The sequence below is a fragment of the Eleutherodactylus coqui genome, unplaced genomic scaffold (assembly GCF_035609145.1).
Source record: "Eleutherodactylus coqui strain aEleCoq1 unplaced genomic scaffold, aEleCoq1.hap1 HAP1_SCAFFOLD_47, whole genome shotgun sequence".
Lineage (NCBI taxonomy): Eukaryota > Metazoa > Chordata > Amphibia > Anura > Eleutherodactylidae > Eleutherodactylus > Eleutherodactylus coqui.
The window spans coordinates 951,043-1,023,131 of NW_027101781.1; the positions used below are offsets into that span (position 1 = coordinate 951,043).

At 45.6% G+C, this 72,089-nt stretch overlaps 1 protein-coding gene and 1 long non-coding RNA gene across 2 annotated transcripts; one reads left to right on the top strand and one right to left on the bottom strand.

Annotated features, from left to right (window-relative positions):
• Nucleotides 1–19,630: 19,630 nt before the first annotated feature.
• LOC136591274 (lysophosphatidylcholine acyltransferase 2-like) lies at nt 19,631–54,832 on the bottom strand. Its single transcript, XM_066588489.1, has 3 exons — nt 54,736–54,832; nt 27,921–28,062; nt 19,631–20,785 (listed from the first exon to the last, which is right to left on the bottom strand). Exons 1-3 carry the CDS (start codon nt 54,745–54,747, stop codon nt 20,583–20,585), a joined length of 357 nt encoding a protein of 118 aa, XP_066444586.1. The 5' UTR covers nt 54,748–54,832; the 3' UTR covers nt 19,631–20,582.
• On the top strand, nt 32,223–39,712 carry LOC136591275 (uncharacterized). Its single transcript, XR_010787953.1, has 2 exons — nt 32,223–32,740; nt 32,798–39,712. It is a non-coding gene; the product is annotated as an uncharacterized lncRNA (long non-coding RNA).
• Nucleotides 54,833–72,089: the final 17,257 nt, after the last annotated feature.

The following is a 72,089-nucleotide window of genomic DNA, read 5'->3' on the forward strand; positions in this document are numbered from 1 at the left end:
GTGCGTGGCACATAGGTTCCCCATTGCTATGCCCACGTGTGCAGCTCCAGATGGAGGTGGCACAGGATTGGATTTCTCATTGCTTCTGTACAGCATTGTGGGCTATCGCCCCGCCCCTTTTAAAGAGGGTCGCTGCCTAGCCGTGCCAACCCTCTGCAGTGTGTGCCTGCGGTTCCTCCTCATGGCAGACGCACTTATAAATAGACATGAGTGTGGCGTGGCATGAGGGCAGCTGAAGGCTGCGCAGGGACAATTTGGTGTGCGCTGTGGACACTGGGTCGTGCAGGGGGGGTTGGGCAGCATGTAACCCAGGAGAAGTGGCAGCGGAGTGTCATGCAGGCAGTGATTGTGCTTTGTTGGAGGTAGTGTGGTGCTTAGCTAAGGTATGCATTGCTAATGAGGGCTTTTCAGAAGTAAAAATTGTTGGGAGGGGGGGGGGCCCACTCTTGCCGGTATTGTGGCTTAATAGTGGGACCTGTGAACTTGAGATGCAGCCCAACATGTAGCCCCCCGCCTGCCCTATCCGTTGCTGTGTCGTTCCCATCACTTTCTTGAATTGCCCCGATTTTCACAAATGGAAACCTTAGCGAGCATCGGCGATATACAAAAATGCTCGGGTCGCCCATTGACTTCAATGGGGTTCGTTACTCGAAACGAACCCTCGAGCATCGCGAAAAGTTCGTCTCGAGTAACGAGCACCTGAGCATTTTGGTGCTCGCTCATGTCTAATTGTAACATTTCCGTGTTATAGCTTTTTGGGTTGTAGGGTTTTTGGTTAAAAAGGAGATCAATTTATTTGGAAACGTACACTCCAAAATTTGAGATTTGTTTAAGAAGGATTGTATCTGATACCATAGGTAGAAATCATTTTGGGAGAGATGGAATGTCTCTATAAGAGCTTGGAAAGGGATAAGCTTGTTATCAACTGTTAAGTCAGAAATCCATTTAATCCCAAGTCTGGACCAATTTTGTATAGGCAAATTAGGGATAAAATACGAGAGTATCTCTAAAGGAAGTGTTAAGGATTTTCTTTCCGGATTATCTTTATATTTGTAAGCCAAAAGATTCCAGGCTTGAAGAGATGTCAGGATGGGAGGTGACAGGTTATGCATGTCCAAGGACATAGGGAGGTTTGGGTATAAAATGCTGAGAATTGAGGCCTTGAGGAGGGAGTCTAAAGGTCTGTCATCATTTAGTTGTTTTTCCATAAAGCTCCATGGTGGTTTCTGTGAGTTTTCTAACCATAGTGTTGATTGGTTTACATTTATTGCTTGATAATAAGACCACAGGTTGGGTATTCCCAAGCCCCCTTGTCTACGATGAAGATAAAGAATGTTTGCCGCAACTCTGGGTCTCTTTCCTCCCCACACAAAATGTAGCATTTGTTTTTGGAATTCATCTATGACTTTGTGCGGAGTTGGGCAAGACAGGGTGGAGGGGGATGTTTTTGAGGCAGTACATGTCCTGTCCTCGTGTCCGTGGTTATATGCACCTTTCCAGTAACCGCGTTGGTGCAAAATTGTCGCGACAGTGGACCTAGTAGCGCGGCCTTGCCGCCCTCATGTCTTTGGAAAGCCTCCGTTTCCACAAGCCTGTAAAATTGCAGTAGCAGCAGTATAGGCAGAGCACAGAATTAGTAACATTTCAGTGGCTAGAGTATGGACAGACCCCAGTAACATTTCCGTATCAGCAGTATGGGCAGAGCCCAGTATTAGTCACATTTCAGTAGTAGAAGTATAGACAGGCCCCAGTAACATTTCCATAGCAGCTGTATAGGCAGAGCAGCACTTTAACATTTCCGTTGCAGCGGTATAGGGAGAGCACAGTATTTGTAACATTTCAGTAGTAGCAGTATAAACAGGCCCCAGTAACGTTTCCTTAGCAGCAGTATGGGCAGAGCCCTGTATTAGTAACATTTCAGTAGTAGCAGTACAGACAGCCCCCAGTAACATTTCCGTAGCAGCAGTATGGCCAGAGCCAGTATTAGTAACATTTCAGTAGTAGCAGTATAAACAGGCCCCAGTAACATTTCCGTTGCAGCAGTATAAGGAAGTTTACAGTCTTTGTAAAATTTCAGTAGTAGCAGTATAGACAGGCCCCAGTAACATTTCCGTATCAGCATTATGAGCAGAGCCCAGTATTAGTAACATTTCAGTAGTAGCAGTATAGACAGGCCCCAGTAAAATTTACGTTGCAGCCGTATAAGGAAGTTTACAGTCTTTGTAACATTTCAGTAGTAGCAGTATAGACAGGCCCCAGTAACATTTCCGTATCAGCAGTATGGGCAGAGCCCAGTATTAGTAACATTTCAGTAGTAGAAGTATAGACAGGCCCCAGTAACATTTCCATAGCAGCTGTATAGGCAGAGCAGCACATTAACATTTCCGTTGCAGCGGTATAGGGAGAGCACAGTATTTGTAACATTTCAGTAGTAGCAGTATAGACAGGCCCCAGTAACGTTTCCTTAGCAGCAGTATGGGCAGAGCCCTGTATTAGTAACATTTCAGTAGTAGCAGTACAGACAGCCCCCAGTAACATTTCCGTAGCAGCAGTATGGCCAGAGCCAATATTAGTAACATTTCAGGAGTAGCAGTATAGACAGGCCCCAGTAACATTTCCGTTGCAGCAGTATAAGGAAGTTTACAGTCTTTGTAACATTTCAGTAGTAGCAGTATAAACAGGCCCCAGTAACATTTCCGTATCAGCAGTATGAGCAGACCCAGTATTAGTAACATTTCAGTAGTAGCAGTATAGACAGGCCCCAGTAACATTTCCGTAGCAGCAGTATGGCTAAAGCCAGTATTAGTAACATTTCAGTAGTAGCAGTACAGACAGGCCCCAGTAACATTTCCGTTGCAGCAGTATAAGGAAGTTTACAGTCTTTGTAACATTTCAGTAGTAGCAGTATAGATAGGCCCCAGTAACATTTCCGTATCAGCAGTATGGGCAGAGCCCAGTATTAGTAACATTTCAGTAGTAGCAGTATAGACAGGCCCCAGTAACATTTCCATAGCAGCTGTATAGGCAGAGCAGCACATTAACATTTCCGTTGCAGCGATATAGGGAGAGCACAGTATTTGTAACATTTCAGTAGTAGCAGTATAAACAGGCCCCAGTAACGTTTCCTTAGCAGCAGTATGGGCAGAGCCCTGTATTAGTAACATTTCAGTAGTAGCAGTACAGACAGCCCCCAGTAACATTTCCGTAGCAGCAGTATGGCCAAAGCCAGCATTAGTAACATTTCAGTAGTAGCAGTATAGACAGGCCCCAGTAACATTTCCGTTGCAGCAGTACAAGGAAGTTTACAGTCTTTGTAACATTTCAGTAGTAGCAGTATAGACAGGCCCCAGTAACATTTCCGTATCAGCAGTATGGGCAGAGCGCAGTATTAGTAACATTTCAGTAGTAGAAGTATAGACAGGCCCCAGTAACATTTCCATAGCAGCTGTAAAGGCAGAGCAGCACATTAACATTTCCGTTGCAGCGGTATAGGGAGAGCACAGTATTTGTAACATTTCAGTAGTAGCAGTATAGACAGGCCCCAGTAACGTTTCCTTAGCAGCAGTATGGGCAGAGCCCTGTATTAGTAACATTTCAGTAGTAGCAGTACAGACAGCCCCCAGTAACATTTCCGTAGCAGCAGTATGGCCAGAGCCAGTATTAGTAACATTTCAGGAGTAGCAGTATAGACAGGCCCCAGTAACATTTCCGTTGCAGCAGTATAAGGAAGTTTACAGTCTTTGTAACATTTCAGTAGTAGCAGTATAGACAGGCCCCAGTAACATTTCCGTATCAGCAGTATGGGCAGAGCCCAGTATTAGTAACATTTCAGTAGTAGCAGTATAGACGGGCCCCAGTAACATTTCCATAGCAGCTGTATAGGCAGAGCAGCACATTAACATTTCCGTTGCAGCGGTACAGGTAGAGCACAGTATTTGTAACATTTCAGTAGTAGCAGTATAGACAGGCCCCAGTAACGTTTCCTTAGCAGCAGTATGGGCAGAGCCCTGTATTAGTAAAATTTCAGTAGTAGCAGTATAGACACCCCCCAGTAACATTTCCGTAGCAGCAGTATGGCCAGAGCCAAGTATTAGTAACATTTCAGTAGTAGCAGTATAGACAGGCCCCAGTAACATTTCCGTTGCAGCAGTATAAGGAAGTTTACAGTCTTTTATAACATTTCAGTAGTAGCAGTATAGACAGGCCCCAGTAACATTTCCGTAGCAGCAGTATGGCCAGAGCCCAGTATTAGTAACATTTCAGTAGTAGCAGTATAGACAGGCCCCAGTAACATTTCCGTAGCAGCAGTATGGCTAAAGCCAGTATTAGTAACATTTCAGTAGTAGCAGTACAGACAGGCCCCAGTAACATTTCCGTTGCAGCAGTATAAGGAAGTTTACAGTCTTTGTAACATTTCAGTAGTAGCAGTATAGATAGGCCCCAGTAACATTTCCGTATCAGCAGTATGGGCAGAGCCCAGTATTAGTAACATTTCAGTAGTAGCAGTATAGACAGGCCCCAGTAACATTTCCATAGCAGCTGTATAGGCAGAGCAGCACATTAACATTTCCGTTGCAGCGATATAGGGAGAGCACAGTATTTGTAACATTTCAGTAGTAGCAGTATAAACAGGCCCCAGTAACGTTTCCTTAGCAGCAGTATGGGCAGAGCCCTGTATTAGTAACATTTCAGTAGTAGCAGTACAGACAGCCCCCAGTAACATTTCCGTAGCAGCAGTATGGCCAAAGCCAGCATTAGTAACATTTCAGTAGTAGCAGTATAGACAGGCCCCAGTAACATTTCCGTTGCAGCAGTACAAGGAAGTTTACAGTCTTTGTAACATTTCAGTAGTAGCAGTATAGACAGGCCCCAGTAACATTTCCGTTGCAGCAGTACAAGGAAGTTTACAGTCTTTGTAACATTTCAGTAGTAGCAGTATAGACAGGCCCCAGTAACATTTCCGTATCAGCAGTATGGGCAGAGCCCAGTATTAGTAACATTTCAGTAGTAGAAGTATAGACAGGCCCCAGTAACATTTCCATAGCAGCTGTAAAGGCAGAGCAGCACATTAACATTTCCGTTGCAGCGGTATAGGGAGAGCACAGTATTTGTAACATTTCAGTAGTAGCAGTATAGACAGGCCCCAGTAACGTTTCCTTAGCAGCAGTATGGGCAGAGCCCTGTATTAGTAACATTTCAGTAGTAGCAGTACAGACAGCCCCCAGTAACATTTCCGTAGCAGCAGTATGGCCAGAGCCAGTATTAGTAACATTTCAGGAGTAGCAGTATAGACAGGCCCCAGTAACATTTCCGTTGCAGCAGTATAAGGAAGTTTGCAGTCTTTGTAACATTTCAGTAGTAGCAGTATAGACAGGCCCCAGTAACATTTCCGTATCAGCAGTATGGGCAGAGCCCAGTATTAGTAACATTTCAGTAGTAGCAGTATAGACGGGCCCCAGTAACATTTCCATAGCAGCTGTATAGGCAGAGCAGCACATTAACATTTCCGTTGCAGCGGTACAGGTAGAGCACAGTATTTGTAACATTTCAGTAGTAGCAGTATAGACAGGCCCCAGTAACGTTTCCTTAGCAGCAGTATGGGCAGAGCCCTGTATTAGTAAAATTTCAGTAGTAGCAGTATAGACACCCCCCAGTAACATTTCCGTAGCAGCAGTATGGCCAGAGCCAAGTATTAGTAACATTTCAGTAGTAGCAGTATAGACAGGCCCCAGTAACATTTCCGTTGCAGCAGTATAAGGAAGTTTACAGTCTTTTATAACATTTCAGTAGTAGCAGTATAGACAGGCCCCAGTAACATTTCCGTAGCAGCAGTATGGCCAGAGCCCAGTATTAGTAACATTTCAGTAGTAGCAGTATAGACAGGCCCCAGTAACATTTCCGTTGCAGCAGTATAAGGAGGTTTACAGTCTTTGTATCATTTCAGTAGTAGCAGTATAGACAGGCCCTCAGTAACATTTCCATATCAGCAGTATGGGCAGAGCCCAGTATTAGTAACATTTCAGTAGTAGCAGTATAGACAGCCCCAGTAACATTTCCGTTGCAGCAGTATAGGGAGATTACAGTCTTTGTAACATTTCAGTAGTAGCAGTACAGACGGACCCCAGTAACATTTCCGTAGCAACTGTATAGGCAAAGCAGCACATTAACATTTCTGCTGCAGCAGTATAGGGAGAGCACAGTATTTGTAACATTTTAGTAGTAGCAGTATAGACAGGCCCCAGTAACATTTCCGTTGCAGCAGTATAAGGAAGTTTACAGTCTGTAACATTTCAGTAGTAGCAGTATAAACAGGCCCCAGTAACATTTCCGTTGCAGCAGTATGAGCAGACCCAGTATTAGTAACATTTCAGTAGTAGCAGTATAGACAGGCCCCAGTAACATTTCCGTAGCAGCAGTATGGCTAAAGCCAGTATTAGTAACATTTCAGTAGTAGCAGTACAGACAGGCCCCAGTAACATTTCCGTTGCAGCAGTATAAGGAAGTTTACAGTCTTTGCAACATTTCAGTAGTAGCAGTATAGACAGGCCCCAGTAACATCTCCGTATCAGCAGTATGGGCAGAGCCCAGTATTAGTAACATTTCAGTAGTAGAAGTATAGACAGGCCCCAGTAACATTTCCATAGCAGCTATATAGGCAGAGCAGCACATTAACATTTCCGTTGCAGCGGTATAGGGAGAGCACAGTATTTGTAACATTTCAGTAGTAACAGTATAGACAGGGCCCAGTAACGTTTCCTTAGCAGCAGTATGGGAAGAGCCCTGTATTAGTAACATTTCAGTAGTAGCAGTACAGACAGCCCCCAGTAACATTTCCGTAGCACAGTATAGGCAGAGCAGCACATTAACATTTCTGTTGCAGCGATATAGGGAGAGCACAGTATTTGTAACATTTCAGTAGTAGCAGTATAAACAGGCCCCAGTAACATTTTCGTATCAGCAGTATGAGCAGACCCAGTATTAGTAACATTTCAGTAGTAGCAGTATAGACAGGCCCCAGTAACATTTCCGTAGCAGCAGTATGGCTAAAGCCAGTATTAGTAACATTTCAGTAGTAGCAGTACAGACAGGCCCCAGTAACATTTCCGTTGCAGCAGTATAAGGAAGTTTACAGTCTTTGTAACATTTCAGTAGTAGCAGTATAGATAGGCCCCAGTAACATTTCCGTATCAGCAGTATGGGCAGAGCCCAGTATTAGTAACATTTCAGTAGTAGCAGTATAGACAGGCCCCAGTAACATTTCCATAGCAGCTGTATAGGCAGAGCAGCACATTAACATTTCCGTTGCAGCGATATAGGGAGAGCACAGTATTTGTAACATTTCAGTAGTAGCAGTATAAACAGGCCCCAGTAACGTTTCCTTAGCAGCAGTATGGGCAGAGCCCTGTATTAGTAACATTTCAGTAGTAGCAGTACAGACAGCCCCCAGTAACATTTCCGTAGCAGCAGTATGGCCAAAGCCAGCATTAGTAACATTTCAGTAGTAGCAGTATAGACAGGCCCCAGTAACATTTCCGTTGCAGCAGTACAAGGAAGTTTACAGTCTTTGTAACATTTCAGTAGTAGCAGTATAGACAGGCCCCAGTAACATTTCCGTATCAGCAGTATGGGCAGAGCCCAGTATTAGTAACATTTCAGTAGTAGAAGTATAGACAGGCCCCAGTAACATTTCCATAGCAGCTGTAAAGGCAGAGCAGCACATTAACATTTCCGTTGCAGCGGTATAGGGAGAGCACAGTATTTGTAACATTTCAGTAGTAGCAGTATAGACAGGCCCCAGTAACGTTTCCTTAGCAGCAGTATGGGCAGAGCCCTGTATTAGTAACATTTCAGTAGTAGCAGTACAGACAGCCCCCAGTAACATTTCCGTAGCAGCAGTATGGCCAGAGCCAGTATTAGTAACATTTCAGGAGTAGCAGTATAGACAGGCCCCAGTAACATTTCCGTTGCAGCAGTATAAGGAAGTTTACAGTCTTTGTAACATTTCAGTAGTAGCAGTATAGACAGGCCCCAGTAACATTTCCGTATCAGCAGTATGGGCAGAGCCCAGTATTAGTAACATTTCAGTAGTAGCAGTATAGACGGGCCCCAGTAACATTTCCATAGCAGCTGTATAGGCAGAGCAGCACATTAACATTTCCGTTGCAGCGGTACAGGTAGAGCACAGTATTTGTAACATTTCAGTAGTAGCAGTATAAACAGGCCCCAGTAACGTTTCCTTAGCAGCAGTATGGGCAGAGCCCTGTATTAGTAAAATTTCAGTAGTAGCAGTATAGACACCCCCCAGTAACATTTCCGTAGCAGCAGTATGGCCAGAGCCAAGTATTAGTAACATTTCAGTAGTAGCAGTATAGACAGGCCCCAGTAACATTTCCGTTGCAGCAGTATAAGGAAGTTTACAGTCTTTTATAACATTTCAGTAGTAGCAGTATAGACAGGCCCCAGTAACATTTCCGTAGCAGCAGTATGGCCAGAGCCCAGTATTAGTAACATTTCAGTAGTAGCAGTATAGACAGGCCCCAGTAACATTTCCGTTGCAGCAGTATAAGGAGGTTTACAGTCTTTGTAACATTTCAGTAGTAGCAGTATAGACAGGCCCTCAGTAACATTTCCATATCAGCAGTATGGGCAGAGCCCAGTATTAGTAACATTTCAGTAGTAGCAGTATAGACAGCCCCAGTAACATTTCCGTTGCAGCAGTATAGGGAGATTACAGTCTTTGTAACATTTCAGTAGTAGCAGTACAGACGGACCCCAGTAACATTTCCGTAGCAACTGTATAGGCAAAGCAGCACATTAACATTTCTGTTGCAGCAGTATAGGGAGAGCACAGTATTTGTAACATTTTAGTAGTAGCAGTATAGACAGACCCCAGTAACATTTCCGTTGCGGCAGTATAGCCAGAGGCCAGTATTAGTAACATTACAGTAGTAACAGTATACACAAACCAAGGTAACATTTCAGGAGCAGAATTATGGGCAGACCGAAGTAACATTTCTGTTGCAGAAGTATAGTCAGACCCCTCTAGCATTACTGTGGCAGAAGTATAGGTAGGCAGAACAGAGTTACATTTATGTAGCAAAAGTGTAGGCCAACCCCAAACACATTGGTGTACCATGAGTGCAGGCGAAGTCCATAAAAATTACTTGGATTACATTGTAGGCGAGGGCCCAAAATATTGGTGTACCAATAGTACAAATGTACCCCAGAAAAATTGCCCATGTCCAACCCAGAGGGCAGGTGAAACCCATTAATCGCTTCGCTTACTGTGGCTTAATTTGTAACTAGGCCTGGAGGCAGCCCAGTTAAAATAAAAATTGGTTCAGGTGGAAGTTTCATTGCTTTAATGAGAATTGAAACGTATAAATATTGTTTACAAAAGTTATATGAGCCTTTTGGGCCACTGGAAAATTGCCAGTTCGGGGTGATTACGTGAGGTTTCAGGAGGAGGAGCAGGAGGAGGACAAATATCGTACACAGATTGATAAAGGTAAAGGTCCCTGTTTTTTTTTACGGTGATAGAGAACAATGCTTCCATCTGCAGTTGCAGCTTTGACACCCAGTAGTTGTACGGAGCAGAGGCGTCACGAAGGACGGTCGTACGATCAGCTACGTACTCCCTCACCATCCTTTTACAGTGCTCCCTCCGACTCAGCCTTGACTGGGGAGTGGTGACACAGTCTTGCTGGGGAGCCCTAAAGCTGGCAAAGGCCTTGGAGAGTGTTCCCCTGCCTGCGCTGAACATGCTGCCTAATCTCCGCTCCTCCCCTGCTACCTGGCCCTCGAAACTGTGCCTTCTGCCACTAGCGCTGTCGGATGGGAAGTTTACCATCAGTTTGTCCACCAGGGCCCTGTGGTATTGCATCATTCTCGAACCCTTTTCCTCTTCGGGAATGAGTGTGGAAAGGTTCTCCTTATACCGTGGGTCGAGCAGTGTGTACACACAGTAATCCGTAGTCGTCAGAATGCATCTAACGCGAGGGTCACGAGAAAGGCATCCTAACATGAAGTCAGCCATGTGTGCCAGGGTACCTGTACGCAACACATGGCTGTCCTCACTAGGAAGATCACTTTCAGGATCCTCCTCCTCCACAGGCCATACACGCTGAACGGATGACAGGCAAGCAGCATGGGTACCCTCTGCAGTGGGCCCAGCTGTCTCTTCTCCCTCCTGCTCCTCCCCCTCCTCCTCCTCCTCAACCTGCTGAGATATAGACATGAGGGTGCTCTGACTATCCAGCGACATACTGTCTTCCCCTGCCTCCGTTTCCGAGAGCAAAGCGTCTGCCTTTATGCTTTGCAGGGAACTTCTCAAGAGGCATAGCAGAGGAATGGTGACGCTACTGATTGCAGCATCGCCGCTCACCATCTGGGTAGATTCCTCAAAGTTTCCAAGGACCTGGCAGATGTCTGAAAACCAGGCCCACTCCTCTGTAAAGAATTGAGGAGGCTGACTCCCACTGCGCCGCCCATGTTGGAGTTGGTATTCCACTATAGCTCTACGCTGCTCATACAGCCTGGCCAACATGTAGAGCGTAGAGTTCCACCATGTGGGCACGTCGCAAAGCAGTCGGTGCACTGGCAGATTTAACCGATGTTGCAGGGTCCGCAGGGTGGCAGCGTCCATGTTGGACTTGTGGAAATGTGGGCTGACCCGGTGCACCTTGCCGAGGAGGTCTGACAAGTGTGGGTAGCTTTTCAGAAACCGCTGAACCACCAAATTAAATACGTGGGCCAGGCATGGCACGTGCGTGAGGCTGCCGAGCTGCAGAGCCGCCACTAGATTACGGCCGTTGTCACACACGACCATGCCCGGTTGGAGGCTCAGCGGCGAAAGCTCTGTCAGACCGTGCAACAGTTCGTGGGCCATGTGCCTCTTCTCTCCTAAGCTGAGTAGTTTCAGCACGGCCTGCTGACGCTTGCCCACCGCTGTGCTGCCATGCCGCATGACACAGACTGTTGGCGACGTGCTGCGGCTGACACATCTGGATTGCGAGGCAGAGGTTGCGTAGGAGGAGGAGGAAGGGGAGGAGGAAGGTTTAGTGGATGAGGCATACACCGCCGCAGATACCAGCACCGAGCTGGGGTCCGCAATTCTGGGGGTGGGTAGGACGTGAGTGGTCCCAGGCTCTGACTTGGTCCCAGCCTCCACTATATTCACCCAATGTGCCGTCAGCGAGATATAGTGGCCCTGCCCGCCAGTGCTTGTCCACGTGTCCGTTGTTAAGTGGACCTTGCCAGTAACCGCGTTGGTGAGGGCGCGTACAATGTTGCGGGAGATGTGGTTGTGCAGGGCTGGGATGGCACACCGGGAAAAATAGTGGCGACTGGGAATCGAGTAGCGCGGGGCCGCCGCCACCATCATGTTTTTGAAAGCCTCCGTTTCCACAAGCCTCTACGGGAGCATCTCCAGGCTGATCAATTTGGCTATGTGGACATTTAAAGCTTGAGCGTGCGGGTGCGTGGCGGCGTATTTGCGCTTTCGCTCCAATGATTCTCTTAGTCACAGCTGCACGCTGCGCTGAGAGACATTGCTGGATGGGGCCGAGGACAGCGGAGGTGAGGGTGTTGGTCCAGGCCAGGAGACACTCGTGCTTGTGTCCTGAGAGGTGGTTGGATCTCAGTGGCAGGTTGGGGCACAGGGGGAGAGGCAGTGGTGCAGGCCAGAGGCAGTGAACGGCCTTCGTCCCACCTTGTGGGGTGCTTGGCCATCATATGCCTGCGCATGCTGATGGTGGTGAATCCCTGGCTGATCTTGGCGCGAAAAAGCTTGCACACCAGTGTTCGTCTGTCGTCCGCGTTCTCAGTGAAAAACTGCCACACCTTTGAGCACCTTGGTCTCTGCACGGTGGCTTGGCGCGAGGGGGTCCTTTGGGAAACAGCTGGGGGATTATTCGCTCTGGCCCTGCCTCTACCCCTGGCCACCCCACTGCTTCTTCCAACCTGTCCTGCGGCTGCAATTGCCTCCCCCTCTGAAGACCTCTCCTCAGTTGGCTTATCACACCAGGTGGGGTCAGTCACCTCATCGTCCAGCGGCTCTTCCTCTGAATCCTCTGTGTGCTCCTCCCTTGGACTTACTGCCCTTACTACTGCCTCACTGATAGACAACTGTGTCTCATCCCCATCGTCCTCCTCACCCACTGAAAGCTCTTGAGACAGTTGCTGGAAGTCCCCAGCCTCATCCCCCGGACCCCAAGAACTTTCCAAAGGTTGGGCATCGGTCACGACAAACTCCTCAGGTGGGAGAGGAATCATTGTTCCCCAATCTGGGCAGGGGCCCGAGAACAGTTCCTGGGAGTCTGCCTGCTTCTCAGAATGTGTCATTTTCATGGAGTGAGGAGGCTGGGAGGAAGGAGGAGCAGCAGCGAGAAGATTCAGAGTTGCAGCAGGGGACGGCGTAGAAGACTGGGTGGTCGATTGATTGCTGGATGCACTTTCTGCCATCCACGACAGGACCCACTCACACTGCTCGTTTTTTAATAAAGGTCTACGACGTGGACCCAAAAATTGTGATATGAAGCTGGGGACCCCAGAAACTTTCCTTTCACCTGGACCAGGAACTGGGCCTATGCCCACACTCTCACGTGGAACTCCGCATCCTCGACCGCGTCCACGTCCTCTACCCCTACCCCTCAGCATGGTGCATTAAGAATCGAGCAGACACTGAGCGGTGTAAACATTTTTGTGAATTATTGCCGCGCAGTTGGTGGCTGCCAGCGGTTATATAATGCAAAATTTTAGCCAGAGATAAATTATCAGGAAGGATGCAAGCAGGACTAGCTGTGCAATATGCAATTGTGATGCACCTGAAGTCCCACAGGCCACGCAGTCAAATGCACTGGGTCACCGGTAGCCGTAAAAAGGATTTCTTTATTTATTATATATTTTTTCTATGCCATGCAGGCTATGCAGTGTGTATTGGACTTTCACTCTATGTGTGTCTGACACCGTACACTGTGAAGGCAGCTGAGGGCTAACACAGAGCACTGTAAAAAATTTGTGGTTTCTTGGCGTGCACTTGGAGGCAGACAGCGCTTACGTTACGCTAACTGCACCCAGAAAAATATTTAAATGAAGGCTGCACGCAGGCCTTGCTGTGCAATACTGAGGTACTACAACCCCAAGCAACCACGGAGTTAAATGCACACGGTCACAGGTAGCCCTAAGAAGGACCATTGGGGTTTTGTAGACAGGATTCTACACTACCACTGTCCCTGCCTGACCAATACTGCCCCTATACTACGTAGTGCAGACTGCAGCCTGAGAACGCTATAGCCTGCACGGCCGATACACAAAAAAAAAAGGGCAAAACTGCTCACAGCAGCCACAACAGTAACGCACTAGGTGAGCTGTGGCCCTAAGAAGGACCGTTGTGGTTCTTGTAGACACTAACACTCTCCCTATAGCAGTGGCTCTGCTAAACTCCCTCCCCCTTCCATCCCTTGCCAGCTGTTGGCAAAGGGAGGGGGCGGGATGGGAGATTAGCACATTAGATCCTGCCCCCTCCCTTTGCCAACAGCCATCAAGGGGCAAAAAGGGGAAGGAATTTTAGCGGAGCTAAACTCTCTTCCCCACCTGGCGGTATTCTGGGTGCAGCATATACTCACCACACCTAGGCAGTCTGAACGGGCGCATAAACAGGAGATGCAGCCGTGACGTGGTCACAGCTGCCTCCCTTCCATGCGATTTTTGGCTACGCTGCAGTCGTGAGCGAACATCGCAGTGCCCGTGTGGAGGAACCCTAAGAGAGGCAGAAGAGTGAGACTTCAGGGGAAAAAAGAGAGTGAAAATCGGACTATGAGCAGTGGAAAACAATCTTTTAATTTTTTAACCATTCTTTAGTTGATGTACCTGTGTGCTTTGGGTCATTGTCTTGTTGCATGTTCCCACTTCTCTTCAGATTGAGGTCATGGACTATGGATCTTAAAGTTACTTTACATGGGATGACTGTCAGGTGCATGAGTGCCAAACAATCATCCCAAGACTTATCGCTCCTGCTTTCTTACAGGACTGATAGTCATTCAGTGAATAGAGGCAGAACATTGATCACCCTGACTGTCAAAAAGTTTTTTCTAATATCTAATCTGTGTTTTATCCCATTGCTTCTAGTCTTTCCTTGTGCAAATAGGAATAGGTCTGATCCCTCTGCACTGTGACAGCCCTTCAGATATTTGTAGACATCCTTTGCTATGCATGTCATTGTCTCCACTGTTCTCTAGTATGCTAGACTAGCTGGGTTCAGTATTTTAAAAATTAGCAATAGAGATAAGCGAGCACCAAAATGCTCGGGTGCTCATTACTCAAGCTGAGCTTTTTGTAATGCCCGAGAGCTCGTTTCGAGTAACGAATCCCATTGAAGTCAATGGAAGACTCGAGCATTTTTCAAGGTGACTCATGCTCTGCATTGTTTTCAATGGAGCCGCGGGCACCTTAAATGTTTTTCATGAAAGGGCTTTACATATAAGCCCTTCCTTGAAAAACAATAATTTTAGTGTAATAAAAAAAATAAATAAACTTACCTCTCCGCCGCTGCCGTGTCCCCCGCGGAGATGAAGAACACATCTGCCACATGCAGCAGATGTTTCCTTCATCCCCGCTAGTAAAAAGAATTCCCTGCTGCTACATATGCCACAACTGTGACTGATGCAGCAGAGGAATTCTTCAATTCCCTACTGCAGCTGTCACACATGACAGCTGCGGTAGAGGATCCTGCTGCTCCCTGTCATTGGATTTCAGAAAAGGGCTTTAAACATAAGCCCTTCCCTGAAAAACAATAATTTTAGTGTAAAAAAAAAAATTACCTGTTCGCCGCTTATGAAGCCCTTTCCTGAAAAGTCATTGACGGGGATGCCCTGGCTCAGCGGCGACTTCTGCCGCTGTCCCCAGCTGTATAGTTCTCAGCTAGTAGCATGCGGAGATTTAAAATCCCTGCCTGCTGGTATCTCTGGTAGCCAATCATAATCAGAGCTACCAGCAGGCGGGGATTTTAAATCACCGGCTGCTGATAGCTCAGAACTACAGAGTCGGGGACAGCGCCAGAAGTCGCGGCTGAGCCCCAGCAGCTGAAGGGAGGTGAGTATTGATTTTTTTTTTATACACTTTTTTAAATGGCTTTTCAGGGAAGGGCTTATGAAGCCCTTCCCTGAAAAGCCATTGACGAGATGTCGGCAGCAGGATTGTCTATCGCAGTGACAGCTGCAGTTGAGAATTGAATAATTCCTCTGCTGCATCTGCCACAGATGTGGCAGATGTAGCAGCAGGGAATTCTTTTAACTAGTGGGGATGAAGGAAACATCTGCTGCATGCGGCAGATGTGTTTTTCATGCCCACGGGGGTCACAGCAGTGGTGCAGAGGTAAGTTTGTTTTTTTTTGCACTAAAATGTTTCTTTTTCAGGGAAGAGCTTATATGTAAAACCCTTCCCTGAAAAAGAATGCAGAGGGCCGGCAGAGCATTGTTTTCAATGGAGCCACCGGCAGCAGCCGCGGCTCCATTGGCAACAAGCACGCAGCTGTGTTTATGCATGTTTTTGCTCGTACCTAGGTGTGCCCGTATGTACGCACCTAAGTGCGCACAAAAACACGCTCGTGTGAACCCACTTCTATTTGGAACAATGCATTCCCTATGGTGTTTGCACATGTCCGTACTTTGCACATGTCCGTACTTTGAATGCACGCATTGTCTTCAATGGAGCCGCGGCTGCTGCCGGCAGCTCCATTGAAAACAATGATCTACCGATTCCCTGCATTCTTTTTCAGGGAAGAGCTTTACATATAAGCTCTTCCCTGAAAAAGAAAAATTTTAGTGTAAAAATAAAAAAAATGCAGCCATTCTCTTCAATGGAGCCGGTGCTGCTCCCGGTGGTTCCATTGGAGACAACGGTCTGCTGGCACCACTGAACTGTTTTTCAGGGATGAGCTTTCCATATAAGCTCTTCCCTGAAAAAGAAAAATTTTAGTGTAAAAAAAAAATATTAGTTACCTGTCTGCCGCTGCTGTGTCCCTTGCACGGATGAAGAATACATCTGCCACATGCGACAGATGTTTTCTTCATCCCCACTAGTTAAAAGAATTCCCTGCTGCTACATCTGCCACATCTGTGGCAGATGCAGCAGAGGAATTCTTCAATTCTCTACCGCAGCTGTCACACATGTCCGCTGCGGTAGAGGATTCTGCTGCCAGCAATTGATTTCAGGGAAGGGCTTTAAATATAAGCCCTTTCCTGAAAATCAAGTGAAAGTGGTTTAAAAAACAAAAAAATAGATACTCACCTTGCTTCTCCTCCTGTCCCCTGCACTGTGGTGCTGATCTATCAGCAGTCGGGGATTTTAAATCCCCGGCTGCTGAAAGAGCTGAATATGCTTGGCTGATGTGCTCAGCCAATCACAGGCAGCTCTCCCTGAATGCACCCTGGGTCCTACAGAATGGCGGCCTAGAGAACCAAGTCGCCCTAACATCTAAGACAATGTAAGGAGTAGACATGCCGCGTCACACTGGGCTCTCCCGCACCAGTCCACTGATTTGAAACCTGCCTTGAAAGTAAAGAAGAGGCAGGTTACGAAGGTCAGTCAGGGCTGGCATATGGTGAGTGATGGTGCAGGCTTCAGTGAGATTCACTGTAGTACAGGGCTGGGAATTCTATAGTGCCCTGAAATCTATGTAGCTAAAACCCTCCTGAGCTGTTTTGGAGCATCCATTGCTGTCTTCTGCAAACATTCTAGAAAAAAAATAACACACTTTGTACACTTTTTCTTCTGGGAAAGTATCAAATTTAGAAATGCTCGTGCCAAATCAATTAATTTCTAGCATAAGTATTTCTTACTTTGCAACCTTTTTTCACAGCTACCTACAACTTTAGCAATGTACAGTATACCCCTTTTGGGAGTCAGTGACAGACATGTTTAGGCATAAAATAAAAGTCTTTTCTCACACGCAGTTCCTGCACTCGAGAAACACGGCTGTGAGAACTAAGCCATTGAAATCAATGACTTCGTTTCGTTCCGTTTTGCATGTGTGATTTTCACACCACAACGCTGGACAAAATCACTGTCACCTGTTTAAGCCCTAACGCACCATGTTTTAAACTTTTCTTTTTCCTCATTACTGTACTTCAAGGCGGCTCTCAATTTTTGAATACCATTGGTGCGCAAGAGGTCAATGAAGCGATTAACCCTTGACAACCTCACTGAACAGCAAAGTCTGCAACAGTTTCCATGGGGCAAGATGAAAAATAGCTTTTGACTCATGGGGGTCTTTGCTTTAGTTTGGATCAGCACTATAGTATATTATGGTCGGTTTATGTCTCTTTTCAGTCTTACAAACTATATACTATATAACAGTAATATTACTTACTAGGTGTTTAGTTGATATCATAACTAGAGGATGCACATAGGGACAATAAAAAAATTTTTTTGAGCCAATTAAAAAACTGCCCCCTTGGTTTGTTTATTAAAGGGCTTATTCACATGGCCGTTGGCATTTTTATGTGCGCCTGCCTAACACAGCCAAATTTGAAATGCGGATTCCGCGATTGTCGCTTGCGTGGATTCCCGCAGCAAAACACAGGCATTGAAAGCCATGTGGTTCCGATTTTCTTTTCCCTCACACTCATGCATACGTATTGTGTATTCTGCAAGCAGAAGAAAAATCGCAGCATGCTCTCTGCACAGACAGCCTCTATTAAAGTCAATGGAGGTGTTCGACCCGCAGCCCATGCAATTAATCCACTAAGCGATTGCCCAAGAAATACAAACAACCCCCCCCCCCCCCCCCGCTGTACTACGCATGACCGCCTCCAAGCCTAGGAGGCCATATGCAGTACAGGTTAGTTCCGTACGCAGGGTCAATGGCCGGGCTCACAGCATGCAGAATCTGAATGGTTGTGTGAGCTGGGCCTTAGGTTTTCAGTTATAATTTGGTTTCTCTTCTCAGTCTTTGGAGCAGAGAAATGGAATTAAAACGGAAATGAACTGATCTGTTTTTTCAACTATTGATATTAATGGGGTTTTTAAAAACTGAAAGCAAAAAATAGCTGCTATTTGCGTCTGTTCCTTTTTTAAATGCAACAAATAGAGCAGCGTTATCTGCTCTGTTTAAAAAACAGAGCCCTAATGTAATGGAAGCAAACAAAAGCTTTCAGTTTTCTTTCCATTTTTAAAAGCCCTATTAAAATGGTGGAAAAAAATGAATCAGTTTCTGTTTTAATTCCGCTTCTATGCTCCAAAAAAAATGGAGTAGAGGAATGAAATTATAACTAAAGCCCTAAAGCAGATGTGAAATATATGAGGCTGGGGCGGCAGTTGTCAGTCAATTAGATCGCTGGTGTAGATAGATATTGCATGTAAATATTCTCCATTTGAAAGAACTGTGATTGTTTTTTATATTGATGGCTGCTATGGGAGGCTTTGGACCATGGTATGAAGAAATGTATAGGTTCCAGATCCAGCGCTCTATTCGGATACTGTGAGCTGAAAACTTGGTATGGAATTTGTGAACTTTCGTTTGGACCATGGCACCATGAATAATAACTAGAGATGAGCGAGCATACTCGGCCACGCCCCTTTTTCGCCCGAGCACCGCGATTTTCGAGTACTTACGTACTCGGGCGAAAAGATTCGGGGGGCGCCGTGGGTGACTGGGGGGTTGCAGCGGGGAGTGAGGGGGAGAGGGAGGGCACCCCCCTGTTCCCCGCTACTAACCCCCGCGCCGCCATGCCTCCCCCCGCTCCCCGGCGCCCCCCGAATCTTTTCACCCGAGTACAGAAGTACTCGAAAATCGCGGTGCTCGATCGAGTAATTACTCGAAACGAGTATACTCGCTCATCTCTAATAATAACGTTAAAGGAGAATCATACTTTTACACAGTAAATTTACAAAATATGCAGAAATATTCACTTTACTTACATCTTTTAATCACTTTTTATTTTAAAAAAACATGATGTATTTCACTAGGGTCAACCTCACAGTACAATGAGAAATATTTGGTAGGGTTCAGACATAAGGTTATGTTGTGCTAAAAGGCTATGTCCACCTTGGCAAACAATGTTTTTCTACAGCTCCTATGTAGACCTATGCTTCCCCTTTGTAACAAACAACAAATACAACCTACGTTGTCTGATGTTTCTGTTGATGCCATACATCCTTATATATGTCCGCTAAATCTTGGTAAAGTACATTCAGTAGATAATCATGACAAAAGGGACAGAAAAAATGTATGACAACTGGATCAGACTACACAGAGCATATCTGTAGTCTGTTACCATAGAGACACATAGAACTATATAGGAGCTGCAGAAACAAAATGGTAGGAAATGTTTAAATGAGTTTTCCAGGGAGAATACTACTGCTGACCTGTCCTTTTAATAGGTCATCAATAGTTGATCTGCTGGGGTCTGCCGCTTGGGACCCCGACCGTTCAGCTGAGCGGGCGCATGCTGTCAGCGTCGCAAATACACAGAGGTCAGAGTGGAAGTCTCCGCGCCAACCTCAGTCTAGTGGCCGGCGCTCGTAACTGCAGGCATGGCTCTCATTGAAATCAATGTGAGCTGTGACTGCAGTTACAAGTGCCAGCCACTACACAGAGGTCGGCTCAGAGACTTCTGCTCCGATCTCTGTATTTGCAGCATGTGCCCACTTAGCAGATCGGTCGGGGCCCCAAGCTACGGACCCCAGCTGATCAACTATTGATGACCGATCATCACCGATCATCAGTAGTATTCTTCCTGGAAGACCCCTTTAAATTTATGCAAAGTTCCTTTGCTTTTAGTTTCAGGTGTATTAGAACACTTAAAAAAAGAATTTAGACTGAGGCCAGCCCCAGGAACTATGGCTTGTTGTATATTTTCAATTAAAGCCGTTAAAATGCAGAGCCATCCATATAATACTTGAATAATCTGGAACAACTCCAGTAGAGAAAACCATATGCCTAGAAAGAGTAAAAAGGGCGTAACGAAAGGGGTACTCGTAATGAGACAGCCAATTAAGGTCTTGCTCACCTAGCCCCGTTTTGGTGTGTTTTGCTGGTGACTTCTTATTTTGCCCCTCCCTTTCTCAAAAAGAAAAATCGGCTCCTAAATGTATGCTCACTTGAGGTAGATCTGTTGCAGAACATTTTCTGCAGTAAAAATGTATTCCGCAGGTGAATTTGGTTTCTAAAAGCCCCATGCACATACTGCAGGAACAATCAAACCAAATTACATGGATTTTTGTGCAGAGATTTTCTACTATAGCTTTGCCTTAGCTTATTTCTCCTTACATAGGGAGTCTGATTGAGACTGAATGACAGTGCTCAGAGGTGGGGCGACTCCATACTAAGGACCTACCTGCCCTTCATGCACTACCATACAGGCCCCATGCATTGGGCTCTGCATAAAACTTATGGTTTTAATTGTGGACATGGTTCCCTAAATTTCAAAAAAGGAGAAACTAAATATAAACCAGCGAACTATGATAATCATCTTCAATGAGTAATGTATCACACAGGCAAAAAGTGGGGAAAAGCCCCCTGCGTCCTAACACAGATATAAAGCACAACTTTATTTAAAAATCCTTATTCTTTTTAGTCTCATTCAGTCTACTTTTTTGTCTGATGAACTAGTAGCTTCCTCTATGCTGCTTTTGGTGCCCTGGTTTCCGGCTATGAAGGGTTCTAAATTCTTGTCTTCCTCTTCCTCTTGCTGCAGTACATGCAAGTAATATTTCTGGTGGTCAAGGTAGGTTGTAAACAATTTTGAATATTCTGGATGACTCAGGAAAAAGTTTTTAAACTCCTCTACAAGAAATAGAAATAGAATTAAAATAAGCCATGAAGAATTTTGGTGCACAACCATAAACATATTATTGCAGCATCTCATGTACATGAGGCAGACAAACATGGTATTCCATAGAAGACAGAGCTAAAAAATACACTGATTTTTACCCGTGGCTACTGCTTTTCAGCATACCTGTACTACCTTTATTTTTTATAATAAAGTTACATATTTTGCCTACTGTACTTCTAGTATTTCTAGATTTGTAGGTTGGTGCATATATAGTTAATGAAGTTGTCCAGTTGTAAACTATTGTTGGCCTATCCTTACGATAGGCCATCAATAGTAGATTAATGGGTGTCTGCCGCCCAGGATCCTTGTCCATCAGCTGTTTGCCAAGCCAGTGCACTAATGCAATGAGCAGAATTCTGCAGCAATCAGACAGCTCCTTTCCCACTGTAGTGGTGAGGCTTGGTATTGCAGCCAAGGTTCCCATTAAAGTAATTAGAAACATTTTCTGTAATACCAAGCTGGTCCACTACAGTGAAACTGAAGCTATCTGCTTATTTTAGAAATCAGCTCAGTACTTGAACAAAGCAGCCCCGCAAAGAGTGATTGGTGGAATACAATGCAGCGGAACCCCACCAATCTGCTATTGGATAAAGATAGGCCATCAATAGTTTCCAGTTGGACAACACCATTAATCTGACATTAATTTATGACAGCAGTAAATTTAAAAGACTTGGTTTGGTTGAAGGCATACAGTGTATAAGGGGGTTGTCTGGTTTAGAAAACTGGCTGATAGTTCAACCCCTTAGTGTTAAAGCCCGTTTGTGCCTTAATGATCAGGCCAAATGTTGGAAATCTGACGTGTCACTTTAACATAGAAAAACTCCGAAAAGCTTTTGCATATCCAAGTAATTCTGACATTGTTTTTTAGCAACATATTGTACTTCATTTAGGTAAAAACAGACCAATAGAATTTGTGTATATTTATTAAAAGCACCACAATTGGGAAGATTTTGAGAAAATTGTCAGTTTAACATTTTCAAATGCAATATGTCAAATATGTGCAAACATACTGTACACTTTTTTGCTAAGATATATATTTTCATCTGTTTACTTTATTCTGGAAGCACATTGGAAAAACCTTTGTTTTTTTTAACCATTTAGGAGACATACAAAATTTAACATTAACATTTTGAGAATCATTTTGTTTTCCTACACCAAGCCAAGATTGCAAAGGCTCATAGGTGTCCGAATGACAGATACCCTCACACTTGACCCCATATATTCACCGAAGGGTGTTTTGAGTATTTTGACCCCACAGTTTCTTTTCAGGAGTCAATGCAATTTAGAGGAGAAAAAAACAACAATTTTATATTTTTGAAAATATGTCATTTTAAAGACAGTTTTTTTTTCTATAGTGCACATGAAAATGAGGATTTGTACCCCAAAATGGATACCCCTGTTTGTCCTGTGTTCAAAAACATACCCATTGTGGCCCTAATCTTATATATGTATGCACAATGGGGCCCAAAACGAAAGAAACAGCTGGTGGCTTTCAGAACAGAAATTTTGCTTGAAAGTGTTTAAGGCCCCATTGCCCATTTGTAGAGCCCTAGAGTGGCCAAAATGATGGAGAAACCCCACAAATTACCCCATTTTGAAAACCGACGCACATGTGCAGAAGACTGTGTCAGGTCCTGGAAGGACTCTCAGCTCTTCCTATGGATCCAATCCGTGTGGGGACATGAAACTTTAACCTTCTCCAACTTTTCTTTTACTTTTATGCGATCGCCATTATTGCATAATCACAATCGTGTGACCCATCACAACTACAGGCTATCAGCAACCTCCGGCAAACTTTAGCAGGGAGCTGTCACCCACACAGACCCCGGGGCCTTAATATCCAGGGCAAGCATGTTTTTACAGCCCTGGGGATTAAAGCCCGGAAACCCAGGATGTAAAAACACATATGAGTGGTCACTAAGGGGTTAATGGGGGCCTGTTAGCTCTCCTGACTTGTCCATTTTAGTTAATACTTTTTTTCTCCATGAAACATCTTAGAACATAGTTTCTTATAACATTGTGTTGTGCTGTTCCTCTGTTATTCCTCTTGTGAAACGGGTGTGTCTCTACACCAGGGTTCCCCAACTCCAGTCCTCAGGGACCGCTAACAGGTCATATTTTCAGGATTTCCTCAGTGATGCACAGGTGATGTAATTATTGTTGGTGCCTCAGACATTGGCACAGGTGTTCTTTCTATAGGATATCCTGAAAACATGACCTGTTTGTGGTCCCTGAGGACTGGAGTTGGGGACCATTGCTCTACACAACCTGACTCTGTCAAGCACTGATTGGATAGTGTGAGAATGTCTAGGGACACGACCCCCAACTAGTAACACCAAGTGGTCAAGCTATTCATACCATAGAAGTGGAAGGAACAATAAAGGAATAGTACAACAAAGAGCTATAAGTAAAGCTGCTCCAAGGTCGCGACAATAATGGGGAATACAATTATTTACCAAAACGGGTATGTCGGGCCTCTTGACAGGTCCTCTTTAAAGCCAGACAAATGGGGCAATCTTGCAATATATGGGCATCCATTTGAATACTTCCCATGTCTACCACACCTCCAAAATAAGGGATTTTAAAGCTCTCACCATTTAACACTCCAAATAAAATGTTTTTCATAGATACATTTGAAGGTCTATAAAAGTAAAGAACTGGCATACTAAGTAGAGAGGGACATGAAATTACAAGACACTGAACTCCTCCATTAGTAAGTATATAATAATCACATGTGTTAGGCTGGGTTATATCCCCTGGGGAGAGAATTGTGTGGGGAATGGTTTTGCAGAGGGAGGCATTTGATTAATGAAAATATATGTATTGTCCTTGCCATATATTCCTCTTCTTTTATACACATTTGGAAAATGTGTATGATCTGTATGACCTCTAATGCTTTGTATGTAAGTGGGATGTGAAAAGGTAACGCAGACTGGATAGTCAAATGTCATTGGTGATAGAATTAGAGATGAGCGAGCATACTCGATAAGGCAAACTACTCGAGTGAGTAGGGCCTTATTCGAGTACCTGCCCGCTCGTCTCTAAAGATTTGGGTGCCGGCGGGGAGCTGCGGGGAAGAGCGGGGAGGAAGAGGGGGGAGATCTCTCTCCCCCTCTCCCCCCCCCCCTCCCCCCTGCTCACCGCCGTAACTCACCTGTCACCCGCGCCGGCAGCCGAATCTTTAGAGAAGAGCGGGCAGGTACTCGCATAAGGCACTACTCGCTCGAGTAGTTTGCCTTATCGAGTATGATCGCTCATCTCTAGATAGAATGCTTTTGTAGAAATGATGTTGTTGAATGGAGCATAGTTAGAGGAGTGATGTTAATGCTAAAAGTGAAGAAACTAATGCAAACACTAATGTATATGAAGAAAAGTGATACTAATGTTATATTTAATGGGAAAAATATGGTTTATTACACAGATGTTAGTGTTTAGTAAAGGAAATACTCAGGTTTATCATAGCAAATACTGTGTTGTTTATTACATAACTACAGAGGTATATTGGATATTGTAATTGTGTATTATACAACTGTTTGATGTAATTGCTGACATGAGAGTTCGGCTGATGATTACTGCCTGACTGATGATGAGTATTGTTTGTGACCATGCAGTTAGAAAGTGTGATAGTCTCTGTCATAGCCTCCATGGACGTCATAGGATTAGTTTGTATCCCAGTCATTTTTTTGGTGTTTCTCCCCGGGTATCGTGCTGCGCAGAGTATGTGTGTTGGATGGATGAATAGTGGATCAAGTCTGATTCTGTGGGAAGGTGCCTGTTGGGGTATGATAGGCAGGGTGTGGTGCACAGCTGAGGGTTGCGTTTTCTGTGCTGATGAAGTGCGCAAGAGAATTGTGAGGTTCAAACAGAAGTTGATGCAACCTATAGTCATTAGTCACAAGTGAAGTTCTGTGACGCCTGCTGTGGGGAAGAGGCTGGGTGAAGGTAAACAGGGTATTAGTGTAGTATGTCTACACCGGAAGTGTGGGCATGACAAGGCTGAGCTACAGGTAATGCCCAGGTCACGCCCACAGCTCCCAATTAGCTGTGGCATACACACCTTCACCGAGCTGCCAAAAGCTCGGTGCATCATAGAGACGCTGTTAAAGGGGTTGTCCCGCGAAACAAAGTGGGGGTATACACTTCTGTATGGCCATATTAATGCACTTTGTAATGTACATTGTGCATTAATTATAAGCCATACAGAAGTTATCAGAAGTTATTCACTTACCTGTTCCGTTGCTAGCGTCCTCGTCTCCATGGTGCCGTCTAATTTTCAGCGTCTAATCGCCGGATTAGACGCGCTTGCGCAGTCCGGTCTTCTTCTTTTCTGAATGGGGCCGCTCGTGCCGGAGAGCGGCTCCTTGTAGCTCCGCCCTGTCACGTGCCGATTCCAGCCAATCAGGAGGCTGGAATCGGCAATGGACCGCACAGAAGCCCTGCGGTCCACCGAGGGTGAAGATCCCGGCGGCCATCTTCACCAGGTAAGTAAGAAGTCACCGGAGCGCGGGGATTCAGGTAAGCACTCTCCGGTTTTCTTTTTTAACCCCTGCATCGGGTTTGTCTCGCGCCGAACGGGGGGGGCTATTGGGAAAAAAAAACAACGTTTCGGCGCGGGACAACCCCTTTAAGGGTTTTCTTAGAGGGAGGCAGCTCCCTCTGTTTTTGTCATCGGACCCCCGAGATAAAAATCGTGTACTGCCGATGGGTTGTTATGGCAAGAGGATTCCAGATACAGGCGTCCTGTTCTGCTATCAGCCCCCACAGTGACGAGCTCTGGCAGCGGGAGCCAGCTGTCAGTGATAGCTAGCCTCCTGCTGCATCAGCTGCAGGGTGCATTAGAGCAGTGACTCCCATTGTTAACCCCAGGTTGAAGGTGTATGTGTGCCACAGCCAATCGGGAGCTGTGGGCGTGACCTAGCCGTTACCTGCAGCTCAGCCCGGTCACGCCCACACTTCTGATGAAGACATACTACACTAATACTGGTAAACAATGTGAGTGAGAAAATTTACTAGAACCTCTTGTCCTGAGGAAGAGAATGCATAGACAGTTTGGACCATGGTACCGTAGCTCTGAACTGGGACTTGTTGGTTTGAGCAGTCCATGAGAGATAGACTAGCATCATAAAGACTGCAAGTAGACCAGTAACTTGACTGTGTTAGGCCGCCTGCAGATGGGTGGGTCGGATCCGGCTGCGAGGTTTCTCGCCGCGGGATCCGACCCGAGCGCCTGCAGAGAGCGGCGCGTACTCACCTGCGCCCGCGGCTCCAGCTGTTTGATGTGCCGGCTTGCTGGGCAGCCGGTGCATGCGCAGACCAGAGCCGGTGGCCGGACAGTGACGTTTCTGCTCTACGAGCCCCGCACAGAAATAAAGCATGCCGCGGTTTGTTTGCCGCGCGGCCAAACTGCGGCCGTCTGCATAGGATTGCGTTTGTCATCGTACCCCTAGATAAATTCGTTAAGGGGTCTACTTTTCAAAATGGGGTCACTTGTGGGCGTTCTCCATCGTTTTGGTCACTCAATGGCTCTACAAGTGTGCAATAGGGCCTAAATCTCCTTCAAGCAAAATTTCTGTTTTGAAAGCCACCGGTTGCTCCTTTCATTTTGGGCCCCATTGTGCATACAGGCGTAATACTAGGGCCACAATGGGTATGTTTCTGAGCACGGGATAAACAGGCTTATCCATTCTGGGGTGCAAATCCTCATTTTCATGTGTACTATAGAAATAATTCCTGCCTTTAAAATGACATATTTGCAAAAATATGAAATTTTAGTTTTTCTCTTCTAAATTGCATTGACTCCTAAAAAAAACCTGTTTGGTTTAAACACTCATAACACCCCTTAGTGAATACGTTAAGGGGTGTAGTTTTAAAAATGGGGTCATTTGTGGGGGTATCTATCATTTTGACTTCTATGAGCCTTTCCAATCTTGGCTTGGTGTAGAAAAACAAACTGTTCCTCAAAATGCTGAAAAGTAATATTAAATTTGTACGTCTCCTAAATGGTTAAAAAAAAAACGAAAGTTTTTCCAATGTGCGCCCAAAATAAAGTAAACGGATGGAAATATATATCTTAGCAAAAATTTCTATATTATGTTTACACATATTTGAGATATTGCAGTTGGAAATGTGAAAAAATGACTATTTTTAAAAATTTTTCCCAATTTTGGCGCTTTTAATAAATAAACACAAATTCTATCGGTCTTTTTTTCCACCTAAATGAAGTACAACATGTGGCGAAAAAACAATGTCAGAATCGCTTGGATATGCAAAACCTTTCTGGTGTTTTTCCATGCTAAATTGACACGTGTCAGATTTGCAAAATTTGGCCTGGTCATTAAGGCGAAAACAGGCTTGGTCACTAAGGGGTTGATTCCACAAAGACTGGCTAGCAAATACAGCATTAAAAAGATTTCTAAGCCTGTGTAGTTGAGTGTTCCGAATTATATTGACAAAGGATTTAAAACTGTATTACAACATTTGAAAACATATGCTACTTAAAGGGGGTGTCCAATTGTAAGCTATTGAAGGTCTATCCTCAGGAAACGCCATCAATAGCAGATCCGTGGGTGTCTGCCACCTGGGACTACCTCTCATCATCTGTTCTCTGGTCCACTGCTCTCATGCACTGAGCCAATTTTTGCAGGAAGCAGACAGCCCCTTTTCCACTGCAGTAGCCAGGGAACGAAGCAGTCTGCTTCCTGGTAATATCAGCTCAGTGTACAAACTCACCAGCCCAGAGAACAGCTTATTGGTGAGAATCCCATGCAGCAGGCCCATTCCAGTCTACTATTGATAACCATCTTGAGGACAGACCATCAGAAGCCTACCACTGGACCAACCCTTAAAGGGTCTGTATGTTTATTGTGTACAACTTAAAGTAAACATTGTTATAGTTTGCTGCAAAATGTGCTTCATCTCTCAAGACTTCTGCACAGTGGGACAACTCCCCTCACATGCTTATACTACTGTCCGGTCTTCCATTCTTCACAGACATGGCCAGTAGGAGGGATTCCTCCTTATTAATGACAGATCCCCTTTGAATGTGTCATTTTGTGATGATAATGTATTAGTTCTGGTCTTTCTTACCATAACAGAGTTTTCCTGACTCATCAGCATCCATATCCTGGAAAAGTTTGGAAACATCAAGGTCTGGAACGCCAAGTGAAGATCTTAACAGGGAACTGAATTCATTTTCTGTGATGCTGCCATCGCCATCAATATCAAATAACTAGGGTAAAGCAAAACATTATAATGGCATGTGATATATGTTGTAATTACTTCAGACTCAGCTGTATGTGATTATTATACCTGTACAGAGACAGAGAAAAGTAATAAGGGCTAATGCCCACGGAACTCCGCGACGTTGCCCTGCAGCTATAAGGTTCTATTGAACCTAATAGCTTAATGTTCATGCAGCGGAGTTTTAAATGCCACAGGAATATGCGTGGCCAGCTTCCATTGTAGACAACGTGGCCTTGCCCACTGTAAATACGTGGCCCTGCCCACTGTAAATACATGGCCCCGCCCACCGCTGGCCACGTCATCTGACACTGCCGGCACGTCATGCACTGTACTGTGAATGCCTGCTGGCCCTCCATGCGGGACGTGTACAGAGGATCCGGAGCGGTCAGTATGGAGGTTTTGTGGTGGGGTGCAGGGGGCGTGGCGGACTGCGCTGTGATATTCCGCTGGCGGAGTCAGTCACGGCCGTGGGCATGAGCCCTAAGGCTGGGTTCCCACACGGCGTATTCCTGGCGGAAATATCGCAGTTTGGCCACAGCGAAAAACCGCGAGATTTCCGCCTGCAAAGCGCTACTTCAAAACCCGCAGCACTTAGAGGAGAGCGCGGCCGCAATGAAAAAAATAAAAGAATGGACATGCTGTGGCCAGTGAATCTGCGCCACAGCACTTGCTTCTGCCACCTTTGCTGCAATGAATTTGCCTTCCCATGTGGACAAGATTTCTGAAAAATCTTGTCCACATGGCTGGCTAATCCCGGGATTACCGTCCGCAAGTGGATTCGCCTCGGCCTAAGAGAAAAAAACAACTGCAGGACTCATCATCTACAAGCCTATAGCAAGTGCTTTACACAAATAAACTGGATCCAGGGTTTGAGCGAACGTCTGATCAACCACATGTACAAGGGTGGACAAAAATATGGAAACACTGAACGAAATGCATAGGATTTTAATCATTAGCACTGAGCTGCCCTATCGGCCCCTGCTTAGTGGAGAGCTTTCCACTAAATTTGTGTTTACTTTACCTCTTGCCCTGCTCTGGGTGGTTTTGGGAGCCAGCTGGTAACAGAAGCTGAGTGGCTCAAACTCCTGATTAAAGGAACCTTGTTGCTCAGGCAGATGTTCACTTTTGCCCAGCAGCATATATGTCCTATTACCTCCACTTAAAATTGGTCTCTATATGTCTTATTGAAATATGGATTATAATCCTAAACATGCATTTTGTACGGTGTTTCCATATTTTTGTCCACCCCCCCGTATGTCTTATGTAAGCACAGCAGTAATACTCATATGACTTACAAATGTTTTACAGAATGTCATTTATCTAAGAACTACCAGTTTTGTTCTATAAGCGTTAACAGGTCCATTAATGATACTTTTTTCTGCAATTTCGCCATTTGTAAGGCTATTAAAACAGACAGATATGGCCCAATTGCTATATTTTATGCAATTTTTCTAATACATTTTGATTTGTTTTCTGCGTGTTTTCTAACGCAATCCTATGGCAGCTTCCACGGGCGGAAATTCTGCCGGAAATCCCGCCGTGGAATTTCTGCCCATGTGCAGGGGGACTAAGGCATTTTTTTTACATGCATAATAATATATATTGTTTGTAGTACGGTATGCATTGCAGAATATCGTTTGTACTTATACTTGCAGAACCTTGCATAAGCTGAGGCTATGCTTAAATATAAGGGTTAAATAGTACAGATAAGAGGTGATTTTGGTTACCAAGCAGATAGATCTTCAGCAAGTTTTGCAGAGTGCATCAGTTTTTGCAAAGCTAAATTCTAGCAGTTTTGCAAGGCATCACAATCCCCGGGAATGTGGGAGGAGCCAGACGCCAGGCACCAGTCAGAGTAGAGTTGCTTGTGGGATGGGGGAGAGAGAAGAACAACCTGGCAGGTGAGTGCAAAGACCAGAGACCCAGAATCTTCACCCGCCCTGCCATGTTTTCTTTGTGCGCAATATGCAATCAATAGAACCCCTTGATTTCAATGGGTTCGTTCACATGCGCAATCTTGCGCGCAAATTTTCAAACAAAATACGCTGCATGCTCTATCTTCCTGTGGATTTGCACAGGCAAATAGCAGATATAGAACTATTAGACTTAATTACCCATTTCAATGAAGAGGAGTATGGTTGCATGTTGGTTTTGCTGCGCAAATGCACACAATTTGCGCACACAAAAAGTACAGTAGGACATGCATTTGCGCATGCAAATATGCAGCATAAATTCTGCAAATATGTGGCGTAAATGTGCACATAACTGCACTCATGCCCATGTGATAACTTTAATAAGCTTAGTCCTCGTGGCTCTGAATCTATCGCCTTTGATGTGTTAAGCCTCTGTCTGCTGGAGAGTCATGTGTGCTGGCATCAGAAATGGTGGCAGCAAGAATCTTGGGGTGTGTTGAGGGGCATTTTATGCTCAGTTTGCTTCCTGAGTGTAAGGTGCATGCAAAATTAAATGATAGATCAGCCTCTTGCAGTCACATCCAAGTCCTGAGATTGCAGAATGTGTACAGGACATAAGGCTAGCAAGGATTAAACAAAAAGGCCATTTTAATTCAGATCAGCACCACTCTTGTCTATTTTGCAGTGCATTCCTATTCAAGTTCATGGGCCTAATCTACAGTATCAGTCATAGTGGAAGGTCATAGACAAAAAATGGGCTGGGTTTTTTTGGGGGGGGGAGGGGGAGAGACAGCATCTTTCCTAACCCTGGATAATCATTCTAAGATCTGTGTTCCTTATGATTTTGCAAAGAAATGCAAACAAATCTAACAGGTGGCATTGCTACCTTTCAAGGTAAGTGCATGACTACTATAAAGTCTGGTGTTTATCAGTAGCATTAGGTTATAAGGCAGGGGTGTAGAATCTGTGGCCCAGGATGGCTATTAATGTGGCCCAACACAAAGGGGAGGCTGCATCTGCAGGAGGCGAGGCCGCAGGCAGTACCTGGCACTGGCATTTGCTGTGATTGAGTTACTCCAGGTCCAGTGTGATTCTCCTTGTCCTCCCAAGTCCTGACTGCTGCCAATCCAGTAACAAGGTGAGGACGAGAGACGTGGTCTCATAGTGGACGGCCAGCGCTGTGTCCCCTGTTGTCAGAATGGCTGTAAACTGCATGCGAGTCTGCACAGGCTTCTGTGTCTAGGCTTGCATGCATGGCCTTGCAGCAGCGGGGGTTATTTGGAGGATGATTGGGGTTGTGTGGAGGTTGATGGAAGCTGTATGGAGTACTGTGGAGGACTATGGGAGTTATGTGGAGGATGATGGGGGTTGTTAGGAGGACTGTGGATTAGGATTATTAGGGGAGGATTTTTTTTGCTCATCTGTGGTGGCAGATATCCCTATAGTTATGCACATATCTGTTTTGTTTGCTTATAAGGCCTCCTTCCCACGAACGTATTTCCGCTGCGTAATTCGCAGCAAAAATCCGCTGCGTTGCCCGCAGCTATTAGGTTCTATTGAACCTAATGGCTCAGGGCACACGGTGCGGAATTCCACCACGGAATTCCGCACCGTGAAGTCTCCCGTTCTCACCCGCGGCATGCTCTATTTGCCGCGGGTGTACGCGCTGACGGCTTCCATTGCAGTCAATGGAAGCCGTCCGTTCACGCTATCTCCTGCTGTAACACAGCGGAGGATAGCGTGAAAACGCTTTCCCGCCTACCACGGCGAGGTATATCAGTGGGGCGGACGTCACAGCATGGGGTACTGAGTTTCTAGGAGTGAAGCTTTTCCCGCAAAGTATGCAGTAGTGTAAATAGAGAAGACGCACTGCTGTTTGCAGTAGTCCGGCGTGAAGTCCAGCAGACCTGACCTCTTTATGTGTTGCTTAGCAGAGTCATGACTTAGCCTGGTTGCACATGAGCGAGCCGGAGTCGGCTGTGGGCACCCTGTTCCCAGCTGGCATCTACAGGTACCCATCATTACTTCTCTTCTGTACTGCGGATTCTGCTGTGGGCACCCTGTTCCCAGCCGGCATCTGCGGGTACCCATCATTCCTTCTTCTCTTCTGTACTGTGGATTCTGCTGTGGGCAACCTATACCCGACTGGCATCCACGTGTACCTCATTTCTTCTTTTCTGTACTGCGAATTCCGCTGCGGGCACCCTGTTCCCAGCCGGCATCCACACTGATAGGGGTCAATCAATATTAATCAATAACCTAACATAAGAAAGATAAGGAAACAGTGTAATGAATGTGACATTAGTTATTTGGTTATATAATGTTATGTATTATATGTAAAACATTCCGGAAGTTGCTAGTAGAATTTGGATATAGAATCATATGTAAAAAGGTATATTCAAGCGTTTATTTAAATATTGATTTTAAAATACCAAATGTATGACTAATTAGATTTTATTCAGTTATCTTACTGAATACCAACTTACCAACTTTGTGCTGACTTCCGAGTAGGTGGCTGAACCAGTTTTGTCTATGTAAAAATTAGAAACAATGTCCCCTCTTTTGATGTGCAAATTGCTGATGAACTTTGAAGATTACAGTTCTTCCCAAACAAGAAATGTAATTAACAAAACCTGTATTATCACACTGTAACTGTTTCCATGTCTACTTCAAACAGTTTTGTTGATACCTTTTGTTTAGAAAAGCTTGTTGATTTACAGTTGCCAAATGTACTTTGTAACCAGGCATCAGGTAACTTTTGGCTTGTTGATTTACAGTTGCCAAATGTACTTTGTAACCAGGCATCAGGTAACATTTGGAAACGCCTTCTTTACAACTTGCATATAAACTAGCAATGTACAACAATAAACAGAATTCATACTGATATCACTAGACGGTCTGTGTAGTGGCTTATTATGGTTCTCTATGAGTACTCTATATAATATTTCCTCTTAATTTGGATACAGGCAACATTCGCATTACGGTCTGCGTTCCAGACCCCCCTCACAGTTTATTTGGCGCCCGACAAGTGGGGCAGAAGCTAACTCCTTACCTGCAGCCGATACCTGACTACACTACCTGCCGACCAGCCGGACGAGAGGCCACGGGACCCCAGATCTACAAAACACCGGTATACGGTAAGCTCTTGACTTACCACTCAAGCTCTGGGCTCTCCTGACTTCATTCAGTCCTCGTGTCGACAGGGGGTGAGTTGCTGTATGTTATATAGGACGCTTCTGCCTGTTATTTACGGTGTTCTTAGTAACCGTGCTAGACGGAAGAACCCTTGTGTGTATATTGCCATGTTGCCTGTAGTAATTGTTGAAATCTGTACGTTGATAGTCTGTGTCATGTTAGCCATAATTTGCTTTTACTGAGTCTGTTATAATATCACCAGAAATCCCCTAAACCCCCCCCTTAAGGAGTCCGTAAAACTATTCCAGGACCAGGGACCAGGGGTCCTTAGTTTACTAGGTGATATCAGGTCCTGTTTACTTAGTGATGAATAGTGGGAAATAAAATAAATAGTTATCCTGCCAGTTTCGGACTTGGCAGAAGGGACCGCCAGATTTATCTGAGGAAAGCCGTATGCATCCTCAATGCTGTGTTACAGTGGTAAATCAAGAGGTAAGTCCATAAGAGAAAGGGAAGGGGGAGACGTACGATAAAATATAGAAAGATAGGACTTAGAAAAGCGGGAACCTTTAACTATGAGTTCTGGCAATAGTACGGGAAAAAGCATATGAAAGATATCAGAGACGCCGGTTTAGATAAAGGAACAGACAATATGGGAAACGTACAGGGCAAGTAGTATGCCTATATGGAAATCAGCTAGAGAAATAGTAAAAGACTGCACAGAAAATAGTGAAACACAATTGTTTTATGTGTGTGAAAGAATACAAAATAATAAGCCTCTTGGTGTACATAAACCGCCAGCCATTGTCCATACTGCTGGTAAAGAGGATAAGGTGTGAAGGATGGCTGGGGAGGTTGGCGGATGAGTGTTGGTCCCCATCCCACGTGTTGGGGTCCCAATCAACTACAGTATGAACCTTTTATAGTGTCTAACTCTCTTTAAAGCGTAATTTGAACTAAGTCTTGCTCCTTACAGCAATACATAAATGGTGCTGTGAACAGGATTACGCAGAGAGTAATACACTAGTTTGTTTTAAAGGAAAATTTTGATAAACTGATAGTTGAAGAATTTCTTGTGATAATCGGGCTTAGTGTGAAAATGTCGCCTTTTAAGAAAATCCGCAATAGTACGAAAATGTCGGTAGCTAAGAACAAAGAAGTGTCCGATGAATTGTTAATTATGCCAGGGTGGAATAAAGCCCCCTATAATATATTGGCCGCTGAATGGTCGCAGTGTGGTGAATATCAGTATGTGGGTAGAAATGGGCATAAGTTGTATTGTGTTTGTCATTGGGTAGCCTATTCTGAGCGAATCGTGTAAAAACCGCGGTACTAAGAGTTTTTCTTATCTATACATAATTCGCTCATTATTGGAAGTCTGGTGTACAGTAAATACAATCCCAATTTCTACTTCACATACTATCAGTCCGTATAGGAATGAATAAAACCCCCCTTAGTGAGTGGAAGCATGAGGACAAGAAAGAGATGCAGGGAGCGGAGGGTGATATAGAAGCAGATGTAAAACAGGGAAGGCAGTGGGAACTATAATCTAAAATTATGTGAAAGACTATTGTGGCACAGATTGGGATAAAAATAAACATAAGAGAATTAGTAGAGACGAGGGAAATAAGCAGGGTTGGGAAGTACCGACACTTTTAGACAAGTGAGGAAGTACTGACACTTAAAAAGTAGTAACTGACATGCAAATGTTTTTGTCTTTATGTGTGTGTATTAATGAAGGGCCCGTATGAGAGTTAGATTGTGTTATATGGTGTATACTGTCCGGTGGCTAGAAACTAAATGAGGCAAGAAAGACCAAACACTGAGCCAGACCACAGGGGGTGGAGCTAGGTAATGTAAGGAGATGGGAGGGAAGAACAATAGGAAGAGGTGTTCTTCCACCCTCAACACAGACCAGCCTAGGAGAGAAGTATACGTCTAGTAATTACTAATAATTAATGCTGTTGGAAGTCTGAATGTTTTAGTTGCTTATTAATATCTTAGCTATTGTTTCATAGAGATAAAATTCAGTGTCATAGAAAGGAAGAAAGACGCTGATGAAACAAGAAACTTGTAATGAATTATGTGAATTATACGGTCTTACAAATAGAGAACATAGGGATTTTAAGATATATATATATATATATTTTTGCTTTTTGTGTAAATGTCAGTTCTGTGATTGGTTGGACGTCTATATCACTGCTAAATGCTGTTAGTACTGCACTGTCTCTGAAAGAATGATCTGTAGGAGAGACATGCAGACGACCAGCATCGAAGGAGTGGAGCTAGATAATGTAAAAGTAGGTAATGTTTCATCCTTCTTTTGTCTACAAAGGAGGGGGTGAGGAGCTTGGGCAGTTAGGAAGTTTTTTTTTCCCTTCTCAAATTTGATGAGACATTGCAGGCAGGATCAGATTAATAATGAATTTGCTTAAAGAATATCATATTCCAATATGAATACATGTTTGTGGATTATTCTGCCTTGTTGTAATTCATGTCTGTTATTTGTACAAATATCTTACAAGCCTTATCTGCATCCATCAAATTTTCACCGGATGGATCGGTACGGGTTGAGACCTCAAGTGACAGTTCAGAGGAGGTTTGTAAACTAACTGCTCTCTTGGTAGATCTGGCTCATGTATTTGTCTTGATAGCTACTGCAGAAACTCAGCTTTCCGCAGGTCCTGACAAATAGTAAGCCACCTCCAAGACAAACTCCAATTCCTGAGTCATTGCTTAGCACAAGGAACTGGATATCTGACATAGGTGATCCAGGTATTGCAGGTCAGCAATTTCAAAATTTTTAAATTTAATTTTTATATTTTTTTGCTACAAGGTTCTGATCTATTTTAAATAGAATACCAGCCTGATTGTCTAGCAGTAATTGGTGCAAGGGGTTTCAGGAATGCCAATTCAGCTGGCAGAAACTGAACCACTAGAGGTAATGTTTAAAGGGTCACGATGCCTCATGCGCTTCCTTGTGCTGGAAAGTCCTGAAAGCATATTGGGAACCGAAATGATGGGATCCTTGGGATCTTGTATCGAACTTCACTCGTCCGGTGAGGCTCGTATACACCCCAGGTCTGAAAGTCACCCGACCTTCGGTCGGATGGCAGCAGACCTAGCGACACCTCTACCTGTCTTCACTTTTACGCACGCAGAGAAACAAGTTCTTAGTGTCGTTCCTTTGAGCCTTTGGGTTACCAGTCAGACGGACCTCACAGACTGTCTGTATTTGTTTGTATTTAATTTCAGAGGAAAGCAGTACTGTTGGATAGTGCTGCCACAAGGGGCACAGTATAGCCCAATACCAGTTCACCAGATTCATGAAACTGGTATTAGACGCCTGGCCAATTCCCGAGGGCACCGCCCTCTTGTAATATGTTGATGATTTGTTTTTTTAATTTACTTTTATGTACTGCTGACACAAATAGTTACCTCAATGCATCACTAAGCCTTTTGTGTTTCCTCCATCAGAGTAGAATGGCTGCAAAGCCAGCAAAGAGAAACTTCTTAGATCACACCATGGTGATCTACACCCCACATGACATACATGGTATCCTGACACAGGTAAGCCGTAGACATCTGTCTCTTGCTAGACGGATCAAAATGGAACTTGCATTTACACTCTTCATCCAATGTCTCATTTCAACGTTGCACCACTTTGAATCCGGCCACCTTATTGCCATTAGGTGACACTGATTCAAATGGGGGAGTAAGTACAGAGGACCAGCTTTTTGCAAATTCTCTGACTGATGATGAAGAGGAGGCCTTTGACGCAGAACACCAGCATGATTGTGACAGCTGGGTTCGCACATGTCACTGACAAACCCCTCCTAAACCCCCACCTTGAAATGTTTGTGGATGGATCTAGATACCTGAATGACAAAGGAAGGCTTGTAACAGGTTTTGAAGTAGTCACACTGAATGAGATACTTGTACAAAAGCCACTGCCGCCATACATGTCAGCGCAGGAACTGAGGCCTGTACGATTGCGAAAAGTACCACTGCCAGCATCTACACTGATTCCAGGTACGCCTTTGGTACTGCACACGATTATGGACCCATCTGGCGGTCCAGGAGCTTTCTCACGGCACAAGGCAAGCCCATTAAGCTATCATGTTGCCAGGACAAGTGGCCATAATAAAGGTTAAAGCACACACGCAGGGGCAGTCACCAGAGAACAAGGGGATAGGGCAGCCAAGGCTGCAGCCCTCCTGGACAGTACGCAAGACCCCTTGTGCTGTAAGTTGGATCTTGGTCCCACCGCTCTTGTTGATTTGGAATTTGGCGTCCTACGGGACGTAGATGATGTACCAGCGGCTGCCTACACCCACCTCGCCGTCCTAGCTCACGGGAAAGTGCATGCCTCTCGGAATGCCATGGTTTTTGTTATGGACAAGGTATGGTATGCTCCAGGGTTCGACAGGTTGGCGAAGGCATATGTGAAGGCATGTGAAGTGACCACTGTATCCTATTCAGAGATTACAAATCGATTACATCCAGCTTCCCAAATCAGGCAGGTATGAGTATGTCCTTGTGTGCGTGGACCTGTTCAAAGCCACCGCACAATGTACAGTGGCTAAACTTGTGTCAGAACTTGTATGTAGATTTGGGGTACTAGAGACAATTGAGAGTGACAGAGGTACACAATTTACAGGTTAAGTGATGCGAGAGGTGATGTCAGCCTGGGAGTGGAACAAGCGTTTTACACTCCATACCACCCGCAGAGTTTAACAAAGTTGAAAGAACTAAAATTATATGCTTAAGTTAAAAGAAGTGTTGTTTGGCTCTATGCCAAGATTAGGCCTGTACCATCCACAGGCCCTACAGCGGGGGTGTGATAAGGTTATTGAATATGTACAAGAACTATGTTGTAAACTGAAAATAACACCCGATCTAGTGTTTTCCCCAATTTCAGACCCTCACAACCTAGAGGGGACTCATTTCTTGCAGCCTGGAGACTGGGTGGTCGCAAAAAAAAGACACGTAATAAAGGCCTTGGACCCAAGGTTTGACGACCATACCAAGTTCTGTTGTCAACACCTACTTCTGTAAAAGTGGATACATGCCTCCCACTGCAAGAAAGTTCCCGAGCCAGAGGAAAAGTGATGGGTGGGATCCCGGCGTTGTTTGGGTGGGGGAGGTAATGGACATTTTGATTTTGACTTCTGCATTTGTCTTATTGGACTGTCTTCTTATTGGGAAACACCACTACGAACGATCCACATGGACAAGCGATGGACTGGGTGGGCAAATATTTCCCACACGTGTATGCCCAACCTCAGGAGTGGAGAGGACATTTTGCGGACTTTTCTATTATCTGTCCCCACTCCTGTAGAGACTCTTCGAGACATACGCTCAATAGTTCACAATGATAGTGATGTAGTAGATGACAATGTTGTTCAGGAAAACACCTTCCTTAATTTATTTGAATATTGTCCCCATTGCGATACCATTGAATATACACATTGGACGAATATAACTCGGTTTTAGGTGAGAAATGTTGCGTTGGCTGAAGAATGTTGTAATTTTACTTGTGACTCTAATGAAATCAGGAAATGCCAACGAATTAAGGCAACAGAAGTAACAGCTACTCTGCAATCGTCCGACTAGTATAATCTTATGTGTATATATATATATATATATATATATATATTGCAATTAAGGTAATAATTTTATGAATAGCTAAATGTACTGAATGCCGATTTTCTACACCCCTTTAAGTGTCTAATATGACGATGACGATATTGATGTTGATAAATCTAAGATTACTGTATTGTAAACTTGATTGACTTGCAATATTTGATATTATGTCTTCATATCTTGATGGACATAGAGTGCACCATTCCTACCTGGGAACCCGGCACCTATGGGTGACAGAACCAGGAGATAATGGTGGCTCTGATGTCCAAATGGGGGAATGATAGGGGTCAATCAATATTAATCAATAACCTAACATAAGAAAGATAAGGAAACAGTGTAATGAATGTGACATTAGTTATTTGGTTATATAATGTTATGTATTATATGTAAAACATTCCGGAAGTTGCTAGTAGAATTTGGATATAGAATCATATGTAAAAAGGTATATTCAAGCGTTTATTTAAATATTGATTTTAAAATACCAAATGTATGACTAATTAGATTTTATTCAGTTATCTTACTGAATACCAACTTACCAACTTTGTGCTGACTTCCGAGTAGGTGGCTGAACCAGTTTTGTCTATGTAAAAATTAGAAACAATGTCCCCTCTTTTGATGTGCAAATTGCTGATGAACTTTGAAGATTACAGTTCTTCCCAAACAAGAAATGTAATTAACAAAACCTGTATTATCACACTGTAACTGTTTCCATGTCTACTTCAAACAGTTTTGTTGATACCTTTTGTTTAGAAAAGCTTGTTGATTTACAGTTGCCAAATGTACTTTGTAACCAGGCATAAGGTAACTTTTGGCTTGTTGATTTACAGTTGCCAAATGTACTTTGTAACCAGGCATCAGGTAACATTTGGAAACGCCTTCTTTACAACTTGCATATAAACTAGCAATGTACAACAATAAACAGAATTCATACTGATATCACTAGACGGTCTGTGTAGTGGCTTATTATGGTTCTCTATGAGTACTCTATATAATATTTCCTCTTAATTTGGATACAGGCAACATTCGCATTACGGTCTGCGTTCCAGACCCCCCTCACAACACGTACCTCTCGTTTCTTCTCTTCTGTACTGTGGATTCCACTGTGGGCACCCTGTTCCCGGCCAGCGTTCACACGTACCTCTTATTTCTTCTTCTCTTCTGTACTGCGGATGGCCCGCATGGCTCACCGTCTTCAATGGAAGCCATCTCAAATAGAGAATGCTGCGATTTTTCCTCCACGAGCAGAAAATCACAATTGATTTCCGCTCGTGTGTAGGAAAAACCGCTTTTCCATAACATGCTATGGAAGTGATTTGCTGCAGATGCCCGCTCCGGATTCCGCAATTCAAATACAGTTGTGCAGCCGGCCTTATTTAGTGTACCAGGTGATTGTAATTTCATCCCGCTTGTGCCCCTCATCCTACCGAGGTAGATAAAAGCGTTTCCCTGGCTGTCAGCCTGACCGAAACGTGATTTCCTGCCTGCAGCAATTAAAGCTTGCGCAGTGAAGCCCCTGCCACCTGCAGGTATGTTCTATCAACATCTGGAATATTCCTACTTCTGGACCCGGTTCCATCTGCCACCTAGTCTGCATGGTCAGACCCCCATTACACTCCAATGGGGCCTGTGCATAGGATGGACGTACCCATGAGTTACATATAGACACTTTCAGACGTGGTGGCTTACGTAAGGCTGTCCGTCCTGCCTTGTCCACCACAGTCTAGGATTCTTTTTGCACTATGGAATTTATGCCTGCCTGATACTTCAGTGCGCGACTCGGTATGTCTCTAATGCTTGAAGAAAAGGAAATGCACATTACCTAGAAGGAAAAAAACTACCTGCCTGAATGCCTAAAGCAATGTGTGAAGGTTGATTTTTGAAGTATCTACATATAGTGTCGGGTTATGGTTTGGGTTGGCAGGTTTTTTATTTTAACCCAATAGTAACTTTGGGTTTTCTTTGTAGATTTTAGATGTGTTTACTAATTTTTATAGAAAAAAAATTTGCACACAATTTTCCTTGATGAGGTCATAAAAAGCTTTGTTGTACATTAGGAACTCCAAAGAGAGGGCAAAATAGCCCTCTGTGGTGACATTGATAACAAGTAGAACTGTTCTGGGCCTGCTAAAACCCTTACAGACTAAGAACATCATCTGATCCAATAGAGGCAATGTATGGTCATGGACAGCTTTGCTTCCTTCTAATGTACACAAAAGAGTTCTCATTCACCGACAGCAAACTAATATCTTGTAAATGGTGAGAAATTACATTGTAAAGTTTTAGAACTTTTTATTTATTGGGTGACTAAGAGTTAATTGTATATAGAGCAGAAAATCTCGTTACGGCCAGTTTCATAGAAGCACACTGTGGGTACATTTATGCGCCCGTAAGATAGACAACTGTTCCAGCCTTTCTACAGGTCTACTACTCTAAATTCAGAGGGTCTAAGGCTGCCTGTCCACGGCCGTGATGGAATATCGCTAGCGATATTCTGCTCCAGGGGAGGAGGGGGTGGGGGAGCACTGACAGGTCTCTGCGATGAGCCTATCTAATAGATAAGCTCACAGTGTAGAATTGCGGCAAATTGTAGTATGCCACAATTTCAATCCCGCAAGCGTAGAAGCGCTATGATTCTCCGCTCGTAGATGTCGGGCTGTGCTTTCCATAGTTAGCCTATGGAAAGCTTTTCATAGCGTGATCCGCGGGCGATTTATCACAAGTGGATCCTCGCCCGTGGAAGGCAGCCTTATGATGCTCTCAGTTCTGATTAAAGGTGCATTTATGCTCGTATAAGCAAACGTAAATGCACCCTTAATACTCATGTGAAATTAGAGGAGAAGGGAGGAAGTGTTCCAGGCACACACACTTGACACTACTGAGACCACTGCGAGTGGGGGTCGCTATTACAACTGAGACCACTGTGGTGGGGGTCGCTATTACAACTGAGACCACTGTGGTGGGGGTCGCTATTACAACTGAGACCACTGTGGTGGGGGTCGCTATTACAACTGAGACCACTGTGGTGGGGGTCGCTATTACAACTGAGACCACTGTGGTGGGGGTCGCTATTACAACTGAGACCACTGCGCGCGCGCGGGGGGGGGGGGGGTCGCTCTTACAACTGAGACCACTGAGGAGGCGGGGTGTCGCTGTTACAACTGAGACCACTGAGGAGGCGGGGTGTCGCTGTTACAACTGAGACCACTGAGGGGGGTCACTTACTACTGAGACCACTGTGGGAGGGGGAGGGGGTCACTATTACTACTGAAACCACTGGGGGAGGGGGTCACTATTATTACTGAGACCACTGGGGGAGGGGGTCACTATTATTACTGAGACCACTGTGGGGGGGCCACTATTACTACTAAGACCACTGGGGGGGCACTATTACTACTAAGACCACTGGGGGGGTGGGTGTCACTATTACCATTGTAGTGGAGGTGGGTGTCACTATTACCATTGTAGTGGGGGTCAGCATTACTACTGAGACCACTGTGGGGGGGGGGGGTCACTATTACTACTCAGACCACTAGGGGGGGGTCACTATTACTACTGAGACCACTGTAGAGGGGGGTCACTATTACTACTGAGACCACTTTGGGGGGGTCACTATTACTATGGTAGTTGCCGTTTGGTTGCATAAGGCATATTTTTCACATGCATAATAGTATATATAGCTTGTACTTTGCATTGCAGAATGTTGTTTGTACTTATATTTCATCATAGCCTGAGCTTATATAAGGTTCTGCAATTATAAGGGTTAAAGGGGTTGTCCCGCGCTGAAACGGGTTTTTTTTTTTTTTTTCAATAGGCCCCCCGTTCGGCGCGAGACAAACCCGATGCATGTATTAAAAAAAAAAATCGGATAGTATTTACCCAAATCCCCGCGCTCCGGTGACTTCTTACTTACCTTGCTAAGATGGCCGCCGGGATCTTCACCCACGGTGGACCGCAGGTCTTCTCCCATGGTGCACTGTGGGCTCTATGCGTTCCATTGCCGATTCCAGCCTCCTGATTGGCTGGAATCGGCACACGTGACGGGGCGGAGCTACGAGCGGACCCATTTAGAAGGGAGAAGACCGAACTGCGCAAGCGCGTCTAATCGGGCGATTAGACGCTGAAATTAGACGGCTCCATGGAGACGAGGACGCTAGCAACGGAGCAGGTAAGTGAATAACTTTTGTATGGCTCATAATTAATGCACGATGTACATTACAAAGTGCATTAATATGGCCATACAGAAGTGTATACCCCCACTTGCTTTCGCGGGACAACCCCTGTAAACTGTACAGAAGAGATGTGATTTTACCAAGCAGATCTTCAGCAAGTTTTGCAGAGTGCATCAGTTTTTGCAAAACTAAATTCTAGCAGTTTTGCAAGGCATCACAATCCCCGGGAATGTGGGAGGAGCCAGACGCCAGGCACCAGTCAGAGTAGAGTTGCTTGTGAGATGGGGGAGAGAGAAGAACAACCTGGCAGGTGAGTGCAAAAACCAGAGACCCAGAATCTTCACCCACCCTGCCATGTTTTCTTTGTGCGCAATATGCAATGAATAGAACGCCTTGATTTCAATGGGTTCGTTCACGTGCGCATATCTTGCGTGCAAATTTTCAAACAAAATCCGCTGCATGCTCTATCTTCCTGTGGATTTGCACAGGCAAATAGCAGATATAGAACTATTAGACTTAATTACCCATTTCAATGAATAGGAGTATGGTTGCATGTTGGTTTTGCTGCGCAAATGCACACAATTTGTGCACACAAGTAGTAAAGTAAGACATGCATTTGCACATACAAGTATGCAACATAAATTTTGCAAATATGTGGCGTAAATGCGCACATAATTGCACTCGTGCCCATGTGATAACTTTAATAAGCTTAGTCCTCGTGGCTCTGAATCTATCGCCTTTGATGTGTTAAGCCCCTGTCTGCTGGAGAGTCATGTGTGCTGGCATCAGAAATGATGGCAGCAAGAATCTTGGGGTGTGTTGAGGGGCATTTTATGCTCAGTTTGCATCCTGAATGTAAGGCGAGTGCAAGATTGAGGGATAGATCAGCCTCTTGCAGTCACATCCAAGTCCGGGGACTGGAGAATGTGTACAGGACCTAAGGCTAGCAAGGGTTAGGGTGCGGGCAGACGAGCGTAGGCGTATTTACGTTCACACGAGCGCAACGTATAATCGCCCGAGAGAACGTTTTTCACCGATCACGACCAGAGCTAGAAAGCGTATTTTCGGTTGTTCCTACTTTGCAAACTATCTTTTCGGACATCGAATATGCGTTGGCGCGTATTTCGGTCGCATATGTTCCGTTTTTTTTTCGGGTTGCCGTTTTTACGCGCCGTAAAATCGCCCATGTGAACGAATACATTCGAAACCATTGCCTCAGATGGTCACGTATATACGTTTGTTCGCAAAAACGCGCCGTTTATGCGCTCGTGTGAACGCACCCTTAGAGAAAGAAGGCCACTTTATTTCCAATCAGCACCACTCTTGTCTGTTTTGCAGTGCATTCCCATTCAAGTTCATGGGCCTAATCTACAGTATCAGTCATAGTGCAGGGTCATAGACAATGAATGGGCGGTTTTGTTTTTGTTTTGCTTTGTTTGGGGGGGGGGGGGGGGACACAACATCTTTTCTAACCCTGGATAACCATTTTAAGATCTACTGTTTTCCTTATGATTGTGCAAACAAATCTAACAGGTGGCATTGCTACCTTTCAAGGTAAGTGCATGACTACTATAAAGTCTGGTGTTTATCAGTAGCATTAGGTTATAAGGCAGGGGTGTAGAATCTGTGGCCCAGGATGGCTATTAATGTGGCACACAAAGGGGAGGCTGCATCTGGAGGAGGCGAGGCCGCAGGTGGTACCTGGCAGTGGCATTGCGGTACCGGGCATTTGCTGTGACTGAATCACTCCAGGTCCAGTGTGATTCTCCTTGTCCTTCCAAGTCTTGACTGCTGCCAATCCAGTAATAAGGTGAGGACGAGAGACGTGGTCTCATAGTGGACGGCCAACGCTGTGTTCCCTGTTGTCAGAAATGGGCCCATGGCTGTAAACTGCATGCGAGTCTGCACAGGCTTCTGTGTCTAGGCTTGCATGCATGGCCTTGCAGCAGCGGGGGTTATTTGGAGGATGATTGGGGTTGTGTGAAGGACTGTGGAGGTTGATGGAAGCTGTATGGAGTACTGTGGAGGACTATGGGAGTTATGTGGAGGATGATGGGGGTTGTTAGGATGACTGAAGATTAGGATTATTATGGGAGGATTTTTTTACTTATCTGTGATGGCAGATATCACGAAAATTATGCACAGATCTGTTTTGTTTATCAGATTTTGTTAGTGATTGTGTATTTACTGTTCGCCCGAAGACAACTCCTCTTCTCTGCCCCAGAGATGCCAAAAGGTTTGACAATCCTGTTAATAAGTTTTGTTATGTGGTAATGTAATATTGCAGGCTGGCGAGACCCTGCTGTAAGTGAAAAGGAAGTTGAATTTGTTGCCCGGTGGGGTATATAAGGAAGATGTTCATCACAGCATGGGGAGTTTCTTTCGGTGAAGCTTTTAGCGAAGTACAAAGTAATGTACATGGAGGACAAGACACACTGCTGCCTGTGGTTGACCGGCGTGAAGTCCAGCAGACCTCTTTACATGTAGCTGAGAAGAGTCCAGGACTTAGCGACTTGGCGTTGCCCGGCGAGGTATATCAGTGGGGCGGACGTCACAGCATGGGGTACTGAGTTTCTAGGAGTGAAGCTTTTCGCAAAGTATGCAGTAGTGTAAATAGAGAAGACGCACTGCTGTTTGCAGTAGTCCGGCGTGAAGTCCAGCAGACCTGACCTCTTTATGTGTCGCTTCGCAGAGTCATGACTTAGCCTGGTTGCACACGAGCGGGTCAGATTCTGCTGCGGGCACCCTGTTCCCAGCTGGCATTTAACCCTTTTCAATCCAATTTGTATCCTGGTTTTCCTAGGTTGCTTACTCTTTTTCTGCCGTTATATAAACGGCGCTATCTGCTGGCTAAAGCTAGTACTGAATTAGTTGACATGTTGGATAGGCTCCGACAGCAGAAAGGGCTGGCAATATACAGTAAGACAACCCCGACTGACGTCTTTCAACATCGGAGCTGTATAGCCTTAAATCATAATGTCTTCAGATGTCAGACAGTGGATTGGAAAGGGTTAAAGGTACCCATCATTCCTTCTTCTCTTCTGTACTGCAGATTCTGCTGTGGGCAACCTTTACCCATCTGGCATCCACGCATACGTCTCATTTCTTCTTCTCTTCTGTACCTCGGATTCCGCTGCGGGCACCTTGTTCCCAGCCGGCATCTGCGGGTACCCATCATTCCTTCTTTTCTTCTGTACTGTGGATTTTGCTGCGGGCACCCTGTTCCTGGCTGGCACCCACACGCAAGTCTCTTTTTTTTCTTGTCTTCTGTACAGCAGATTCCGCTGCGAGCATCCTGTTCCCGGCCAGTATTCACGGGTATCTCTCATTTCTTCTCTTCTGTAGTGCGAATTCCGCTGCCGAGACCCTGTTCCCAGCTGGCATCCACACGTACCTCATTTCTTCTCTTCTGCAGTTCGGATTCCTCTGTGGGCACACTGTTCCCAGCTGGCATCCACGCGTACCTCATTTCTTCTCTTCTGTACTGCGGATTCCACTGCGGGCACCCTGTTCCCGGCCAGCGTTCACACGTACCTCTTATTTCTTCTTCTCTTCTGTACAGCGGATGGCCTGCATGGCTCGCCGTCTTCAATGGAAGCCGTTCGCGCAGAATCTGTTTAAAAATAGAGAATGTTGCAAATTTTCCACCGCAAGCGGAAACAAATCACGATTGATTTCCGCTCGTGTGCAGAAAAAGCGCTTTTCCATAACATGCTATGGAAGTTATTTGCTGCAGATGCCTGCTCCGGATTCCGCGATTCAAATACGGTTGTGCAGCCGGCCTTATTAAGTGTACCAGGTGATTGTATCTTCATCCTACCGAGGTAGATGAAAGCGTTTCCCTGGCTGTCAGCCTGACCGAAACGTGATTACCTGCCTGCAGCAATTAAAGTTTGCTCAGTGAGCCCCTGCCATCTGCAGGTATGTTTTATCCACCTCTAGAATATTCCTACTTCTGGACCCGGTTCCATCCACCACCCAGTCTACATGGTCAGACCCCCATTACACTCCAATAGGGCCTGTGCATAGGATGGGCGTACCCATGAGTTACATACAGACACTTTCAGCCGTGTGCCTTATGTAAAGGTGTCAGTCCTACCTTGTGCACCACAGTCTAGGATTCTTTTTGCACTATGGAATTTATGCCCGCCTGATACTTCAGTGCGCGACTCGGTATGTCTCTAATGCTTGAAGAAAAGGAAATGCACATTACCTAGAATGAAAAAAACCTACCTGCCTGAAGGCCTAAAGCAATGTGTGAAGGTTGCCCAGACAACAGATGGAAGGTCCAGATTAAACAGGTATTACCACATTAGAAACAAAGGTCACCCAAACCTTCAGGTTATCATTAGGTATATTATATGGAAAAAGCAGCCGGACTCTCCATAAATAGAAAGCTATATCGCTCTAAATAAAACTAAAAGTCGAATGGATTAAAGCAAGGTGATTGGGTAAAAAGGCTAAACATGGACTTTTTAATAGACATGAAACCGTAGCCATGAAATATACAGAAAATACTCCAACACACAGATTAGCCAGAAGAGAAATACAGCTGCAGAATCCAACTAGTCTGCCCCGTTTTCCCCATCAGTCCTGTGATTTGGTTTCTGTCCTTTTTGATGGGTTTGTCATTGATGTTTTTACACCCTTGGTAAAGTGCTTATCACATGGGGAGGAAGCTGTTTTTTTCAGTGTAAAACAATTTTCTCTGATCTTCTAAAGTTACCTTGTGCCCCCCCTTATTTTTGGTTTACCAGCTGTAGAAAGAGAACCAACTATCATTCAATCCCTTCAAGGGTTTGGTTGGAGCCTTCCCGTATGTCCTACGGGACATCATCATAAAATGGGGAACTTCCACTTGTGACAGCCCTCACTAATGGGCCAAAGCAGAGCGGTACGAACTACGCTGGTCGTAATACTACAGAAGGACCTATATGGCTGGCCACAACTTCCCCTAGAGCTAACTGTGGATCACTGGGGGTTTCAGAAGGCAAACCGGATCACTGCGCCATTTTCATTTTAAAGGATGTTGTCACGGCAACACAACCTGTTTAATGTAATTAAAGGTTTCAGTCCTGTCCCCTCTGTCTACAGTATATTTAGTTCCTCAAACTAAGGGCTTATTCACACAAGCACATTTGCGCAGTGTATGCAACACGCAGTGAATAGAACCCATTGATTTTAATGGGTTCGCTTACAAGTGTATTTTGCGTGCGCATTTCATTTTCCCCCTAAAAAAATATACAGCATGTTCTATTTTCATGTGTATTATTCAATGTGCGCATTGGTTTCAATGTGTTTTTCTCTCAGCGATGCTGCGAGATTGAGAAATCTTTGGACAATTCCTCACATGGAATCACCAATTAGTTTCTATGAGATCGTTAAAAAAATGGTCTTACACTCACATGCCATGTGGTGTGAATGAGAATGCAATGTGATCTGTTGGGTTTTTGGACTTTTGCTAGTGACGATTGGGTTAGAAGAGGAAGAGTTCCTATTTTTGTTGAGTACGAGTACTTTCTCTCCCCTCAGCCAATTGTTTCTAATGTTTTTGTTATCAGTGTCCATCCATCCTTGTGTTAGCATTCAACACTGGCTCGGACTACAATATTTTAATGAGATTTAGGGTGCCTGTCCACGGGCGTGATTTGCCGGTGAATCACGTCCTCTGAAGCTTTCCATAGCCACTGCTATGGAAAGCGCCGGCCCCCTGTCCACGAGCGGAGAATCATTGCGATTCTCTGCTCGCGGCGGGCAATTCGTAGCATGCTGTGAATTGGCTCGATTCTCCGCAGTCAGCCTATCTATCAGATAGGGCTGACCGGCGGAGATTCGGCAGCAGCCCCTGCTCTCGGGCGGCGGCTCCCGCGGCAGGGCTTCGCCACAGGATACCGCAACACCGTGGACAATTTAGATTTGTATATATGAATAGTTTTTTTCTCAGTGATAGAAAAAAAAAAACAGCATGCCAATGCATTATTGCTGCCACATGGATATGCAGATACCGGCTGGTGATCGGCCCATACAGCTTTATTTATACTACACTATTTGGAAGAACATGGACAATTGTACAGAACAAACACTTTTTCCTCGTGTCACCCCAATTTTCTTATAGATTGTTAGTCTTGAGAGCAGCGCCCTCAGTCATTATTCAATTTTGATTTAGTTTTACAGCTTGTGAAGTGCTGCAGTAGAAGTTGGCGCTATATAAATTATTATTAATAAAAAAACATGGAAATTGCTTTGTGAAAGTAGAAAATAGCTGAACTGAAGCAACCAATGCCAGGCGGCTTCTGCCAAGCAAAATAAAAGTCATGGGATGTACTAAACAGGCCTAGTAATGAGAGCATAGTTTTACCTTTCTTTGTCTTAGTAATACATTATCCGCAATACTTTGCGTAGGTAATAGAGATGAGCGAGCACCAAAATGCTCGGGTGCTCGTTACTCGGGACGAACGTTTCGCGATGCTCGAGGGTTCGTTTCGAGTAACGAACCCCATTGAAGTCAATGGGCGACTCGAGCATTTTTGTATATCGCCGATGCTCGCTAAGGTTTTCATTCATCCAGAAATGTGTTACAATAAAAATATATACCGGCGTATAAGGCGACGGGGCGTATAAGACGACCCCCCAACTGTCACCTTATACGCCGGGAATACAGCGGAGCAAAGAATAAAAATCATTACTCACTTCACCGATGCTTCTGCGGTGCTGCTGCAGGCTGTCGCTCCCTCCTGGTCCCCGGCAGAGCATTGCTTTCTGGACACAGTGGTTGAAATCCCCGCCTCCAGAAACACACGGGCCTTCAGCCAATCACAGCCATTCAATGACATCATTGTCATTGGCTGTGATTGGCTGAAGGCACGTGTGTTTCTGGAGGCGGGGATTTAAAGCCCTTCGTAGAGAAAGCAATGCTCTGCCGGGGACCAGGAGGGAGCGACAGCCTGCAGGAGCACCGCAGAAGCACCAGTGAAGTGAGTAATGATTTTTATTCTTTGCTCTGCTGTATTCCCGGCGTATAAGGTGACAGTTGAGGGGTCGTCTTATACGCCCCGTCGCCTTATACGCCGGTATATATTTTTATTGTAACACATTTCTGGATGAATTGCAGGGAAGGGCTTATATATTTAAGCCCTTCCCGACAATTCATCCCGCGATCGCCGGCAGCCCATTGCTTTCAGTGGAACCTGCTGTATTGCCGGCTCCATTGAATTCAATGGGCAAACATCGTTCTTCTCTGCCACAGCTGTTACAGCTGTGGCAGAGAAGAATGATTTGTCTTCTATATGTTCTCAATGGGGTCGGCGCTGCTGCCGCCGGCCCCATTAAGCGCATATAGAGAAGAGAACAGGAATCGCAGATCGCACATAGGTGCGATCTGCGATTTCTATGGCCTAAGAAGGACCGTTGGGGTTCTTGAAGCCTAAAATAACTCCTAACGGTCTCCCTATAGCAGCAGCACTTTCCCTGATTTATGTCAGAAGGCATCTGTGGCGAGCCGCGGGAGGGCAGATTTTAATACTCGGGTGACACCTAATCTCGCCAGCCACTCACTGCAGGGGGGTGGTATAGGGCTTGAACGTTGCAGGGGGAAGTTGTAATGCCTTCCCTGTCTTTCTATTGGCCAGAAAAGCGCGCAACTTTCTCAGGGAAGAAAATGAAAGTAACCCGAACACCGCGTGGTACTCGTTACGAGTAACGAGCATCTTGAACACCCTAATACTCGAACGAGTATCAAGCTCGGACGAGTATGCTCGCTCATCTCTAGTAGGTAACTAATTAATGGCTATATTCTTCTTGCCATATAAATTATAGTAAAAAGACTCTTATTGTAATTGCCTCACAGAATAACATTTTTGCCTTCTTCTCTGACATTACAAACACTCCATGATAATTGGTCATACTAGATTGACTTTTTATATCTTTACATTAGTGATGATGCAACTGTATAAAACAGAATATGTACCGTGTTTCCCCCAAAATAAGACACTGTCTTATATAATTTTTGCCCCAAAAGACACACTATTTCCAGGGGGTGTCTTATAATACTCACCTAGTAGATTGTGTTCGGGTCCCTCACGCTGGTCTCTGGCCCCGCTGCAGGCCTCCGTGGACTCCTGGACACTGATAGAGCATTACTTCCTGGTAGCGGAGCTTAAATACCCCGCCTCTAGCAAGCAATTGCTCTAATTGGTTCATCGAGCACCACGTCGGCCAATCAGAGCTGGCACTTGATTATAGCCAATCACAGCCATTCATTGAATGACATCATTGAATGGCTGTGATTGGTTAATCGAACGCCGGCTCTGATTGCTTGATGCGGTACTCAATGAACCAATCAGAGCAATCACTGGCTGGAGGCGGAGTATTCAAGCCCTGCTACCAGGAAGAAATGCTCTGGCGGCGTTCAGGACTACACGAAAGCCTGCAACAGCGCTGCAGCCCAGCAAGAGGGACCCAAATGCCGTCTACTAGGTGAATATTGCTTTTTTTCCCCCCATGTATTGTAGCTAGGATTAATTTTCGAGGGAGGGATTATACTTCAAACAACCCCCTTGCCTCCCAAAAATTAAATCTGGGTAGGGTTTATTATTGGGGTAGGTCTTCTTTTCAGGAAAACGCGGTAGGTATTACTGATGACCCTGATGTATACTTAGACCCACTCATCCCTGCTAAAATAACAAAGGCAATGTTGTTCTTAGGCCTCGTTCACACGAGCGTGGTTTTAGTGCAGATAAGGCGCGTAAAAAAATTGCGACTAACTGCTCAAAAAATAGCGTGAACGGGCGATTTCCAGCTATCAAGTCTCCAGCTTAATTAGCAGTGAAATTGCCCATTCACACGATTGGAGCTGCGTGTTGCGTGTTATCCAGCTACCACAGGAGTCTATGGAAACTCCCATACATCACGCACCAAAGATAGGTCAAGTCCTATCTTTTCACGCACTACAGACCTTAGATGCGTGTATTGCAACGGTGCATCTCCTATTTCTAAAGGTTTGTTGCGTGTCTAGATTTCCTTCAGCTAAACGCTTCTATAGGAAACCATTGATTCTATTACATGAGGTTTTTTTTCCACGCGCCTATTCTGCACTAAAACCACGCTCGTGTGAACAAGGCCTGAATCTATGTAGATTCTTAGTAGTTTTTTTCCAGAGCTGTCATCGCGCTATTAGGGCTAATTCACATGGGCATATGCGTACAACACTGCAAGTATACTCCAAAATTGTACGCCCATACACTCTGCTGGCAGAGATTGTGTAGGGCTGCGAATCTGATGTCACGGACATGTACAGTGTGGTTTTTATTTTTCCTTTTGAAATACCCGCCCTGTTCTGTATTGACAGCGTTTCATATGCACCCAATTCAAGGACTGCGTTTGATACGCGGAGAAATAGAACAAGTTGCAATTTCTCCTGCGTGTCAATACGCAGTGACCACACGCAGGTGTGAATGGAAGAGTGAAAGTCCATAGATTTTTATTGCCTCCGTTCACCGTGTGTTACATACAGGAAATATGCGTGCGTAATACACAGTGACAATACACCCGTGTGAATGAGCCCTAAGTGTGATAAGAAAGATACAACCACAGTCGACCATTTTAAATGCTTTGGAGACGAGTCCCTGTGTTACTCAAGTCACTGGCCGCATACAAACCACTGTCCTGCTCCATCTCCCCTCTCCACTACACTTTTTTAAAGGTTATTTTCACATGGGCGATAAAATTGCGCAATGCGAGTGAAAACGCAGAATTAGGAAACCCATGCTTTTCAATGGTTTCATTCACATCTGCGATGTTTTCTCTCATGCGATGTTGCAAGATTTAGAATTTGCTGCCTGCCCTATCTTTTTTTTCCCAATGGAGCTTTCGTTTTATCGCATTGCAACATACGAACTTGTGATTTTTGTGTGATGCAATACGTTTTTAACATTAGACACTTCTGTTGTCTACCGCAAGAGAAAATTGCAAGCGGCAGCGATGCAATGTGAGATTATTTGTCAGGAAAAGCATCGCTGATGCTTAATCATCTGATGGGCACGTATGCAATATTGCCGCGATATTTTCGTGGCGATATCTCACTCGCCCGTGTGGAACTAGCCCGAGGGGGTTTTCCCTCCAAGTTACCCTTTTAGAAGTGTGATTCTCACCTCCTTTTATGATGTTTCCTGTGATGGGTTTATGACTTTATGGGGTTAGTCAAACGAGCGTATGCGTATACACGTTCGCCTGTACGCAACGTATATTTGCATGAATGAATTTTTGACACAATGGACTCCCGACTGTTATTGGCATTTTTAAAGATATTCACCCCGGACACTGCAGCACGCATGTAAAAAACACGCTGAAGCAATTGCTGGCAACATTTGGAAGAAATGCTCGGAATGGTAATGAAATGCCTAATTAGGGCGAGCTGTCTTTTCCAAGCGTTGTACGCAGGGTAACTGCCCCCCCCCCCCTTTTCCATCTATGGCAGCTTGCTGTGTTACACAGCGAAAGTATAAAATATACGGCCGTGAAAGATGGAGGACGTCTTATTTTTTCTCACGTAAATATTTTGCGTGGAAAAAAGACGTTCCTCTGAACGCAAATGCATTGCTTACTCGCGTTATTTGTGCGACTTTTGTGTGCGGAAATGCCTTCGCAAATACAGTCATTTGAAGGAGGCCTCAAAAGGGAGGGAAGTCATTTTGGTAGCGCACAGGAAGGAGAAGTTGCACTATCTTTGGGCAAAAGTAGACAAAAAGAGTGAGACATGGTGGACATGCTGTACGCCTCTCCTCTGGAAGGCATTACCCATACCCAGCGACAACGGTTATTCTCAAAAGGGCTGGTGGTAAACTAAATATCGCTGAGCCAGCTATAAGAAAGGAAGGTTTGGAGAACCGGAATTCCTGTATCGAGCCTCAGGCATCCTAAGGTCGGTCTCACATGACCGGATTTAGATTGCGGAATGCGCAATACTCACCCACGCAGATGATCTGCGGTATTCCGCATCCATTAACAAGAATAGAGCAGTAGCATGTCCATTCACATGAGCGTAAATAAAATCGAAGTACGATCCATTCTTGTGTGAATTCCACACGGATGGCTTCCATTGAAGTCAATGGAAGACGTCCGACCCACAGCCCATCCGAATAGATATTGCGAATAGGTCACTGGTACCCGCGTCATCGCCTAGTGACGGCGCGGGAAGAACAAACATTTGAAAAAAAAATTGTGCTGCACATGACCGACGGCAGCTCGCGGCAGCCACCTGCAGTACAGATAAACGACGATAAGAAAAGGTATTCGCGGATGCTGGCTGCGGTCAGGGCCGGATTCCGCAGCAGGCACCCGCATGCGAAATCCGACCCATCCGTGTGGGACCGGCCAAAATAGAGTGACTTTCCTTACTTCTGAGTTTTGGGTTTGGGAGATTCGGATTCCCCAGAAAGGATGGAGACGCGGATGTCAAGCCAAGGCTGAGTCTGAACAAACACTACTCCAACTGGGCAACCCTCCTCCCAGGGACTGTGCCCATCCTGAACCAATGCCTGGCCCACCACAACACTCTCATAGTCACATTTTATGCTTACTGAGTACATAAGACGATGACCCCTATCCTCTGATGAAGGAAAGCCCAAGAATGCAAATGAATTCAAGAGTTTTCCAAATATTTCATTGAAGGGCAAAAAGACTCAGACTGTGGTGAAAGTAGAAGATTCTTCAATAATATCTTTTCTAGCTTTAATACATTATTTAAAGTACTGAAAAATAGAAATCATTTTTACCGTTGCACAAGATAAAATAACGTACCTTAAATGCCATTTGGATAGTATGCTCAGAATTGGCAGGATGGCAGAGGATTGCTATGCCGATCACATACTCTCTGAAGTCTATGGTGCCATCTTTGTTCTGTAACAGAGAAAAGAAGAAATTAAATACAGTTGAGTTAACCCCGTAAAGGACGCAGCCTTGTTCGATACTTAAAGACACAACGGTTCTTTGGGATTTTCTATTTTAAAAGCCATATTTTTTTTCTTCTGTCGGCATATAGCAGTATGAGGGCTTTTACAGACTAGCGTTTTTTTTTCTCCAAATGTCAATGGGACTTTCTAATGTTAAAATCACAATCGCACAAAAATCGCAACAACGCAAACTTGCGATTTTAACATTGGAAACTCCCATTGATATTTGGAAAAAAAATGCAGCGAAATTGCAGTGAGAAAAAGAAACCGCTAGTGGGTAAAAGCCCTGAGGGCCTGTTTATTGTATGGCAAGCTGTAGTTTTTTTTTTATTGGTACCATTTTGGGGTACTTACGTATTCTATAATTTATTAATTTTTTTGGTAGGGGATAGAGTAAAAGAACACATCAGCCTTTTTTATGGCATTCACTATCTAGTATAAATGAGGCCATTTTCACATGGCCAAGAGAATCAAGCAAAGACTTGTGCAGTGCGGGGCACAAAAATATGAACCCCATTCTTTTGAATGGGGTCATAACCAAAAGCGATTTTATCGTACATCGCATTGCACCGCGATGAGATCCCGGGAAACAAATCGCGGCACGTCCTATCTTTGGGCGTGCCCTCTCATCACATGGGGCCGGCGGCAGCAACACACCACGTACTAGGTGCACGCAGGGCGATGTGAGGTCTCCCCATTAAGAACAATGGTAGACACTCCGCAATCCATCGCCGCGGTCTTGATATAAAAACGCTTCAAATCTGCGAAAAAGTCGCATGTTGGCGAGTACGATATTGGACCATGATTCACAGCCCAATATCGCACTCGCCCGTGTGAAGTTAGCCTAACACAGCTTTTTTTTCTGCAGGTCGATACAATTACCACAATATCAAAATTATAATTTTTTTAGGGTTTTTCACAATGAAAACCTTTTCCCCATGGATGGAGCTTTAAGGACGTAACGATTTTTGGCTGATTTTCACCTCCATTCTTCAAAAGCCGTAGCTTTTTATTTTTTCGGCGACGCGGCCGTGTAAGGGCTTGTTCTTCGCGTGGCACACTTTAGTTTTTATTAGTGCCATTTTTTTCGGTACATAGACTATATTGTAAGGCTTAAGGGACAGTTAGGAGGGAAAGCCTCATGGGATCTGGGAGCTTTATGTACATGATGGATGGATGATATGTCACCCTCCATGGAGGAGGTTTTCTGGTTAACCAAGATATGTTACAAAGGTCATTACTGGGTCAGATGAGATGGAAGAGAGTGAGTTCTGCCCAGTGATGGACTGGTTGGCAGCGGCAGATGATTGGCTGAAGAAAAATGGCGGGAAATGGCTGTGGTTGTCAGGCAGAATCAGGTGGCCTGACCGTGGCTGGTGATTGGCCCAGAGGAACAAACAGAGGAGCAGCAGTGAGATATGGAGGTGCAGAGATGTGGGGCCATGATCTGGAAAGGAAGCAGCACCCAAGTAACAGATCCCTGTTTGGATGGGGAGGAATAGTTTCACAGATGTCTGGAATTCCCTGCGCTTCAGCTTAGGACTTGTCAGCAGCGCCGGCCAGGAGGAGCAGAACAGGCAGAGGACATTGTGTGAACGCTTGTATCTGAGGAGGACTTGTCAGTAGAATACCACCAGCGAAACGAATGTGGAAGGAGAGAGACATCTTTTACCTTCATCCGATCGGAGGCAACTGAGACATAGCAGCAGGAACAGTGCCCACCAGATGCCAACACCAGCGGGAACAGTGCCCACCAGATGACAACACCAGCGGGAACAGTGCCCACTAGATGACAAACCAAGTCCTGTGCTGCTGCAGGCACAGCGTACAGGTGAAGCTCTACAAGTTGGTGAGATCTCTGGTACCCAGGTGGTATACCTGGTACGTGTGCATATAAGGACTTGTTTAACCAGTTGGGGGCGATCCGCTCGCCGCTTTTTGTGTTTGTTTTTTTGTGGGCCAGAACCAAGAGTGGCACGGGGTCCGTCCCCTCTGAGGTAGCCACGGCACGAGGGTCCGTCCCCTCTGAGGTAGCCACGGCACGAGGGTCCGTCCCCTCTGAGGTAGCCACGGCACGAGGGTCCATCCCCTCTGAGGTAGCCACGGCACGAGGGTCCGTCCCCTCTGAGGTAACCACGGCATGAGGGTCCGTCCCCTCTGAGGTAACCACGGCACGGTGGTCCGTCCCCTCTGAGGTAACCACGGCACGGTGGTCCGTCCCCTCTGAGGTAACCACGGCACTGGGGTCCGTCCCCTCTGAGGTAACCACGGCACGGGGGTCCGTCCCCTCTGAGGTAACCACGGCACGGGGGTCCGTCCCCTCTGAGGTAACCACGGCACGGGGGTCCGTTCCCTCTGAGGTAACCACGGCACGGGGGTCCCTCACCTCTGAGGTAACCACGGCACGGGGGTCCCTCACCTCTGAGGTAACCACGGCACGGGGGTCCCTCACCTCTGAGGTAACCACGGCACGGGGGTCCCTCACCTCTGAGGTAACCACGGCACGGGGGTCCCTCACCTCTGAGGTAACCACGGCACGGGGGTCCCTCACCTCTGTGGTAACCACGGCACGGGGTCTGTCACCCTCTGAGGTAACCACGGCACGGGGTCTGTCACCCTCTGAGGTAACCACGGCACGGGGTCTGTCACCTCTGAGGTAACCACGGCACGGGGTCTGTCACCTCTGAGGTAACCACGGCACGGGGTCTGTGGTTGAGGCGGCTGCTGCTGTTAATCAGATCGGCTTTATAATTACTTGTTATTTTATAACTGTTACTTTCATATAAAGAATCAGAATAGAATGATGATAACCAGAGGAAACAAACATTTTTTATAAATCGGGGCACCGCAGTATCTGGGATGCGAGAAGGGGGGTGGGTTTTACATTTAATGGGAATCAAAGTAAAGGGAGCGGTGTGGGTACCGACATGAGGGCTCATATGGTGCCGCTCTCATCCACAGATTGTTGTTTTAGTCAGAAATCAGTACAAATTCCTTGCATCCAGGAAATAGAGAATGTCCTGCAAAAAGGCAAGACTCCAATCAGGCTCTCATGTTGGAAGTAGGCCCGGCTCATTTAAGAAGGCTCTCAGTACATCTTAGGCAGGGGTCACGCGGGACGTATTCCCAGCGGAAACCTCGTGGATTGGCCGCAGCGAAAAACTGCAAGATTTCCGCTGGGAAAGTGCTGCTTCAAGACCCGCGGCACTTAGCCGCATGCTTTTCCGTTATAGAGGAGAGCGCAGCTGCAACAGAAAAAAATATTGACATGCTGCGCCCAGGAAATCTGCGCCGCAGCGCCAGCTTCTGCCGGCTTTGCCGCAACTGATTGGCTCTCCCGTGTGGACAAGATTTTTGACAAATCTCGTCCACATGGCTGGCTAATACCAGGATTAGCGGCCGCAGGCGGACTTGCCACAGAAAAATTCTGGACAAAATTTCCGCGCCAAATCAGTCCTTTGTGAACCTAGCCTTATATGTGCATGAGTGCAAGGGACTCGGCTGTGAAGGGGTTTGATGAGTTAATTTATTTCCTATCCTGAGGTAGTTCCGTTGATCAGGACATAGATGAGGGCAGAGTTGCATGTCATTCCCGGGACGCAGCATGTCAATTTTTTGTCTTCCATTGTGACCCCGCTCCTCTATGGAAAAGCTGGTCGCAACAGAAAAGCGTGCGGCGAAGCTGCTCCAAAACCCGCGGCTTAGTGCAGCTGGTTTTGGAGCTATGCTTATCCAGCAGAAATGTCATGTTTTTTCAATACAGCAAAACCGAGAAATTTCTGCCGGGAATACGTCCCGTGTGACCCCAGCCTTACAGAGTGCGATAGCGCGGGATCTCACGCTATCCTCACGGTGTAACTGTACGCCCTGTGGAGCTAAGTACCATGTCGTGGCAAGGGGTTAATCACTTTTATTACATCTTTTTGGGGGGCGAAATAAACAAAAACATTTTTGACTCCATCTTTTTTTCGTTCCTTTACAAAAAAAAGGGAAAGCACACAAAATACTTGTTTTACATGGATTTAAATTTTTATTTTGCTTCTTTTCTAGGCAGGGTACTTTAACCTATGATTCAATGATTGCTCAGATTATAGGAAAAAAAAGATAACACGCTATGACGACCCATCGGCCCTCTGCAACCGGATGGTAGAGGGCCAATGACATTAAAGAGGGAGCTCACTTCTTTTGTTGGTAGCTTACATTGCGGCCTGTAAAGGGTTAACAGTAGTGATGAGCGAGCATACTCGCTAAGGTCAATTGCTCGAGCGAGCATTGCCCTAAGTGAGTGCCTGCCCGCTCGAGACAAAAGGTTCGGGTGCCGGCGGCGGGCAGGGAGCTGCGGGGGAGAGCGGGGAGGAATGGAGGGAAGATCTCTCTCTCCCTCTCTTCCCCCCGCTTCCCCCTGCTGACTGCCGCTACTCACCGCTCCCCCGCGCTGGCACCCGAACCTTGTGTCTCGAGCGGGCAGGTACTTGCTAAGGGCAATGCTCACTCGAGCAATTGCCGTTAGCGAGTATGCTTGCTTATCTCTAGTTAACAGCTGAAATCAAAGTTCTCTGTAATTCCTATGATAGAGGTATTTCCGCTATCCGTTACTGCCCTGCAGTTGGCGCTGACTCAGTCCTGAGCTCTCGCCATCTCATTATGGTACACGTACGGCATTTCGTGCGAACCCCATCCCTACCGTGACATACATATATATATATATATATATACATATATATATATATATCATGGGGTGGGAAGGGGTTAAATGAAACGGTTTGACATTTTCAACACTTCACATCCATGTTTACTATTGTAAAAGGGTGTTCTGGTTAAGAAAATGAATGCTATTCTTTGCATAGTGAAAAGTTGTGCAACTTCACAATATACTTTCTGTATCAGATCTTCAGAGATTTTAAGAACTCAGCTTGCTGTCATTTTAATAAGAAACATTCCAGGTCATGTGATGAACGTCCGTACAGTTATGTGTCTTGTATCTGCCATACACTTGTGTGCCCACCACCACATAACCAGATTTTTACCCCCTAAAAAAGTTTCAATTGAGTGACAGCAAGCAGAGATCTTGACATATGTGAGAAACAGAAAAAAATATTGGAAAATTGCATAACTCTTTTGTTATACAGAAAATAACCTTTATTTTCTGAAGCCGGACTACCCCTTCAGTGTGACAGGGTTTAAGAAATCAAACGTTATCCTTGTGTTGTTACAGAGCCGCTTGGTGTGCAGAGACATAGGAAGCATGCTGGGCAATATAGTTGGCGAGGCAATGTATGGCACCCTTAGGCCCCTTTCACACTGGTGATAGCACTATTGGCGCTACAAAATCGCGTGTACATTTTTTTCTAGAGAGAAATCCCGCATTGAATTGCCGCCGCGTGCGATAAAATGACGCAACGTTTTATCGCAAAAGTCAATGGGACTTTCTAATGTTAAAATCGCATCGCAACACGATAAAACGCAGGCTCACTGGCTCACTGGTTTCAAAATGTGCTTTTTTATTAATGCCTCATGCGAAAATCGTGCGATTTTTGCGGTGTTATACGAGAACATCGGAGACTAATTAGGCTGCCCAGCCGGCTCAATACCATCACGGGTGTATCCCGCGCCAATGTGAACTGGAAAGGCAATGTGGAAAGTACATTAGAATGTGCACATTTTCGCACAACAGCCCACATCGTTTACGGATCGTATTTGTGCACGCATTAGCGCCGTGTATTTGTGGAACAAATTATGCTTCCCCCCCCATCTGCAAAAAAATTCACACTTATTGAAATGTCTAATTAGGCCGCCTTCACGCGACCGTATGCATTTTTACGTTCGCCCGTACGCATCGTATTATCGCAGATTTGCCACGATTGAGACTCGGACGTTATTTGCGTATTTCATGCCATTCACACAACAGTACCGGATAGGAGCGCGGTTACACTCGCGAGAGGATGTGGTAGCACTCTATTCAGAGCGCAATGACGTCAAGCTCTCGCAGGCGTGAACACGTTATGTGACGGAGCCCTCGGGGGCGCACACAAGTGTCTGTAAAAACGGAGCGTCTTTTATCAAGTGTTTTGCTCGCAGAGCTGCGTTTTTATGCATTTTGTTTTTGTGCGCGTTTGCCCGCGTTTTTACGACGCATTTTGTACAGTAACAATAGGATGTTGTCGCCACGTTTTTTACGCCCCCTATTCATTTCAAAGGGCGATTTAGTGGGCGAAATATGTGCCGAAACGCCGAAAATGGGACACGCTGCGTGTAAAATATGGTGCAAAAACGCTAATGTGAGGCCCCATGAAATATGTAGAGCTTCAGTGCAGAGTAGTACGCGGGCATGAAAAACGTGCGTAATACATGGTATAAAACCGCTTGTGAGGGAGCGGCCCTAACACTGCTTCTCCCCTGTTGTCAGACAATGGCCGCCGATCGCCATAATCAGTGGAATAGAAGGGTCTATATAACAAGATGGCGTCTGCCGGCCTTCTGTACTGTGAACTATTAAGAACTACAGAGCGATTCACTCGCTAGGAAACCCGAATGTTCCTCAGTAACTTCTCCATTTTTGTCTGGCTCCTCATGAGGAAGATGCTGATGCCTGAGGCGGCCCGCAGGCTGTTGCCCCCGGCAACCAATCACAGAGCAGCTTTCGCTTTCCCTCAGCTCTGTTTAGGACAGTTTTTGTTTTATCCCCCTTCATAAATCTCCCGCCATGTCTGTCAGACCATCAACTCTCAGCAACGTGCGCCATTCCCCTGACGTCGTGACACGACCGCTAGACAGGTGTGCGCCACAGACATGTACTCCGGTGAGCATCTCGTGGCAAACGGCTCCATTTAATCAGTGTCAGAATATATCGATGAAGGCTGCGAGACGCGCAAAACTTGTGTGAATATGAATTATGTATTATGTCCATACACACGAGCGATGCTGTGAGGGGGAAAAAACAAAACAAAAACGCAGCAGGTCGTATTTTTTTCCCGCGTTCCTCAGTCTGCCTCGCCCATTGATTTCAATGGGACCTTAAATACGTTGCATGGCTCTCGTGCGATGCGATGATTCCCATTGGAATCAACCAGAAACACTTCTGATCCGCTCTTATGTGTGAGACTCGCACCAGAGGATCGGAATTTCACAGAAGCAATATGAAGCGTTTTTGGCTGAAAGTCGCCTCGCAGCCGCGGAGTAAAAAGTTGATAAGCGTGATATCGGGCCAAAAATTGCGCCCGCCTGTGTGTAACTAGCCTCAGAGACGTGATATGGCGGGAGGCTGCCGCCATCACTGGTGTCACACTAGCAGATGGCCGGCTATATGCAGATTCACATACAAAAGGTCATGGATGCTGCAGGCGCCATTTTCTGCACTCTTCAGAGGGAATGAGGCAAAAGAGTACAAAGTTAGGGCTTAAACAGACAAGCGGATGCACAAATATGCTCACCGCAATGGAGGGTGTTGGTGCATGAACACGTTAGAAGTCTTGTTTACTGTTCAAACCCGTGTAATCGCGTGCGTTAAAAAAAAAAAAGAAAGCGGACAAGGCCTATCTTTTCTCGCACGCGAGAAACACGGTCGTCAGAATTAAACCATTAAGATCAATAACTATGCTTCATCATGTTGTGCGTGCGCAAAAAGCTCCACAACCGCGTTCATCTGTTTACGGGCTTATTTAGACGACCTTTAGTGCTGTTAGAAAAGAAAAAAAAACATGAAACGCGACCCCGCGAAGCGCTGGATTCCAAGGTGTTCGGTCTGACGAACAATTTTTTGACGCTTAAAATATTGCGCCTTGAAAAATAGGACATACGCGCCCGTTTTCAGTCGTGCATTTTATATGTCACGTGAAAAGACAGGTCTTCAGGGAGTTACTGGCGTACAACGCAGGGAAAAGAAGGAGGCTCACCCCAACTAGGCGTTCATCGACCTTCTGAGGATTCTACAGCGATCGCTGGTTTCATCGCTTCTGCGTGCTTTTTTTACATTCAAACGGCAGCGAATACAGATCAGGACTTGATTCATTCATCTGGGGCGACCGTTAAACACATACGGTCGTGTGAAGGTGGTCTTAGGGCTTCTTTACACTGGCAATTGCGGCAAAATCGCGTCTTTTTTCCCACAATTTGAGCGTCAGTGCTGCTTTCTCTCACAAAAAGATCAATGTCGCTTAAGATTTTCTCGTGTGATTTTTTTTTTTTTCTTCACGCAATTTTGTAGTAATTTTTGCGTAAAAGTCAATAAGACTTTGTAATGTTAAAAATGCATTGCACGGTCGTGCTTTGCGATGCGGTAAAAGGGAGCCAGTATAGGGAAAAAACGCAAAACGCAGAAAGATAGGGCATCCCGTGATTTTTTTTTTTCACGCAACATCGCATGAATAAAAACATTGCAGATGTGAAGGAAAGCATTAAAAATCATAATTCTGCATTTTTACTAGCTCCTGCATGGCGCAAAAATTGCATGATTTTATCACGTGTGGGTTTTGCAGGAAGGGAATCGGCCTGTATATGATCTGATTTATAAGTCCGGCGCACACGACCGTAAACGTAAAACGCTGCACGTTGCCGCTGTGGAGCCGGCCTATCGCTGCGTATGGCAGCGGTTTTGCACTGCGCATGACGATGTATCTCGCTCACACTGTCGTGCGCAGACTTCCTGGTTTTGTTTAATTTTCAAGCTCTGTCGCTTTGCAATGGCGCGTATAAACGCCGCACATGCGCAGTGTAATTGTGTATTTATAGCGTAAATTACGTGGCCATAGAGAACAATGGGCTTCATGACACAGTAAAGGCTACGGCCTCTTTCACATGCGGACCTACGCGTGCAAAAATCACCGCAGAAAAATCACGCGACTATTAGGAGGAATGGTTTCCTACGGGATCGTTCAGATGTTTTTTGCGCATGTAACATTTCTTTATCTGAACGTTCGCATAGAAAACCGTCGGTTCCAATAGCTGCAGGTTTTTTTACGTGCGTGATTTTTGCACACGTAGGTCCTCGTGTGAATGAGCCCTTAACCGGGCCCTTTTGTTTTTTGCTCCCCCGTTCTAATAAATCATAACTTGTATTTCTCCGTCGCCGTCGCTGTCTGAGGGCTCGTTTTTTGCAGGCTGAAAAAAAATTGTAAGTGGAAAAAAAAATGAAATTCCGCCATCTTTTGGTGCGTCTTGTTTCTACGGTGTACACACTGCAACGGAAATGACATGATAGCTTTAATCTATGGGTCAGTACGAATACTATGTTACCAAATTTATGTAGTTTTTTTTCTTTTTTCGCCGTACTACTTTTATTTTTTCCAAGATATTTAATTTTTTTTAATTATCTTCTGCCGCCATTTTCTGACGGCCATAACTTCTTTATTTTTTCGTTGACGCAGCTGTGTGAGGGCTCTGTTTTTGCAGGATATCCTGTAGTTTTCCGTTGGTACCATTCTGGAGCACATGTGACTTTTTCATCCCTTTTTATTACATTTTTTTCTTAAAGACGGGGTGTCCAAAAAGCAAAATTCTGGTGTTGTTTTTTTTTCTTTCCTGATGACGTTCACTGTGCGGGGTAAATAATGTGCTACTTTGATAGGTTGGTCATTTACGGAAGCACAGTTGTTTTTTTTCTATTTAATAATTAAAATAACCTTTTATTTTTTTATATAATTAGTAAGACTTTTTAAAACTTATTTTCACTTTTTTTTGTCCCAGAGTGAACATGAGCGTGTGATGCTCTGATCGCTCTTGCAATATGATGAAATGCCATAGCCTTACATCATACTGCGAATTGACAGGCAGTCTACCAAGCCACCCCACGAGAATGCCTGGATAAGCATTCTGCTTTGACAGTCCTGGGGCCTTTCAGAAGGCCCCTGGCTGCCATCACACCCGCACGGCTCCCTGTGATCTCCATAGGTTCATTCTCATAAGCGTGTTTCTCACCTCATCTTTCTGCATGACAGGGAAGGGTTGTGACCCAGCGGACGTTGCAGGGAGAAGATGACCGCCGGCCCTTATTAAGCTTTACATCGGCACTGTATGCCACGGAGAGGGGTGAACGCGCGTGTGAACTGGCATTGTGAGTGCAACCCGATTACTGTAAACCTTGTTTATGCACAAACCTTGTTTTTGCGTAAATGCGCACGCAAACACAACCATGTGAAGCCAGGAGTTCCTGCACATGGACATTTACACGCGTGTGTTAGCATGCGCAAAATTTCTGAGCACAATACGCAGAGAATAAAACCCATTGATTTCAATGGATTGGTTTTCATTTCCTTTTTTTTTTTTTGCCCAAATGCGAAAAAACCGCTGCATGCTCTACTTTTGTGTGCATTTAAAGTCTATAGGGAGTGTGCAAATGTGCGTGCAATACGCTGTTCAATTCCACGAGAAAAATAACACACCTGGAACTCACTAGGGTAAATAACCATTTAAGTCGGGGAGGGCTTGTTTGCAGCACGCAAATGAATAGGCCCTGTGACACAGAAATGACAGTAAAATACACGTAAAAAAAAAATTGTTCACTGCGTGCAAAAACGCATACGCCCATGTAAAGCCCTTAGCACTCCTTCACACGCGCGTGACGCAATCACGCGAGTGTGTGACGCATTTTCACTCTAAAATGGAGCGCAATCACTTCGTCTTGTGAGCGTTCCTGCGCAGGTAAGTGTCCTTTTCTGCACTGGCGGCCCTGTTCACACCTGAGAGGGACACAACCAGCAGTGAAAATTGACCAGTGGTTGCAGTTCCCACGGCCGATTCTCAGCGCGCAAAAGCACTCGTGTGAAAGAGCCCTCACTGATCTCTAAGGGCTCATGTCCACGGGCAAAATAAGAATTAAAATCCGCAGCGGATTTTAACTCTTCTCCCGCCCGCGGATCCGCACCCCATAGGGATGCATTGACCACCCGCGGGGTAGATAAATACCCGCGGATCGTCAATAAAAGTGATTTAAAAAAAAATGGAGCATGAAAAAATCTGGACCATGCTCCATTTTCATGCGGGTCTTCTATTGAAGCCTATGGAAGCCGTCCGGATCCGCGGGAGACAAAATTCGGAATTTACTCACACCCTCCGTTTCTTCTCTTCTCGGCGGCGCCATCTTCTCTCCGTCGCGGCCGGATCTTTTTTCTTCGGGACGGCGCATGCGCGGGGCACGTCACCGACGTCATCATGCGCATCCGCCGAGCCGAAGAAAGAAGATCCGGCCGCGACGCAGAGAAGATGACACCGCGGCGAAGAGAAGAAACGGAGCGGATGGGAGGTGAGTTAATTCTGATTTATTCTTATTTTCAGCCCTCATGTCCGCGGGGCAGGAGGGACCCGCTGCAGATTCTACATGGAGAATCCGTAGCGGGCCTGATTTTCCCCGTGGACATGAGGCCTAAGGCTTTATTCACACGAACGAGAAACTTGTGCAATTTCTGTGTGATGCAATGCGCACAAAACACGCACGGATGTGAAGTCCATTCTTTTGAATGGGCTCATACACATGAGCGATGTTTTCCCGCATCGCGGCACGTCCTATCTTTGGGTGAGCTCTCGCATCGCATCTCCCATCTACCTCACTGAAAGGAATCCCCGCAGGGATGAAGGGAATCCCTGCAGCTGGGGACGACCTTCATCGGCAAAGGAAGGGGGAAAGAGATTAACATCCCCGTAGGGACTCCCTTTATCCCCACAGGGATGTTAAACACCGTCCCCCCTCCCTTTGCCGGTTGGCTCGCATAGTCTCCCATAAAAGTCTATGTGGCGTCAAAATTAGAACATTTTCAATGTTTTCACTCATTCGATGTTGCAAGAAAAAAAAATAGCGGCGTGTTCTATCTTTCTGCGCTTTGTTTATCTCCCATGTTTCCCTATGGCGCCTCCTTTTTATCACATTGCAAAGCACCAACTTGTGATTTCCATGCGATGACTTTTTAACATTAGAAAGTCCAATTGACTCATAAATCGCGAACGGCAGCCATGTTTTTGGGAAAAAAAGCAGCGCTGATGCTCAAAAAAATTGCGGGGAAAAAAGTAGCGATTTTGCCACGATATCGCGATCGCCAGTGTGCAGGAGCCCTTAGGGAGCTTTCACATGAGGGGGGAAGCTAGTCGCACCACAAAACCATCATCAGACTTCTCGTGATTATTTTCAAACTCCTGCACTCGGATGCGGAGTTTGAAAACCCAACGAATGGGAAGAAATTCCCCTCGTTCAGGCGCACCGCAGCTCCGTACTGCCGAGTGTAGTTGTGCCCGCACTCATCTGGAACCGCCCTCACTCTGTATTTGGTCTTTCTTGTGGTTTTCTTTGCAGGTGTATAAAACTACAATTTTTCACACACACACAAAAAAAAAAAAGCGCAAAAATCTCACACAGATTCACTGAATTTAATTGATTTGAATGAACAATTTCGATCAGTAATACAGACCATAACCGGACGTACTGCGTTTTTTTTTTTTCACGCATGTAAAATACACGTGTGAAAAACACAAGTCTGATTGCCCTAACACAAATCAATGGCGTTTATGCTATCCGTATAAGGGTGCCCACCCACTGGCGTTTTTTTTCACTGCGAAATTCGCAGGGTTTTTTTTTCTGCAGGGGGTCTATGGGACTTGTAATGTAAAAATCGCGATTTACCGCGATATCGCGATTGCGATTTTAGCTTTGCATGTCCCATAGCCCAAAGACCCCTGCAGAAAAAAAAAAACGCTGCGAATTTCGCAGTAAAAAAACGCTAGTGGGTGGGCACCCTTAAGCGCGTAATCTGGAGCGCAAATACACCCGTGTGAATGAGGCCTGAGTCTAAGGGTGGCTTCACACGGGCGTATGCGTTTTTGCTAGCACAAGGCATTTGTGAGCGTGTTTGCATGCACAGAGCATCTTCACATGGGCACAAGACACACGCCCGCCCTGATTTAAATGCGCATTCTTTCACGGATCCCATTGTACATTTGTCCACCCCGCATAGACTTCTGCTCACGCAAAAAAGGATAATGTGTACGAACCCATGCGTCTCTGCATTTTGCACATGTACATTTTATCCACACGTGTTAATACGTCCGTGTGCCGGATCCCTAAGACACTACGCCTGCTGTGATTGACTAGTGCTGCCCACATGAGCGGCTCTGGCCAGTGAGATCTGCATGCACACAGTATGCATCAGGTAGTCGAAAAAGCGGTCCAGCCATCATTGTTTGGCCAGTACCAGAGGATGTGCTTTAAGGGGTTATACCAAGATATAAAGAGATCAAAAGTTACCCAGAAGATGGGGAGTAACTCTCTGATCAGTGGGGTGTAACCACTGGGGTTCCCACGAGTCCTGAGTATGGCGGTCCTGACTGTCCCCACAGAAATGGAGGACATGCATGCATTCCATTCATTTCAATGACAACACCGAAATTACCGAATACAAGGACAATGTCTGTCTATAGAGGGGGACTGGAGCATTATATCAGGAAAAATGAGCTTCGGCCATTAAACAGATATAATATGATCATGATCAGTGTGGAGTTTTGCACAAGACTGAAGTTTTATTATTGGGGTTATTTAGTTTAGCAAAAAAGACGGTTGGGGGGGGGGTGACCTAATAATTATGTATAAATATATCGGGGGACAATACCGAGATCGCTCCCATCATCTGTTTATACCCAGGACTGTGCCAACAGAGCGCCCTCTACGTCTAGAGGAAAGAAGGTTTCTACACCGACATAGAAGGGGGTTCTTTACTGTAAGAGCAGTGAGACTATGGAACTCTCTGCCTGAGCATGTGGTGATGGTGAACATGATAAGCGTACAAGAGAGGCCTGGACGCCTTTCTTGGGTGTTACAATATAATATGTTATAGTCACTGATTACTTCAGAAGGGTCGGTGACCCGGGGATTATTCTGATTGCCAGATTGGAGTTGGGAAGGAATATTTTTCCTAAAGTGAGTATAATTGGCTTCGGCCTCATTAGGTTTTTCTCCTTCCTCTGGATCAACATTGCAGGATAGCAGGCTGAACTAGATGGACACAAGTCATTTTTCAGCCTAACACTATATGCTACCAAGTTCCCAAAAGTTACACGTCTCAAGTTGTGACATCTTATAGTAAGCCTTATAATATAAGACTTACCCAGTCAAACAGTGCGAACAGCTCTCTTAGTAGATCCGACACCGGCAGCTTGAGATGATTGGCAAACTCTTCTATTCCAATCCTTCCTCCCTTTGACAAGTCGGCAATAGATGCGTACACTTCCAGCTGTTTCTCAAAATTGTTCCATTTTAGGCTGAAAACAAATTGTTGAAAGTAAGTAATACAGTAACAAATATAAGTAAGGTAAAGGTATTGGGGCACAATCATTTGGCATAGTTTTGGCGCAGAGATTAGCGCTAGCGTGTGTGCTTGTCAAGAATCTGGCACTAGTTTTTGCTTAATGTTAAATATTCTTTAGGACTCACATAGGCGCAGCGATCTACAGCCGCAGTGAGGCTGAAAAAAAACCGCGTAATCATGCGATACTTCCGCTGTGCTCACAGCGGAAGTATCACGTGATGCATGGCTTCCATTGACTGCAATGGACGCCGGCTGCGCGTTTTTCCGCAATTAGAACATGCCACGATTTATTTCATGCTGCGTGAACATTTAAAGGCAGTAAGCTATTGGGTTCATGAAACGCGGCAGAAATCCATCCGTGGGCATTAGCCCCAAGTAGGTAATTCCTGCCTTGACTCCTCTTTTAGGTCCATTGACTTACTTGCCAAAATATATATTCACCTCAATTCACAGCTCATCTAGGCTACAAAATCAGCGTGTATACCAGAACTATCCCTCCGACTATAAAAGTCAGCGTGTATACCAGAACTATCCCCCGAGTATAAAAGCCAGTGTGTATACCAGAACTATCCCTCCGACTATAAAAGTCAGCGTGTATACCAGAACTATCCCTCCGAGTATAAAAGTCAGCGTGTATACCAGAACTATCCCTCCGAGTATAAAAGTCAGCGTGTATACCAGAACTATCCCTCCGACTATAAAAGTCAGTGTGTATACCAGAACTATCCCTCCGACTATAAAAGTCAGCGTGTATACCAGAACTATCCCTCCGACTATAAAAGTCAGCGTGTATACCTGAACTATCCCCCGACTATAAAAGCTAACAACACGGACTTCCGCCCAGGACACAGAGGAAGCAGGACGTGTCTCTCAGAGCTCCTGCGTGACACAACTCCCAGAGACACCGGGACCCTCTAGTGACCCACAAAAAAGCAGCTGCAGGGACGGACATCTCCCCTGCTTGCTAGGCAGAAGTCCCAACACCGGCAAGGGGCCCGGAAGATCCTCCGTGAACCTCCAAACGCGGACCGCGGGAAAGGAGAACCGGGGCACAGAGGCGAGGAAACGGGACGCCCAACCCATAGCCAGCCGGGACCTTACCTCCGCCGAAGATCTCCGGTAAGGTCTGCAGACCCATCGGCCCCCGCCCAAGACATACCAGGAGCGCCGGGGACACTGCGGCCTGGACGCGCCCAAAGCCGCGGACTAAATTTCCGGCCGCGAGAACCGCGACCAAGCCCGGTAAGAGCCGCGAGAGGGGGGAAGACCTCAGGAAGCCATAGAGGACTAGGGGAGACCCCCCGAGAGTAGATACCCCACCGGAACACCAAAGCGGGCAGCAGCGGGCATCGCGCCACAACACCCGGGCCGTGACAGACATAGCCCAGCTCCGCACGGGGAGAATAGACCGGGAGAGCACCCGGACAACCGGAGAAACCCCCCCCTGAACCGGCGACCCCCCCGAAAACCTGTGGGGACGCAGCGGCCTAGCGGCAGCAGAAGCCACGGCCTAAATTTCGACAGCGACGCCCACAATAAGCCCCGCCCATTACACCAGGCAGGGGAAGGAGCCGAGAGGCAGCAAAGAAGTGTGAAGACACCACACAGCCACACCAACGCTGCAGAGAGGGCCCCAGAACGCAACAGAGGCACAGAGATCCCCTTCACAGAGAGAGAGGGGGGGGGAAACAGCCCAAGAACAGTGGCCAACCATAACTACCACACGAGCCCCATCCCAACCTCAAGAAAAACACAAAACCCAGTACATACCACAGAAAAGATCCCAAGGGACTATCATTCGAATTTAACCCCTGACAAATCCCTAAAGAACAAAACAGCAACAGGGGGGGGGGGGGAATAAGGAAAAGAGGGGAGAGAAAGCACAGACAGCACAAAACAGAATAATTAAAGTACACCAAAAACAGGAGTGGGGGAGATAAAAGCGACAAAACGAAACCAGCAGGAACATTAGTCGCGGAGCGAACCAAAGACCCCAGACAAACAGAGATGGAGCAATAGATAATGAAAGATAAGCCACATCCACAACAAAATTAAACTGCAATAAAACCAGAAAAACCTCAAGAACAGGGAAGACATCTCAGCAAATCAACCCGCATAACCACTCGACTTAAAAAAAAAACAAAAAAAAAAAACATGGACAAATATCTAAACGAAAAAAACGCGGGCACCTCAACAAGGGCAACACGCCAGCCAAACACAGACAAAACATCTATGGGAGGACAACAAAAGAACAAAGCTGCCAAAAACATCAAAGAAAGAGAAAGCAAAAGCACACACCAACCTACATCCCCTTCGAAGAACCCCCCCACCATGTACCGCGGTCTTACCAGACACCGACCACGAGACAATGGACACTTCCGCCATACAAACTAATGACCAACCAATGAATAACAACATGGACATAACCCAGGCAACACTGGTGGCACAAGAGGTGTCAAAAATGCTTCTCCCCCTATTTGATAACAGATTAGAGGCATTGCATAAATCCATAAATTCAGCATTATCCCAAATCACGGACAACACCCAAAGGCTGACGGAATTAGAAGCGAAAACCCAGAATACAGAACAAACCATAGCAAGCTTGGAAGCCTCGCTACAAAGAAATCAGTCAGAAACCGAAATGCTTCGGGAGAAAATCGACGACCTAGAAAATAGACATCGCCGTAATAATCTTCGCTTTGTGGGAATACCTGAGACAGTAACCAATAACCAGCTTATAACCTACCTAACTACTGAGCTACCACAAGTACTCCAGCTCGACATACCTAAAGACCCTCTAACAATAGAAAGAGCTCACAGAATTGGCCCCCCGGGGGAGGGGCGTAACAACAGAAATAGACCTCGCCCAGTGATAGCAAAATACATGCATTGGGCAACAAAAGAAACAATCTTACAAGCT

Coding starts and splice junctions, on each gene's coding strand:
- LOC136591274 (XM_066588489.1), bottom strand. Junction 20,786..27,920: donor GTCAGGAAAACTCTGTTATG/GTAAGAAAGACC, acceptor TATTTCTTGTAG/AGGAGTTTAAAAACTTTTTC.